This window comes from Narcine bancroftii, chromosome 3 (assembly GCF_036971445.1).
Source record: "Narcine bancroftii isolate sNarBan1 chromosome 3, sNarBan1.hap1, whole genome shotgun sequence".
Taxonomy (NCBI): Eukaryota; Metazoa; Chordata; class Chondrichthyes; order Torpediniformes; family Narcinidae; genus Narcine; species Narcine bancroftii.
Genome location: NC_091471.1, coordinates 48,966,574 through 49,038,662, shown reverse-complemented (window position 1 = coordinate 49,038,662; position 72,089 = coordinate 48,966,574). Strand labels below are relative to the sequence as shown.

The 72,089-nt window shown below is 41.4% G+C and overlaps 2 protein-coding genes across 2 annotated transcripts in view; both read left to right on the top strand.

Annotated features, from left to right (window-relative positions):
- The window catches only part of LOC138756099 (complexin-4-like), a 52,084-nt gene extending 37,603 nt beyond the window's left edge, over positions 1–14,481 (top strand). Inside the window, exons 2-3 of the mRNA XM_069922755.1 lie at positions 8,774–8,861; positions 14,254–14,481. Of these exons, the coding sequence (XP_069778856.1) occupies positions 8,774–8,861; positions 14,254–14,481 (316 nt within the window). The remainder of the gene's footprint in view (positions 1–8,773; positions 8,862–14,253) is intronic.
- A 21,335-nt stretch (positions 14,482–35,816) lies between these two features.
- On the top strand, positions 35,817–50,056 carry rx3 (retinal homeobox gene 3). The gene is made up of 3 exons (XM_069923066.1): positions 35,817–36,057; positions 36,386–36,627; positions 49,604–50,056. Exons 1-3 carry the CDS (start codon positions 35,817–35,819, stop codon positions 50,054–50,056), a joined length of 936 nt encoding a protein of 311 aa, XP_069779167.1.
- The last annotated feature ends 22,033 nt before the right edge of the window (positions 50,057–72,089 follow it).

The window sequence follows — 72,089 nt, the reverse complement described above, 5'->3', positions numbered from 1 at the left end:
CAAGGATTTGACAATAATCTTCTAGTCCATATTTAAAAGTGATATGGGTCTATAAGATGACAGTTTCAATGGATGCCTATCTTTTTTTGGGAATCACCATAATAACTGCTGTCAAAAAGGACTCTGGGAGAGTGTGAGTCATCACTGCCTGATCTAATACCTCCATAAACAGAGGTATTAATAAATCTTTAAATTATTTATAAAATTCCAATGGAAATCCATCCTCTCCCAGGGGTTTATTAATTTGTAAGGAGGCCAATGCTTCCCCTAACTCAAGTTGAGTAAAGGGAGGATTTAACTCCTCCCTTTCTTCTAAATTTCAATTTGGGAGATCCAATTGTGACAGGAAACTCTCAATTTTATTCAAATCCCCCCACTAATAGAGATTTAAATAAATTAACATAAAATTGCTTGAGAGCTTTTATATCCTCTGTTTTGTAAGAAATCCTGTCTGAGTCCATCTTAATCATATTTATTGATCTGGAGGCTTGTTCTGCTTTAAATTTCCAGGGGATCATTATCTTTTTCACATGAACAAATTAAAGGAGCTTAAGCAGGCCATTAGGCCTTTGAGTCTGTTCTGTGACTCTACACTAAGCTGAATTATGCTCACACCTAGTTCCAATTTCCAGCCTTTTCTCCATATCCCTTGATACCCTTACTAATGAGATACTTGTCCATTTCCTGTTTAAATACTCCCAGTGATCTGGCCTCCACTTCTTTATGTGGCAGTGAGTTCCACAAATCTATTACCCTCTGACTAAAGAGGTTCTTCCTCCTTTCTGTTTTAATTGGATAACTTCTAATTTTAAGACTATGACCCCTTGTTATCGATTTACCCATCAAGGAAAACATCTGCATTCACTCAATCAAAACCTTTCAATATTCAAAATGTCTCTTTGAGATCCCCTTTATTCTCCTATACTCCAATTAATATAACCCTCAAGAACTGCCAAACACTCCCCATATTCCAGCCTCTGCATTCCAGGAATCATCCTAGTAAACCTCCACTGCACCCTCTCCAACAAAATCACATCACAACAACATACATACCCAGGCCATAACGCCTCCACCACCATATTTCACAGATGAGATGGTGTGCTCATGAGATAGTGGCTCTCAGGAATTTTAATTTTCTCAGCCTGTCCATCTGTGATCTCCCAATGATCACTGGATCCATGGAAGTAGACTCAATGCCTCTATTGAATGAAGGATAAATTATCCTTTGGGCAATGGTTCAGTGGATTGATTCTGCTATTCTACTCAAGTCTACAGTGTATATTTGAGACTATAAGGGAATCAAGCAGAATAGTAGAATACAGGCCTCTGATCAGCTGCGATATTGTCAAATGTCACATAAATTCTTAGGCTTGTATCTGCTGTCAGCACTGGCACCTCACCGAGCTGCTTCAGGGTCACTCCAGCACTTCACAGGCCCTCTCAAGTGTCAGCTCAATGCGGGATATGGCCGTCTTCATTACCCATAATTCCGCATGCAGCTGGAACCCCCTCGGCCAGAGCCAACGCCAGCACCATGGAAACACTAAAGCAGTTTTGACTGCTTTCCCCCTTCCCCACCGACTGAGTGTTACTTTCTATTCTGGACATACCTCTTTCTTCCATGACCAGTCATCCTACTTCGTAGTCCTACAGTTCGCTGAAAACTATACAACACCAAATGCCACATGGTGGCCACCAAGGCCAAATCTTACATGAGCTCCTTGTCGTTGTTTTTGGTAAGCTCTGGCACTGCACCCCTGTCAATCTGAAAGATCAGCTATGATATTGTCAAATGAGGAAGAAGACATTGTGGAGATGTGCAGTCTAATCCTGCTTGTTCCTTTGAATGATCATGCTGTGTTATTTGTTAAATTGTTTGCCAACTACTTATGAATTCAAATCTGAAGAATGCTATTTTAACATGTTTCCAGTATTTCTTATCTTGATCTGCTTTAGTAAAAATGTCAAAATCCCAGCACACCTGGAAGACATGATTGTGGCGTTAAAATGACCAAGTATGTACCGTTTCACATAACAAATCTGACATCTTGTTAGAATTTAATTTGAGAAGCTGCTCTTTTTTTTGTCCTTTTGAACACCAGTAATAAATGTGTAAATTAGGTGTAGCACAGAGTTTTACGACTGGTGTGGCAATCCAAAGGTTTCAACTACTAAGTTCACACCACTACAGGGCATGGGAAAATTAAATTTACCTGGAATAAAAATTTATTATGACTAATGGTTACCTAGTGGACGTGTTTATTTGTGATTGATGTGTGAGGTGACTGGTGTGCCAGGACATTCATTCATTTTTTACATCAACATTTCCCAATCTACTACCATTTAAATAATATTCTACCTTTGTGTTGTCTGACACTTGCCTATTTTCATTGTACCACCTCTGCCATTGCACAATCCAATCCAGTTTGGTGTTGCTAACTAACTTAGAAATATTACATTTAGTTCCTCATCTAAATCATTGAAATGTGTTTTGAATAACTGTCCCTTTGGTAAGGAAACCTGGATAATAAGTAACTTCAGACTTTTGACCCTCTGCAAAAAAAAAGCAGTTATTTCAATGACACGATTGAGCAATAAAGTGCTAGCCTTGCCTACAGTGCCCACAACCCTGTAATTAATTAAATTAATTCACAGGTCAATGGCTTTTATTTTCAAAACTGATTGGGTAAAAATGTTAAATATGGCTCCAAAGGAATGAAAAACTGCAAAAGTTTCAGTCAAGTAATTAAGGGGAAAAAAATGAAATGCAAGTTGAAATGTTTGAGACATTTAGAAATGAAAAATGAAAAGAGTCAAATGTGTTCGTTAGAAAAGACATATTGGAAATTATGAGCATGCTGCGCCCAATTAGTTCCGTATGTTGATGACGTGGCCTCATTATTTGGCTGCAAATCAAACTTTGGATACAATAAACTGGGAATGTAACATTTTGAGCCTAATTTTGTACATAAGAAGTTTATAAATGTGATACAAAGCCCTCCTGGTTAGACAGGCCTGGAATTATTTTTGTTTCAGTATACTTAATGTGAATATCAAAGGCTATTTATTAAGATGATGTTCACTGGAGCTGAATGTTTTCCAATCTTTTTTCATTCCGGCAAATTCACCAAATTTTCTACGTATTAATGTTGTTTTAAACAACAATTTTTTTTTAATGTAGACATACAGCCTGGTAACAGGCCCTTTCAGCCCACAAGACTGTGCTGCCCAATTACACCCAAATGACCCACGACCCCTGGTACATTTTTTTTGAACGGTGGGAGGAAACGAGAGCAGCCAGAGGAAATCCACGCAGACACGGGGTGAACATACAAACTCCTTACAGACAGTACAGGATTCAAGCCCCTGTCCTGATTTCTGTTGCTGTAACAGCTTTACGCTAACCATGTTACAATTCCCATATCGGGAGTTGAACCCAGGGCCACCTTTGTGAAAGCCAGAAATCCACAAGTCCAGCAGTGCTTAAAGAGCAACACAGGCAACAAAGAAAAGCTTTGATTTTGCTTACGAAAGCTAGGTCACTTTGTGTCTATTTATGATTTCATTGCATTTAAACTTACCTCAAGTATAAGTTAGAGAGTGATGGAATCATCCAGCAAGCAATAGGTTCTTCGGCTCTTCTCATTCATCCCAACCAAGTTGAGATTGTGGTCCTGTCCCATTTGCCTCCATTTGGTCCATATTTTTCTCAGCCCTTCCTATCCTTCTCTCTGTCCAAATGTCTTTTGAACATTGATGTCATAAATTGACCCACAATTTTTCTTTCTTGTACTGCACTCAGTCTTGCTGCCTAATACTGTACATGTTGTTTCCATTCTAAAATTTTTTTCTTCAGCAGTACAAGACTTTTAGCAAATATACAAGAGCAACTTTATATTATGTTTATCCAGGTACATGATCCTTTATCCGGACATCTAAAATCCAAAAAGCTCCAAAATCCAGCAACTGGGGAGAGAGACCGGCAGCACGAGTCGGGTGGAGACTAGCAGCGCGAGTCGGGCGGGCGAGGGGAGGGGAGAGACATGCAGCATGAGTCAGGAGGGTGTGGGGGGACACTGGCAGCGCGAGTCGGGCAGGTGAGAGGGGACCGGCAGGGCGAGTCGGGCAGGCAAGGGGGGGGTGAAACTGGCAGCACGTCTGGAGGGGGGAGACCGGCAGTGCGAGTAGGGCGGGTGAGTGGGGGGGAGAGAGCAGCGTGACTAGAAGGGGGTGGGGTAGATACGGCAGCTCAATTCAGGTGGGTTTAAATCTGGCATTCCGAAATCCAGAAAAATCCGAAATTCGGAACACAACTGTCCCTCAAGGTTTCTGTGTGCCTGTATAAGATCGATGCCATCTCAGCAATGTTTTATGGAGCAGACTCCTATTTAAAATTTCAAAGTTCACATTAGAGATGTTCCGTCAGCATAGAACAAGGTAGGCAGCATAAATTTTAGATCACGATATGAAGCTATTGTCTACTTCTCAGATAAATATGAAAATTCTACAAACATTATTTAAAAAATATGGTGAGTTGCCCAACTCAACTCAGACAATTAACGTTTCATCAGATTATCTTGATTTCTAACCTGCCTCTGAACCACACTGGACCCGAATCCTCCTATCACCATGAACCCTCGAAACAAATTCCTTCTTCTAATGCCAGTCCTTCCTTTTCTGATCTCCAAGTAAGAATGCCTTTCACTCCTTCCACCTAATTCCCAATAAAAAATGCCTCCTCACAAGCCAGAGTGCCCTATACTTAGATTTACTTTATGTATTGACCTTTTGCTGTTCCTGTGAATTATTTTTCAGAGTTGCTGATGGGTCTTTGGAGTTATAGCTTCATCAGTAGTGTTGTTATCTGCTGCATGCTCTCTGAGGACTGGTAGTTGGCTTCCTTTGTCTTGATATACCATTTTATCCATCTTTGATCTCCCTGAAATTAGCAAGGCTACTTCAATAAGTTCACATTTAATGATTCCCACCATTGATAACTCTTCATCAGGAATTTCAATCTCCTTAGCTGAATTCTCAGTCTCATAATTTAAAGGTCTATTTGTTTTGATAAGTCAGTGATGGTCCTGCCTGACAGCCTGCCTAATTTAATTCTTCAAAGAGTGATCAAAATATTTTGATAAAGAAAATGCAGTTAATGTAGTTTGACTTTAAGGTGTTTGAGATGTGGAAGGCTGGCCTGAAGGCAAAAGCCCATGGGATCCAAGGCAAATTAGATCCAAAATTGGCTTGGTAATTGGAGGAAGAGACTGATGATGAAGAGTTGTTTTACTTTGGGATTGAAAGCCAATTATTAATTTGACTCCGAGCCCTTTCATTGCTATTTTTGGAGTGAGTGGGGGGTCAATGGATTTAATACTGACTTTTTCACAATCCCACATAGTGGCTTTTACTTCCCTTATCGCTAGAAGGGTTATTTTGCTGAACTGGAAAGATGCTGTCCCTCCCACTCATACCCAGTGGTTGTCAGATGTGATGGCATGTCTGTCTCTGGAAAAAAATAGGTGTTTGACTACTGCTATGGATCTTAACTTTCTTTCTCTTTAGGGTCATTTTCTCAATTACTTTCAAAATTTGTAGATTAATTATCTCTGCATTTTTTTATGACCCATAGATATTATTATTAATAGTGGACTCCTTAACTTGGCCAGCAGCCCTCCTAGGGTGGGGTTTGATAGTTTAGGAATATATGGGTTTTTTTTCTTTTACATTTTTTCCTTTTAATAACATGGGTTCATGCGTACTTTATTTTCTGATACTTGTAACTTGATATTAATTTACTTTATTAATATTTCTATGTTTACCTATGTATTTTACATATATTAAAACCAATAAAAAGATTGAAAAATAAAAGGGAAAAGCCTATGACCAGTTATGCAGTACAGAGCTCAATGCTGGAATGCTTGATGTTTGTACATTAATGATTTGGATATCAGAGATACAATTAGTAAATTTGAAGGTGGCATAAAAATTGGTGGTGCTGTTGATAAGAAGAAGATAGTCTTAGGTTACAGGATGGTATTTATCAGTTAATAAGACAGGAAGAGCAATAATGGACAGTGCAGTTAGCATTGCAGTTAGTACACTGCTATTGCTGGTTTGAATCTGGCATTGTCTATAAGGACTTTCTACATTCTCCCAGTGACCACATGGGTTTCCTCCAACTACTCCAGTTTCCTGCCACTCTCCAGAAACATATGGCTTATAAGTTAATTGATTTAAAGGTAAAGGTAATGGTTCCATATTGTCACGTAATACTACATTTAGAATGTAACATACATTAAATTCATTCACTTTGTCTAACGTAAGGAAGACAGAGAGTCATCACTTTGTCAAGTTCCCCTCACAGAAATGAGGCCCCAGCGAGGAACAGACTCATGATGTATTTGGGCAGCAAAGACCTGTGGACTGGAATGGCCTTTGACTGGGCTGTATCTCTTTAAAAAAACACATGGAATTTAATCCTAATTAGTGTGAGATGATGCATTTTGGAAGGTCCAATAATGATAGGACAAGAACAATGAATAGTATGGCCTTGGGCAATATTGAGAAAGAAAGTGATACATGTGTACAAGGAAGCCTATAAGTGCCAATACATAGAGTTAAACTATTGAAGAAGGCACCGGGATCCTTACCGAACTTAGCCAATGCAATGAAGTTCTAGTACAGCATTACAGAACCTCCTCTACTTTGGTGAGACCAAATACAGATTGGCTGATTGCTTTGCCAAAAACCTAAACTCTGTTTGTGGGTCTAAACTTGAACTTCCTACCACTCACCATTTTAAATACCCCAACCATTCATACAATGATTTATCTGTCTTTGGCCTCATCCATTTTCAGGGTGAGGTGAAATGTAAACTTGAGCAATAACACACCATATTCCTTCTGCATGAAACTTAATGGCAATTGCACTTTGGCACCTTCCCCTGTGGCAGCAAGAGGTGTCACATTGGATCCACACCTTCCACTATTTGGGACTTCAAACATCACTTCCAAGTGAAGCAACAGTCTGCATTGGAGAGACACAGTACACAGATTGGGAGATCGCTTCACTGAGCACCTTCTCTCACCTTCAGTGACAGGGATTTTCCAGTGGTAAACCATTTTAATATTGCAAGCCACTCCCACACTAACAGGTCTGTCCATGGCCCTGTACTGTCAAACTCAGATCACCCTTAAATTGGAGGAGCAATACCAAATTTTCCCTCTTGGCACTTTCTAACTTGATGATATTAACATCGTCTTCTCTGGTTTCTGCTAGCCTACTCCCTGTTCTCCCTATGTCTTCTTTCCTCCAGCTCTCCACCCCCTTTCTTCTTCCTTCACAGAGCAATTTCCCCTCCCCTTGTTTGCTGGTGTGCCCTCCCTCTCTTATCCATCTATTACCTCCTGTCTCTGGGACTGTGCTCCTCCCCCCACCATTTTGTTTGGGTGCCTGTCCACATTTTGTTCCTACCTTGATGAAGGGCTCAAGCCTAAATCATTGGTTAAGTATCTGTATCTTCACTATATAAAGTACATTCTTTGACCTGCGAAGTTCTTCCAGCGTTGTGTTTATACTTAAATCACAGAGTCTGTAGACTTTCGTGTTTTACTGCAGCATGATTTTATGGAACCTCTATCCTTGGATTCCATTGTTTCTGTCTCTTCTTTACAAACTCTGGTGCTCAATTTTTTTTTTCTCTCTAATTTTTCTCCCCTACCAGTGGTTTCTCCCTCTCCCTGGGTCTTAATCTCTGATGCCTCCTGTGCATTTACCTCTGGGTCTTTCCCCTAGCTTCTTTCCTCCTTTATATCCATTATTTTATCTTTGACTTGATAAAGAGTTTTGACTTGAAGTATTGACTGACAAATTGTACCCATGGATGCTGTCTGACCTGCTAGGTTCTTCCAGCAATTCCTTGTCTGCTCAAGATTCTTGTGTCTGAAGTTTTTATGTTTATAAAGCATTAGTTAGGCTACAACTGGAGGACTGTATTCAGTTCTAATCACCACATTTATAAGAAGGACATGATTACATTGAAAAGGGTGTGAATGTATTTCACCAAGATGTTGTCTGAAATTTCAGATATGAGGAAAGGATGGAGAGACTTTGTTTTCCTTAGACTTTAGTGGAATGAGGCGGACGATGACAGAGGTATGCAAATTATGATGAATTGGACAGTAGATTTCCCCATAGTAGGTGCATTTAAAATTGGAGAGCATAAGGTGGAGGGTAAGGTTTTGAGGGGGGAAATTTTTCACCCAGATGCTGGTTTCTATCTAGAGTCTACTGCCTGAGGTGGTGATGGAAGCAGGTATTTTCACAACATTTGAGCAGTATTTAGATGTGTATTGGAATCATCAAGACATGGGCTACAATGTATGAACCGTCTGGTGAATGGAATTAGTAGTGTACTTGGTGATTGGCATAGATTTGGTGAGCCAAAGGGCCTGTATATGTGATCAATGCCTCTATAATATTAAACAACAATATTTAGTTACAATATGATTAAACTTGCTGATCATTCAACATAAATGTTCAAATTTGACAATGAGCTGTGCAGACTCAGAAGAGAGCAAAAATGTGTGGTGACTAATAAAGCAGCAGAAAATTCACCTTTTAGCTTTTGTTTTGAACATGACTCTACTTTTGGAAAACTCTAAAACCAACAAAAATCTGACCAAGGTCAACTCAACACAATTAACAGTTGAAGCGTCTTTTAAGAGAGTCTTATTTGGTATTGAAAATATTTGTTTCTTCTTGATTTCAGGATGGAAAGGGATGGTATTTTTGCACAGAAGAAAGCAGAAAGAGCAACTCTCCGGGTCCATTTAAGAGAAAAGTACAGACTCCCAAAGGTAAAATAAACATATTTTATTGATACCGGCACTGAAAAGCTAAATGATTTTGTTTGAACATTGTTCCACTTATTTTCAATAATACTTTTCTAAATTCATTGACTATTTAGCAATTTGCTGCCATGTCCACGTGGTAATGTATCATCATGTGGGATCTTGCAGCAGATTGGTATGAATGAATTAAACCAAAGGACCTGTAATGGTGACTCCATGATGTGGAATCACCATTAGTAGGAATTTACATAGATCTGGGTGTGATCAGCAGAATTCCATTGTATGTAGCTATCTGAGGTTTCTGACAACTTACTGCTCAAGTCACGACTGTGGATTCCTGGCTCCAATGGCACGGTGAATAGCTTACTGGATTGGTACTGAGGTCCAAATATGAACATTTGAAATCACCATGGCAATTTAAAATCAGTAATAAAAACAAATCTGAAGTGAAATGTCACTATTTGTAATGGTGATGACAAAAATTCATTCAGATCACTGGCGTCCTTTGGAGAAGAACGATCTGGCTTGTGAGCAGCTCCCATCCCATCACTTAAATGGACTCTGAAATACTATTCAGTTCAGGGGAAATTTTGGATTGATAATAAGCAAATGACTCATCAGAAACATCCAATGTTTTGATAAATAAAAGAAAAAGAATATTGGTATTAAGTGGAGTTGATGTGGAGTTATGAAAGGAAAATCATGTTTGGCTACTATTTGGGAGCTCTCAGGATGTGACTAGCAGAATAGAGAAGAGAAAATGTAATGTGTTTGAACTTTTAGAAGCTTTTGATAAGATCCTACACAAGAGTTAAGTAAGCAAGGTTAATGCAAATCAAGTTGGTAGTACTATACTCTCATAGACTGAGAATTGGTTATTGGACATAAAGCAAAGTGTTGGGATAAATGGACCTTTCTCAGGTTGGCAGGCTGTGACTAATGGAGTAACAAGATCTGTGCTTTGGCTACAGCTATGAACAATCTATATCAATGATTTGTTGATGGTTCCAAATTGTATATCTTTAAGTTGGCTTAAGTTAATAAATTGGGTAGAACTGTGATAGCAGGGAGGAAATCAAGAGGATTCACAGGGATATAGATTTGCTGAGTAAGTAGACAAGATCAGGGCAAATGAAATATAAGATGTAAAATGTGAGATTATCCAATTTGGAGCACAAAAGTAAACATATTTTTAAATGGTGAGAGATTGATGTTCAAAGGAACCTCGTGATTTTGAAAATAAGTCACTAAAAGCCAATAAATGATTAGGAAGGGAAGTAATTTGTTGTCCTTTATTATGAAAGAATGTAAATACAAATGTTAAGATACTTCACAGCACTTATAGTGAGAATGCATCTGAAGTACTGCGTGCAGCTATGACCCCCTTATGCCACAGAGAGAGTCCAGCAAAGATTCACTAAACTGGTTCTAAAGTTGGCAGGTTATGATAAAACATTAGACTAGATCAGACCTGTATTGTCCAGAGTTAAGAAGGTAAAAGACTACTCACTGAAACTTATAATCTTCTTACGGCTTGGCCTGTTAAATTCAGGGATGATATTTTCTTGGAGTGAGGAGTCCTCTGCTGAAGCCATCCAGTTTTACTTAAAGAAATACTGAAGTTTCTGGGGTCAATTGAACCTTAGCCTTCAACCAATATAATTCCATAGGAAAAGCAAAGAGAAAAATTCTGAATTTGTAAAAAGAACAAGTGTAGGGAAGATTAGGAATTGTCAGTGCATACATCTGATGAAATGATGTCTCAGTTCACAATCATTTTCGGATCTCTGCAGAAATTAAAATACATACAATTTCTTCAGCAAATGGCTATAAATATATTTTAAAAATTAATTTATTGGTTTTTTTTTGTCTTACATTAGAATTTGGAATAAATGTTGAGTCTTACAAGTCTGAAATGGAGCAAAGTTTAGATTTTGAAGCTCAGAGAGCAAACAAAGGTAAATTTGTGGGGCATCAGAGACTTTCTGCCACTGGCATTAAGAATCTCTTGAACTTCCACACATCCAAGTCTGAGGCATTCTGTTCAGAGTAGTAACAATGAATTTTTTTTCTGGCCCTCAACTTCATATCAGGAACAGTTGGCCTGAAACTGGCAACTTAATTCATTTGACTCTAAGGATAAATCCAGGTAAATGCTTTAGATGTTTACTTTATTTTCTTAATAGATTGTTAGTCCTTTAATGGTCTCACACAGCAAGGGACAAAAAGTCTACTCCCACTCATATTTCTTAAATTCTTCTGCATTAGGCCAGACTCAACAATCGAAGAAGAGAGTGGTTGACTGAGAAACCATTAGACTGTCATTTGTTTAGGAGAACCTGTTGATTTCTTGAGCTGCCTTCACACATCATTACCAAAATCAGTAGGTCAACATTGTAGAGCTGTGTTGGTTGCTGCTATGGCAGTTAATGCTGCTGCCTCCAGGAACCCAGGATCGGTCTTGCCTTGAGTGTCGCCTTTGAAGTTTGCAAATTCTTCCTGTGACGGTGTGGCTTTCCACCAGGCGCTTTGTTTTTTTATTTCCATTATCACAGAATACTGCTAATAGGTTGATTGGCTCCTGTAAAATTATGAAAATGGCAAAAGAATCAAAGGGCATGTGAGGGACATTAAGTTGCAATAAGAGGAAAGAAGAATGATGTGTTGGCTCTGCTTGTAGCTAGAATGAAATCAACTGGGCAAATGGAAACCTGTTTTGTATTAAGTGGAAGTATTCCATCACAACAATTGCCAAAATCACTGTGTCAGCCCCTAGGAGTATCTCATCCCAAAACACAACTTCACCGAAATGTTAATTCTTTGTGCCTCATTTTTCTGTTTCCTGTTTATCAATCTTTATGCAAAAAAATTCCATGTGTCTTTAGAATGCTAATCATATTAGGTATAAGACAATTAAAGAAAATACTGGAAGTCTGAATGGGAAAAATTTATGTGGTCGCATTAGTTACAAAGATTAAACAGGAAAACAATCTGCCAACTGATCATTGTCAGGAGCTTCCTGAACCCATTAGTACCTAAATAATGAACTTGAAGAATTTTAGATGAAATTGAGGAAAAGGAGTTTGAATTAGAATAACACTTGTTTCAATTCCATACACTAAAGGGACATTGTCTTACAAAATGTAAATTAAAAATTGGAGAATATGTTTTATAAAAGCATTTGGAACAGATGATTGAATTTCCTCTGTTCCGATAACATCACAAATAAAGGGGGAGTCACCATGGTTTAATTGGATATGATTACTATTTGATTTACAAATGCAAGCTAAAGAATACATATTTTATCAAATATATTAGCCTATTACCTTCAGATATTGTTATTGCATATACAGTTTTGACTTCACCATAAAGAATGCCAAGTATTTTTTTTAATTGATCAGATATATTTCTCATTTATTATGTAATCTAGTTTTGCTTCTGCAATCTACATCTGCAGAATTTTTGATGTAACAAATTTTCGATTCCATAAATAATGTCACTTTGTGTCGAAAATACAAAGTTTAAAAATAAAGCTACAGTAGTTACAGTGTATATGGGTCTTCAACCTTAGACTCAACGCTTCACAGCACAGAAACAGGCCTTTCTACTTGTCCAGACAGCCCAAATCGTTCAGCAAAGGTGGTCAGATTTGTTTGTATTTGTCCTACTTGGATAGGTACATAGTCCTACCTACCTAAACGTCTTTAAAATGTTGCAATTGTACCTGCTCTCTACCACTTCCTCTGGCAGATCATTTCACCAAGTGTAAGATCTTGCAGTTGTCCAAATTAAAATCTTTCTGTCAATCCTTGGCCTAATTTCCCACTTCATATAAATCCAGTTGTAATCTCAGACTTTTGTACAGAAGAGACCAATTTGGAGTCACCCAGAAACTTACAGATCTTGCTAACTATATTAGATGACAAGCAACAGAGAAAATAGCAGCTACCTGTGGCACACCACTGGTAACAATTCTCTAATTTGAGTATCAAACCTCCACCTCCACCCTCTGATTCCTACCATCAAGGTAATTTTATCTCCAATGGACCAGTTCACCATGGATCCCATGTGACCTGACTTTCCAAACCAGCCTACTTTGTCAAAGGCCTTACTAAAATCTATGTAGATAACCTTGCAAGTAATAAAGTGTTGTGTTGCACTTTACTGCCCATTAGTTAATGCAAGGAAAGCTTTAAAAAGACCAAGAATAACACATCAATGTTATCCTTCTGCTTTCCTGTCCCTTTGTATTTGCACCTAATTTTTGAAATCCTATCTTCAAAGAAATAATTTCACTTGCATCTATGACAGAGTATATAGAAATGTCTGGCAGATAAATTGGGAAAGGTTTGTTAGACTAGGTCACATGCAAACACTTTAAAACAGATCTTATTTGAAATACTGGAGCTCTGCTTATGCGAGACATAGTGGCTTCTTTCAGTTTTTTGCAAGAGCTTTGAAGAGTGCTCAAGAGACTTCACTAATGGATTGTTTATCAAAGACAACAGATGAAAGAGACTGTTGGAGCCACTTTTTGTCTCTAGGAGAGATTGCTGTTGTAAGAGGGTCATGTGGTTTTGCAAGCAGGGAGAGTCAAACAGATTTTTCTGTGTGTGAGAGAGCGAGAGAAAGAGAGAGAGAGAGAGACAGTGTTACAGCCAGCAGAGCAGCTGGGACTGGAACAGAACAAGCTGGCAATCAGCCACAGTTTGGAAGATGGCCTAGTCAAAGCCCTTGTGGTTCATGCAAGAGGAGAGGACTGGCTGTCTAATGTTTCACTTGGAATAAGGGAAACATAAAGGCACTCTGTGGTGACCTGAAAGAAAGAGGTTATCATCTGGAGAACCCTGAGGGGGAAAGATTCTTCGGCAAGACACTGGAGTGGAGTTGTGGATGTCCTGGAACAACAAATCTATCTCTGAAAACCAACAAGAACTTTACCTTTCGAGTACCAAAGCTTGGTGAACTTTATACATGTTAAATTGCAACCAGTGAACTTGGAGGAATGAAAAGTGAGATTGAACTGTGAACCAAAGAACTTTTCTGAACTTAAACACTCATTACATACAGGTGCACTTAGAATTAGAAGGGGATTAAGTTAGGTTAAGTTAAGTTAATAGTGATAAGTTAAAGTGTAATTATATTTTCATGTTTAAAGATAATTAAAAGCAACTTTTGTTTAAGCAACCATTTGTCTTGGTGAATATCTATTGCTGCTGGGTTTGGGGGTCCTCTGGGCTCATAACACTTCTTTTTTTGTTTAATTTTGCAATTTCTACAGTTTTGCATGTTATTAGTAAAATGCCCACAGTTCAATGCATATGTTTTTTAAATGGAAATGATATAATTTTACTTTCAAATTGGATTTAATTATAATAATGAATATGTTCTTGCTTAGAGCGAACAGGATGAAAATCAAATACTGATGGCTGGAGATGACATTGAGTTGCCCGAAGAGCTGAAGAAGATGGTAAATGAAGATCAAGAGGAGGAGGAAGTCAAGGAGTCTTTTATTGGACAGATTCAAAACCTCCAAAATATGGATGTAGACCAAATAAAAGAAAAGGCTCAGGCAACCATTAGTGAAATAAAGCAGGTGGCTGAACAGAAGTGCTCCCTGATGTGAGCCAATGTTGTTTCTCAGCTTCCAGTTATGGTGAGAGCTCTGCTAAACCTTTGTTATCATGCAATTCACATGGCATGCAGGAGTCCATTGTGCAATCTTCACATAAGCAGTCTCATAAAGACCACCACATGAATTATTGATACAAGACATAATGCTACATTTCATCTCATGTAAAAATGCATGCATGAATTTGTATAGTAGGAATTAAATTTAGTATATTATTGGACTTTACAGTATATTCTGTTGGATTGCTATTCAAGGAAATTTTTGAACCACTTTGAATTTCTCAACCATGATCATTTCTCATCAAAGCTTCCTTTTCCACATCCTACAACCAACTATTTAGTTAATACTGAAAATCAAAAAGAACTAAAATTTTGAAATAAAAACTGAAAATGCTCAACAAGTCAGGCAGCATCTGTGGAAAGATAAACAGAGTTAACAGTCAAGGTTGAAGAACTTCTCATCTTTTGTCAGAATTCCTAGGGTCTATCAAATGTTAATCTGTTTCTCTACTGATGCTGACTCTCCCCCCATTTTATTGTAGATTTCTAACATTTGCATTATTTTGCTTCTGCATCAGTGATCTGAGCCCATCAAAGTGTCTGGTCCTTTGCTTTATGATTCTTTATCTAGATACCTGCAATAAGAGAGAAAAATCTCCTTACTGCCAATTTTATTGTACCTTGTATAGAATAAAGCATATCATAAAACTTACATTTGAAAGCTTTGCATAACATTACAGTCATGTTTAGGAAAAAATTCATGCTGATTTCCACATTTTGGTTAAGGGTTTTGGGTCACTGATCTAGAGATGTGAGTTTGAGTACCATCATAGCCCTGAGAAATCCAAATTCATGTAATTAAATAAATACGCTGTAAAATACTCATAATTTAGTGTCAAAACTGGAGAAGTTGATGAGAATATGGGCCAAATGAAATCATCTTCTTCTTTGGGTTGGCTTCGCAGATGAAGATTTATGGAGGGGTAATGGCCACGTCAGCTGCAGGCTCGTTTGTGGCCAAATGAAATAGAATCAGTGTAAATGCATGCTTGAGAGTTGGAAGGACTTGATGGATCAAAAGGCCAGTTTTTAGTTGATATAACTCTATTAGAGCAAGTTAATGTGACTAAATATGGAACATTTATTTGTCCTGAATAATAAAACATTGAACTTGCCCAAAAGCATGGGCTCAAATAAGATGTGAGGAGTACCATCATAGCCCTGAGAAAGGCCTGAATTTTGAAGCTGTGATGCTAAAACTGAAAGCCTCTGTTCTGACTATAAACAGATAAATGTGTAAATTCAGAAAGCTCTCTTGTGATTCAGTAAATTTCTACAGTGTGGGGTTATTTATTTTTTTTGTTATCTTTAGAAGCAGAATTGCAAATATTTCTGGTATTTAGAAGCTACTTCTGCTGCAAGATTTTTTTTTGATGCATTATTGCTGAATTTTAGCATTTAGTAGATTCTCTGGCATTAAAACAATTAATTTCATGTATGCTGATTTAATTAATAAATATATTTCAATGTAATTGATTTTAATAATTTTGCTCAATTTTAATGTTTTTTCCACCTTTATCGTAATGTTACCTGTATGAATGGTACAATGTTTATTTTACAAAATAAAATCCTGAAATGATTAGTTAAAATTCTGCTTTTTATTTAGTGGCTTGTTGTCTCTGAGGGTTCTTGAATGTCATTGACTGCTCAGTCAACTCGAACATTAACATTCTAGATATTAGGATCCCTTTAATTTTTAATTTAGACCTACAGCATGATAACAGGCCATTTTGGCCCACGAGTACGTTCCATGGGTGTAGGTTAATTGACTGGCACGGACTCGTAAATGGCCTGTTACCGTGCTGTAGGTCTAAATTAAAAATTAAAAGTTGGCCACCCCTGCTTTAGATTGATGTTTGGCAACCAGTGGCCTAAGCGAAATAACCATATATAACCATATAATAATTACAGTACGGAAACAGGCCATCTCGGCCCCTCTAGTCCCACCGATTTAAGTGATCTCCTCTAGTCCCACCTACCTGCTCCCTGCCCATAACCCTCCAATCCCCTCATATCCATGCACCTATCCAACTTTTCCTTAAATGGCAAAATTGACCTTGCTGTAACTACCTCTTCCAGAAGGTCATTCCACTCAGCCACCACTCTCTGAGGGAAGAATCCTCCTGTCGGGTTACTTCTAAACTTTTGTTCCCAACCCTTAACTTATGACCCCTCGTTCCAATCTCACCTACCCTCAAGGGGAAGAGCCTATTCATATCTACTCTGTCTATCCCCCTCATAATTTTACATACTCTATCAAATTCCCCCTCAACCTTCTACGCTCCAATGAATAAAAACCCAATCTACTCAATCTTTCTTTATATTACATGTTTTTGATCTATGTGGACAGCTTTCTTTGAAAGCCATTTTGAATATTGGCTCTTTGTCACTGAAACCTGAATCCAAAAAAAATTCAATTTTTTTAAATAAATTCCCACCTTTCTAAGTAAACCAGAAGTTGGCACCAGTCACATCCAACCACAAAGACTCTTGAAGGATTATTTCATTCAGTAGCTCTACTGCCTACTGGATGTGATAAGAAATAAAATTTAAAATAAGTAATTTAATCCATGCCATTGATTCTAATTTTTCTGATTTCAAATAATTGTGATTGAATATTTTGACAAGTCAGCGACCTCTGTAGAAAGCTTTCAAAACTGTTAAATATTAACAACATATTGCTCTGCTGTGGTATTCTATCACTATTAGAAAAATAATAATGGCCACATTGCTTTATTATTCAATATTATGTAGCATTATTTACTTCTAGGTCTCCACACTTAATTAAGGCATGCATAAAAGAACACCTTTTCACTCAGAGATGATTTGATTTGCTTATTTTTGTCAAACTGTGGTGGCACACTCTCTCAAGGCGAACCGGCCCCACGTGTAATGCCATGTGGCGGGGCAGCCATGGGAAGATGGCGCTGTCAGGGTTTCTCCCTCCCTCAAGTCTCCTGCCCAGCGTCCGCCTGGGGCAGCGATTATGATGTCACAATGCACGAGGGGACTGAGCTCATGCTGCCCTTTAAAGGACGTGCGCTGAATTTGAATAAAAACATTGACTTTCAATGTGGTGGCTGAGTCTTTCTTGGCTGTGTCCAGGACTATCTTGGTGACCCTGTTGAGCCCAGATGTCTCTCTGGTCTCAAGAACATGGATCCGGCAGAGATCAATGCAGTTGCCATCAAACTGCTCCCCTTCTGGACCCATTGCCCACATACGTGGTTCGGGCAGTCAGAGGTGCAGTTTCTGGACCCATTGCCCACATACGTGGTTCGGGCAGTCAGAGGTGCAGTTTCAACTGAGAAACATTTCAGCAGATGTCACAATGTTTTACCACGTTGTGAACGTGCTGGATGAAGAAACAGCAGCCAGGGTAGACGATCTAATACACAACCCACTGGCCGAGGGTAAATATCCTGCCCTAAAGAACCTGCTCCTTGGCACTTTCGGGCTCTCCCCTCAGCAGCGTGCCTACAAGCTCCTGCACCTCGACAGGCTTGGGGACCGCACACCATCGGCCCTAATGGACGAGATGCTGGCGCTGGCGGAGGATCACAAACCGTGCTTCCTATTCCATCAGATCTTCTTCGAGCAGATGCCTGGGGACATCCATCTACTCCTGGCAGATGAAGACTTCACAAATTCATGCCGAGTTGCAACATGAGCGGACACCCTCTGGCGCACCAAGAGGGAGAATGAAGCAGCCCTCAGTCAGGTTGTGCGACCAAGAGCCAGCCGGCTGCAACACTACCCCAAGCACAAGCCGGAGCGCAAGCTCGTAAGTGCTGACAACCGTGTGACTACAAGGGAAAATGACCTGGCCAGCCACCGTTAATGGCTGGGACGTCTGGCCATGTGGATAGTCTCCTTCACGTTTCCAACAAGTCCACCAGCCAATGTTTCCTGGTGGACACAGGAGTGGAGCTGAGCCTCCTGCCCCCCACCGCCCTCAACACACACACCCGATCTCGTGGTCCCATCCTGCGGGCAGCCAACAGTTCTGCCATCAAGTCCTTCGGTACCCGCAGGGCGCAGATCCAGATCGGGAAAGAGAAATTCTGCTGTAAGTTTGTGTTAGCCTCAATGCATTGTTAAAGGCTGACTTCCTGAGGGCACATGGACTGTTGGTTAACATGAAGGATAAGAAACTGGTCAACGCTTGCACATTCCATTCGGTGCGCCTGGGCACCACGAATGCCTGCAGGACCGAGATCGCCACCATCGCCACTTCCAGGGATGAGTCTTCGACCATATTCCATGACTTCCTCATCATCCTTCAACCATGATTCAGTGCCACCTTACCTCAGCATGGGGTATACCACCATATCTCCACACAGGGCCCCTCGCTGCATTCCAAGCCCAGACTACTTCCACCCGAGAAGCTGCAGCTGGCAAAGGAGTTTTCACGGCTGCAGAAGTTGGGGATCATCCGTTGCTCAGACAGCGCCTAGGCATACCCTCTCCACATGGTCCCCCTAAAATCCACTGGGGTCTGGAGACCCTGGGGTGATTACTGGCATTTGAACGACATGACCACACCAGACAGGTACCTGGTTCCACACATTCAAGACTTCTTGGCCAATCTCCACGGCGCACAAGTCTTCTCCAAGGTCGATCTGGTGCGGGCGTATCATCAGATCCCAGTCCACCCCATGGACATTGGCAAGATGGCGATCATCACCTCCTTTGGCCTCTTTGAATTCCTGCATATGCCTTTCGGCTTCAAGAACATGGCCCAGACTTTTCAGCGCCTCATGGATGCAGTGGGTAGGGACTTGAACTTTGTGTTTATCTAACTGGCCGATATCCTCATCGTCAGCCACAACTGCAAAGAGCACAGGGCCCACCTCCGTACCCTGTTTGCCTGACTGGTGGAGTTTGGCCTCACAGTCACCGTGGCCAAGTGTCAGTTCGGCAAGTAGACGCTGCAGTTCCTGGGGCACACCATCTCACCAGTAGGTGCTGCCCTGGCGCCAGAGAAGGTTGCGGCTATCCAGCGGTTCCCCAAGCCAACCACCCTCAAGGGCCTGCAGGGGTTTGTGGGGATGGTGAATTTTTAATCATCGGTTCATCCCCGGTGCCACCTGCAATGCAACCGCTGTTCGCATTGATTGCCACTAAGGAGAAAGTCCTGACCTGGTTGGAGGAGACAGAGACCACTTTTGCCACAACAAAGGAGGCCCTCGCCAACGCAACTCTATTGGTACATCCACACCCGGAGGCAGACACGGCGCTCTCGGTGGATGCCTTAGCCATGGCAGATGGGGGCATACTCGAGCAGTGGCTCAATGGACAGTGGCACCCGCTGGCCTTCTTTAGCAAATAGCTGCACCTGCCAGAGCTTAAGTACAATGCTTTCGACTGGAAACTCCTGGCGCCATCCAGCACTTTCGATACTTTCTGGAGGGCAGGTCCTTCATGGTGTTCATGGTCCACAAGCCCCTCACACAGGCACCTGCGATGGCCAAAGATCCGTGGTCAGCTCACCAGCAATGCCACCTCTCCTACGTGTCGGAATTGACCACCAACATCCGGCACAGAGCAGACAAAGACAACATCGTGGCAGATGCACTCTCTCGTACAGCGATCAATGCTCTCGCCCCCGCCTTTGACTACACACAGTGCCACAGGCCCAGAAGCTGGACACAGATGCAGGGTCTCTGGACAGCTATCTCTGGCCTCAAGCTCCAGGATATTCAGTTGCCCAACAGCCCAGACATGCTGCTCTGCGCTGTCTCCACTGGCTTGCCACACCTGGTAGTCCCTCTGCAGTGGAGGTCGAGAGTTTTCAGCTTAGACCACGACCTAGCCCACTCGGTGAAGACTGGTGCAAATGGTGGCAGAGCTGTTTGTGTGGCACAGGCTCAAAAAGGAGGTGGCCAAGATGGCTATGATCTGCACCAGATGCCAGGCCTCCAAGGTCCACCGGCATATGCAGGCGCCAATCCAGCAATTCAACCTGATGGTGCAGAGATTTCAGCACAACCACGTTGACATTCTAGGCCCGCTGCTGTGTTCAGAGAAGCGCACTACCTTCTCACAATAATCCAACAGACCACAAGATGGCCGGAGGCCTTTCCCATCAAAGAGGTTTCTGCAGAACCTAGTCAGTCATTGGATCGCTAGGTTCGGAGTCCTGGTGCACATCACCAGTTACAGGGTCGCCCAGTTCACCTCCACACTCTGTGCTCAGCTGGCGAACTCCACCACACCACAGCCTACCACCCGCAAGCAAATGATTTTGTGGAGAGGTTTCATCATCATATGAAATCTGCCCTCATGGCTCGCCTCACTGGCCCAGACTGGGCAGACAAACTGTCCTGGGTCCTCCTCAGCATCAGAATAACACCCAAGGAGGACCTATAGGCTTTTTCTGTGGAACTGCCCTGGATCCTCCTCAGCATCAGAATAACACCCAAGGAGGACCTATAGGCTTTTTCTGTGGAACTGGTCTACAGCGTGCTGCTCTCGCTGCCCGGTAAGTTCTTTGGCCCGGAGCCCACCGTCATGTCCGAGCATGCGAACCTTTTGGCAGATCTCCATAAGAAAGTATCCTCGTTAGCCCCCCTGCCTCCCTCACATCATGGCGTCTGGCCGACACATTGTCCCAAAGAGCTGGACTCAGCGGAATTCGTATTTGTTCAGCGCGGCCCACATACAGCACCTTTACAATGCCCGTACGAAAGTCCATACAAGATCCTCTAGCAGTCCCACAGGATTTTCAGTTTGGACATAGGGGGTAAAGACTAACTTGTCACCATGGACCGTTTGAAGGCAGAGCACTTAGACCTATCACGGCCGGTGCAGACAGCCTGCCCACACTCCGGGGCAGCCCGCCCAAGCGGCGGGATGCATAGCCGGTTCTGGGGGTGGGGGGGGGGGGTTGTGTGGTGGCGCACTCTCTCATGGTGAACCAGCCCTACATGTAACGCCACGTGGTGGGGAAGCCATGGGAAGATGGCGTTGTCAGGGTTTCTCCCTGCCTCAAGTCTCCTGCCCAGCGCGTGCCTGGGGCAGCGATTACGATGTCACAATGCACGAGGTGACTGAGCTCCCACTGCCCATAAAGGGGCACGCACTGAATGTGAATAAAAATAGTCATTTCAATGTAGTGGCTGAGTCTTTCTTGGCTGTGCCCAGTACCACAGTACGTTTATAATAACAAATCAAAAATATGATTCATGGTATGTCAACAGGGAAAATTAAACAACGAGTTGCATAAGAAAAATTAATAAAGATCTTGATTGAAGAGATGAGTTTCAAGGATTGTATAAATTAGAAAGGGATCCAAGGATATGAGACAGAATGTTGGAAGAATGCAACTCATGATTGCACAGGACAAAGAAAAATGTGTGAATGAGAAACCAGAATTAGAGAACATAAATCCGACAGAATCACAATACTGAGGTGGTTATGGACAAGTGGGGTGAGATGATGGAATGATTTGGAAACTTTAAAAGTGAGCATTGTCAGATTTAAGAATAGAGCTTTAAGAATGTAATTTAGTGTATTTTAAAGTATGAACAGGAAAGTTTTAGGCAAGTTAAAATTTATAGAGAATGAGGGTGTAGAAAAGTCTAGATATAATAATGGCATGGAATTCTTAGCTTTTTCTACTTAAGGTTCCTCTCTTGTATCCAGTAACAGCTTCGTAAAAATCTCTCCACATGACTTATCTGCTTGTGGAAGATAGCCTTTTCTGTTGGCCAGTATGTCCTTTGGACATCTATGACACCTCATTTATTTCCCAACCCTGCACTTTCTGATTCTACCTCCTGCTCACCATCGTTTCTATGTGCTCCTGCCCCATAGAACTGGTATCCACTTATCTCAATTCTGTTTTGTCCTATCTGGTCCTGTCCCTGCTCACCTACATATGTAACACATTCATCACTTCAACAACTTCCAGTTCCCTGAACTTGACCACCTCATCTCTCCCATGGACATGCAATCACTCTACACTTCCATCCCCCATAATGAAGGCCTCAAAGCCCTTTGATTCTTTCTTGGCAACAGATGAAACCAGTCTCCCTCCACCACCACACCCCTCTAGCTGGCAGAACTTGACTTCACCCTCAATAACTTTTTCTTTGACTCATCCCACTTTATTCAAGTCAAGGGGTTAGCCATGGGTACCCATATGGTCCCAGCTATGCTGCCTTTTTTTCACTACATTGAGCAATCCATGCTAAAAGCCTTCACAGAAAAAGCTCCTCAAATTTTCCTTCACTAGATTGACAATTACTTTGGTGCTGTCTCATGCATCCATGATGAGCTCATTGACTTTATCCACATTGCTACCAAGTTCCACCCCAACCTCAAATTCATTTGGTCCATCTCTAGCAACACTCTCCCCTTTCTCGATCTCTCTATCTCCATCTTGGGGAACAAACTCTTGACAGTGTTACAAGCCCAGATGACCCCAAAACCCAGCAGCAATAGATATTCACCAAGACAAATGGTTTCTTAAACAAAAGTTGCTTTTAATTATCACTAAACATGAAAACAGAATCACACTTTAACTTATCGCTATTGACTTAACAAACCTAACTTAACTCCCTTCTAATTCTAAGCGCACGTTTGTATAAATTCAGAAAAGTTCTTTGATTCACACTTCAATCTCACTTCTCATTCCTCCAAGTTCACTGGTTGCAGGCAATTCTTATAATGTGCACAGAATTTAACATTTATAAAGTTCACCAGGCTTTGGTGCTTGAAAGGTAAATGGTTATCGCTCAGGAAGGTTCTTGTCAGTTTTCAGAGAGAGATTTGTTGTTCCAGGACATCCACAACTGATTCCTTTTTAATCAGCCACTTCATTGTCTTACTGATTAAACTTGACCCCCCTCAGAGTTCTCCAGATGATAACCTCTTTCTTCCAGGTCACCACCTCTTATTCCAAGTGAAACATTAGACAGCCAGTCCTCTCCTCTTACATGAACCACAAGGGCTTTGACCAGGCTGAACTAAACATTCACAACCCATCTTCCAAATGGGGTTTTCTTCAAGTTTGCCAGCTTGTCCTGTTCCAGTCCCAGCTGCTGTTGCTGAATGTAACACTGTAGAAGTGATCTCCATCTCTCTCTCTTTCTCTCTCTCTCTCTCACACACACACACACACACACACACACACACACACACACACACACACACACACACACACACACACACACACACACACACACACACACACACACACACACACACACAAAACCTGTTTTACTCTCTCTGCTTGTAAAACCACAGAACCCTTCCAGACAATATGTGGCTCCAACAAGCTCTTTCATCTGTTGCCTTTTTGTAGACAACAATCCATTAGTGAAGTCTCTTGGGCACTTTCCAAAGCTTTGATGAATGCTCTGAGGTCCTGATATGTCTAGCATTAGCAGAACTCCAGTATTTTAAATAAGATCTGTTTTTGTGTTTGGATGTGACCTGCACTAACAAACCCTACCCCAATCTATCTCCCAAAAACATATCTATATACTGTCACACCAGACATAAAGGTGTATGCACTACTCATAGCTCAGGATTCAGCTTTCAAGTCAGGTGAAAAGATGGCACAAAGAACTGCAAGGGTTGAACTCTCCTGGGCAATCAGGAAGGCAAAGATTGGGGCGGGGATTACACATAGATGATCCACAGACAACTGTGACATTGGTGACATGAGGTGCATATGGCAAGGTATTGAAACTATAATAGACAATGAGACAACCTTGCTGGTCAGTGATAATGACACATCCCTTCCTAACAGGCTGAACACTTTTTTTTTCACACCATAAATCACATTAGCCATGATACACACTTTTTCCTTTTCACACATATACAGTGACATTTTCTCCCCCCCCCCCCCTAACCCCCCTCCCATCCATTTAAGGTATACAATCTAGGATACATTAAACCAGTCAGACAATGTTGTCACTCAACAACAAAAAAAAACCCAGAAATTCTACTGAGTCCATTCTTTTCTTTCCTTCTCCTTCCATCAACTTAGGTAATGATTGTCCCCGGTAGGTTTTTGCTATTGTATTTAATGTAAGGCTCCCATATTTGTTCAAATATTTCAATATTATTTCTTAAACTATATGTTATTTTTTCTAATGGAATACATTTATTCATTTCTATATACCATTGTTGTATTTTCAAATTATCTTCCAATTTCCAGGTTGACATAATACATTTTTTTGCTACTGCTAGAGCTATCTTAACAAATCTTTTTTGCGCATCCTCCAAATCAATTCCAAATTCTTTGTTTTTTTATGTTACTTAGGAGAAAGATCTCTGGATTCTTTGGTATATTGTTTTCTGTTATTTTATTTAATATCTGGTTGAGATCTTCCCAAAATTTTTCTACTTTCTCACATGTCCAGATTGCATGAATTGTTGTTCCCATTTCTTTTTTACATCGAAAACATCTATCAGATACTGTTGGGTCCCATTTATTTAACTTTTGAGGTGTAATGTATAGTCTGTGTATCCAGTTATATTGTATCATACGTAGCCTCGTATTTATTGTATTTCTCATCGTTCCAGAACATAATTTCTCCCATGTTTCCTTTTTTATCTTTATATTTAAATCTTGTTCCCATTTTTGCTTAGTTTTACCATTTGTTTCCTCATTCTCCTTTTCTTGCAGTTTAATATACATATTTGTTATAAATCTTTTGATTATCATTGTATCTGTAATCACATATTCAAGGTTACTTGCCTCTGGCAAACTCAAACTGCTTCCTAATTTATCCTTCAAGTAGGATCTCAATTGGTAATATGCCAGCGCTGTATCTCCAGTTATATTGTACTTATCTTTCATTTGTTCAAAGGATAAGAATCTATTTCCTGAAAAACAATTTTCTATTCTTTTAATCCCTTTTTTTCCCATTCTCTAAAGGAAAGGTTATCTATTGTAAAAGGGAGTAACTTGTTTTGCATCAATATTAGTTTTGGTAATTGATAATTTGTTTTATTTCTTTCTACATGAATCTTCTTCCAAATATTGAGGAGATGATGTAATACTGGAGAACTTCTATGTTGTACCAATTTTTCATCCCATTTATATAATATGTGTTCAGGTATCTTTTCCCCTATTTTATCTAATTCTAATCTCGTCCAGTCTGGTTTTTCCCTTGTTTGATAAAAATCTGATAGGTATCTTAATTGTGCGGCTCTATAATAATTTTTAAAGTTTGGCAGTTGTAAGCCTCCTTGTTTATACCATTCTGTTAATTTATCTAAAAATTTTCTTTAACTCCTTGAAGAATTTTTCTGTCAGTTGTATTGGCAATGCCTGAAATAAATATAATATCCTTGGAAAAATGTTCATTTTAATACAGTTTATCCTTCCTATTAGTGTTAGTGGTAAATCTTTCCAATGCTCTAAATCGTCCTGTAATTTTTTCATTAGTGGATAATAATTGAGTTTATATAGTTGGCCGAGATTTTTGTTTATTTGTACACCTAGGTATCTTATTGCCTGCATTTGCCATCTAAATGGAGATTCCTTCTTAAATTTTGAGAAATCCGCATTATTCATAGGCATTGCTTCACTTTTATTTATGTTTATCTTGTAACCCGACACTTCTCCATATTCCTTCAATTTCTTATATAATTCTTTTATTGATAGTTCTGGTTCTGTTAAGTACACTATAACATCATCCGCAAATAGACTGATTTTATATTCCTTGTCTTTTATTTATAATCCTTTTATATTATTATCTATTCTTATCAATTCTGCTAGTGGTTCTATAGCTAACGCAAACAATAAATGTGATAGTGGGCATCCCTGCCGCGTTGACCTGCTTAAGTTAAATTGCTTTGATACATGTCCATTTATTGTCACTTTCGCTAACGGTCCCTTATATAATGCTTTAATCCAATTAATATACTTCTCCGGTAAACTGAATTTTTGCAATACTTTGAACAAATAATTCCATTCTACTCTGTCAAAGGCCTTCTCTGCGTCTAAAGCAACTGCTACTGTAGGTGCTTTATTTCCTTCTACTGCGTGAATTAAGTTAATAAATTTACAAATATTGTCTGTTGTGCGTCTTTTTTGATAAATCCAGTTTGGTCTAAATTTACCATTTTCGGTACATGCTCTGCTAATCTGTTTGCTAATAGTTTAGCTATTATCTTATAATCTGTGTTTAGTAAAGATATTGGTCTATATGACGCTGGTAAGAGTGGATCTTTCCCTTGCTTTAGTATTACTGTAATTATTGCTGTTTTACATGAATCTGGTAAGCTTTGTGTTTCATCAATCTGGTTAATTACATCCAGGAGGGGCGAAATTAATAAGTCTTTAAATGTTTTGTAGAATTCTACTGGAAATCCATCCTCTCCTGGTGTCTTATTATTTGGTAATTTTTTTATTATCTCTTGTATTTCTACTATTCCAAATGGTTCTGTTAATTTATTTTGTTCCTCTATTTGTAGTTTTGGTAGTTCAATTTTAGTCATTAATTCATCTATTTTCCCTTCTTTCCCTTCGTTTTCAGTTCGGTATAATTGTTCATAAAATTCTCTAAAGTTTTCCTTAATTTCTTTTGGATTATATGTAATTTGGTTGTCTTTTTTCCTTGATGCCAATACCATTTTCTTAGCTTGTTCTGTCTTAAGCTGCCATGCTAGGATTTTGTGCGTTTTTTCACCCAGTTCATAATATTTCTGTTTTGTCTTCATTATGTTCTTCTCCACCTTATATGTTTGTAGTGTTTCATATTTTATTTTTTTATCCGCCAATTCTCTTCTTTTAGTTGTATCTTCCTTCATTGCTAACTTTTTTTCTATATTTACTATTTCCCTTTCTAACTGCTCTGTTTCCTGATTATAGTCCTTCTTCATCTTGGTTACATAACTTATTATTTGCCCTCTAATGAATGCTTTCATTGCATCCCATAGTATAAACTTATCTTCCACTGATTCCGTATTTATTTCAAAATACATTTTTATTTGTTTTCAATAAATTCTCTAAAATCCTGCCTCTTAAGTAACATGGGGTTTAATCTCCATCTATACATTCTTGGAGGGATGTCCTCTAGCTTTACTGTCAATATTAAGGGTGAATGGTCCAATATTATTCTAGCTTTATATTCTGTTTTTCTTACTCTATCTTGCATACGAGCTGATAACAAAAATAGGTCTATTCTTGAGTATGTTTTATGTCTAGCCGAGTAATATGAATATTCCTTTTCTTTTGGGTGTTGTTTCGTTTCCTCCATATATCCAAAAGTTGCATTTCTTCCATTGATTTAATTATAAATTTGGTTACTTTGTTCTTTCTGTTAATTTTTTTCCCAGTTTTATCCATATTTGAATCCAAATTCAGGTTGAAATCCCCTCCTATTAATATGTTCCCTTGCGTATTTGCTACCTTCAAAAAGATATCTTGCATAAACTTTTGATCTTCTTCGTTAGGTGAATATACATTGAGTAGATTCCAAAACTCCGAATATATCTGACATTTTATCATTACATATCTCCCTGCTGGATCTATTATTTCCTCTTCTATTTTAAATGGCACATTTTTACTAATTAATATAGCCACTCCTCTTGCTTTTGAATTATACGAAGCTGCTGTTACATGTCCTACCCAATCTCTCTTTAATTTCTTGTGTTCCAATTCAGTTAAGTGTGTTTCTTGCACAAATGCTATATCAATTTTTTCTTTTTTCAGTAAATTTAGCAGTTTCTTCCTTTTAATTTGGTTATGTATTCCATTAATATTTAAAGTCATATAGTTCAACGTAGCCATTTTATACTTTGTTTATCTTCCCTTTCCGTTTCTCCATCATTACCTTTCCTTCTTATCCATTTCTGTTTTCTTGTTTTAAACCCTTTATAAGACAACATTCCTAAAACATCAAACATTTTCCTTATTCTCCTATTTAAAACTTCTTTAGCCCCAATCTCCCCTTCCCCTCCAGAGTTGTCCTTTATCCCTTGTCGAACAACTACATCTCCCCTCTCCATTTGGGTTTGCGAATTCACTCGCAAGCGCAAGCTGATTTTGCAGTGACCGCAACTCCTCCCCACCCAGCACCCCCAGAAAAGATTTCACTTTTCATATGTAACAAAGGTCACTCTTTTAGTTCCCTCCTTATTCCCTCTATTCCATTTCCTTCCCTTATTAATTCTTGTCTATACTATCTATATTTTCCTCTAAATACGGATACATTCACGTATGCACATTATACATATACACACTTATACCTCTTTACCCACGTACATATAAATCGTGGTCATTTTTACTCTCATTACATGTCTTCATCCCTCAGTCTATTTTGTAATTGTTGTGCAAATTTTCGTGCTTCTTCTGGATCCGAGAATAGTCTGTTTTGTTGTCCTGGAATAAATATTTTCAATACCGCTGGATGCTTTAGTATAAATTTATACCCTTTCTTCCATAAAATCGCCTTTGCTGTATTGAACTCCTTTCTCTTCTTTAGGAGTTCAAAACTTATATCTGGATAAATGAAGATTTTTTGCCCTTTGTACTCCAGTGGCTTGTTGCCCTCTCTTACTTTTTCCATTGTCTTCTCCAGTACCTTTTCTCTTGTAGTATATCTTAGGAATTTTACTAAAATAGATCTTGGTTTTTGTTGTGGTTGTGGTTTAAAGGCCAATGCTCTATGTGCCCTTTCTATTTCCATTTCTTGCTGTAGTTCTGGACATCCTAGGATCCTGGGATCCAATCTTTTATAAACTCTCTCAGATTCTTGCCTTCTTCATCTTCCTTAAGGCCCACTATCTTTATGTTATTTCTTCTGTTATAATTTTCCATTATATCTATTTTCTGAGCTAACAGTTCTTGTGTCTCTATAACTTTTTTATTAGATTCCTCTAATTTCTTTTTTAAGTCCTCTACCTCCATTTCTACTGCTACTGCCCGCTCTTCCATCTTGTCCATTTTCTTTCCCATTTCTGTTAAGGTCATATCTATTTTATTCATTTTCTCTTCTGTGTTGTTTATTCTTCTTCTTAAATCATTAAATTCCTGTGTTTGCCATTCTTTAAATGACTCCATGTATTCTTTAATAAGAGAAAGTATATCCTTTATCTTGCCTTTCCCTTCTTCTTCTATTTCACTGTACTCTTCCTCTTCTTCTTCCTCTGGGTTGACCATCTGTTGTTTCTTTGTTGCCCTTTTCTTCTCTTCTTTCTTGTTTCCATTGTCTTCTGTGTTCTCTTCTTGCTGCAGGTGTTCTCCAGCTGTTGTTGCCGGCTGTGGAGATCGACTCCCCAGCTGGTCACCCCTCCCGTCGGTGTATTTTTTTCATGCGCACTGCGCATGCGCGACTCCTCGCGCATGCGCGGTTGCGCACTTTTACTCGGCTCAGCGAGCCATTTTTGTAGTCCAATTTCTACCGACCCGAGGGAGCGGGTTTCTCTCTCCACCGCGGGCCTCTTCGAACAGGTAAGGCCTTCTCCTTCTTCCTCCGTTGTCTTCTCTTCCTCTCTTCTTACCGTTGCTTTCGATTTTTCTTTTTTTGTCGCCATCTTCTTTCCACCTTTATACTCACTTTTCTTTAACTTTTATTTCTGTGGCTTTGTGTTTTCCTTTGTTTTTTCCGACTTTTCTGGAGAGGCCTGGAGTTCACCGTCTGGCCACTACTCCATCACGTGACCCCCCCCCCCCCCCCCCCGAACACTTTTAATGCACGGTTTGATGTGGAAAACTGCATGGCTCCAAAGTAAGCTCCCCATGCAAACCCCTCCCCCCACTTCCCCCTTTCCCTAACCCCCCCCTCCCATCTCACTGAGGAACATGCACCCTGCATAGCCACAGCTGAAATGAAGAGAATCCTATCCTAGGAGAATTCACATGAAGCAACAGGACCAGATAACATATCTGATCAGATGCTGAAGGATTGTGTGGACCAGCTGAATGAGGTCCTAAAAGACATCTTCAAAATCTCACTCCAGTAGTCCATTGTCGATGCAGGATTCAAGCCACCATCATCATCCTGGTGCCCAAGAGAGTGATGGTAGCTGGACTAAATGACTACTGTACAATGGCTCTGCCTCCAGAATCGTGAAGTGCTTTGAGCGACTGGTAGTGGAGTGCATCAAAGCAGGCCTAGCAGCAATAGCTTGCCACTGTGCATCGCAAAGTTGCGTGTTCAGCCCTCTACTGTTCACATTGCTAACTCACAACTGTACTGGCAGGATCAGCTCCAATAGAATCATTAAGTTTGTGGATAACACAATGTTAGGTGGCCTCATTGGCAACAATGATGAGCCAGCTGACAGAGGGGAGGTTGAAAGGCAACAACCTGAGTTTCATCATGAACAAGACAAAAATGATTGTGGATATGAAGAGCACACAGGACCATTACACGCTACATATCCATGGCTATGTTGTAGAGATAATAGGGAACACAAAGTTCTTGGGTGTACATTCAAAGGACCACCTATCCTGGACCCACAATACCTCCTCATTGGTCAGGAAGATGCAACAGCGCCTACACTTCCTAAGGAGATTGAGGAGGGCAAGGCCACCACACACCACCTTAACAATGATCTGCAAGAGCATAAAGGAGAATGTATTGCCTGCATCATAGACCTGTTTTGTAGCTGCAAAGCACCAGATTGGTGGCCAGTACGCAGGATGATTAAAACTGCTGAGAGGATGACTGGGGTCTCTCTTCCCTCTATCAACAATATCTACAGAGAGCGATTCTTAAAGTGGGTTGAGTAAATCACTGAGAACCTTTACCATCCAGCCCACAGTAACTTTGAGAAACTACCTTCAAGGAAGAGTTACAGGAGCATAAAAGCCAGGACTGCCAGATTGGGAAACAGCTTCTTCCCACCAACAAAGAAACTGTTGAACAATCCTAGAAACCTATAAATTATTTGCATATATATTTATTTTGGATTGCAGAATGTTGTTTGTGTATAGGGTGTACTGTGTGCGCACCATGGTTTGGAGATACACTATTATTGGGTTGTGTATAAACTTGAACTCTAATGTTTCAGTTCAGTTTTTCTTTTCACAGATGCTGAATGACTTGCTGAGTATTTCCTTTATTTCCGCTTCTTTTTAAATGACATTTCCAGCAATTTCAAGGGTATTTTTTTTTAAACATTTTCAGTCATCAGCCTGAAGTCTGATTAACACACCCGTATGAAAAACAATGGCTATAAAATTAAAAACCTGGAGATTCATTTTCTAAGCCTTAATAAAAGCTGATTGACCATCACCAAAGTTTGTTGCAGTTTGATAGAATAGCAACCATGGTTAGGGTTAGGGTTCGGGTTAAGGGTTAAGGATTCAGGGCAACAGCACTCAGAAAGCTTGCAGACTTCCAGGTTGGATTACATCGCTTGTTCAGCACCCAATCCAATATCCATTCCCTCTAGCACTGCGGTAAAATAAACCAGCACTGCACCAAACCAACCTGAAGTCAATTTTATTCTATGCTCATACACAAAGCAGAAGACAAGTCACAGAAAAAAGCAGGACAGACATTACCAAGGTTTCCTGCAAATCAAATATCCCCTTGACTTTGAGGTGTGGTTGTTTGCACATCACTGTTCCGTAACTCACCATTACTGTGGATGTCATCACCCAGGGGCTTTCAGGGATCAAAACTACCTTAGCAAATTAATCATGGTGGGAAATAAATGAAGCTTGGCAATGTTTTATTTTAAATTCTGAAGCATTACTCTTATATAAGTAGAATCATTATTCTCAAATAATACTATGTAATCCTTGTATTGCACTTTGTAGTTCTTATGCCTTTTGAAGCAGATTCCTATTTCAGTTTTGGTCTTCAGCATTGAACAAAAGGAAAAAATATATATAGTCGGGACGGTCCCATTTATCCAACCCTAACAACGACATTTTTAAAATAGTCACTTCTTCTTAACCCAAGTAGCGGGTGAAGAGGTTTTCGTTTTCTTGCTCCGGACAGGATGTGAATGGAGATCCCAAATCGAAGGAAAAGCGTGCCCAAACAACGGTTCTTGTTACTTTAAGGGGAAATCAAGTTGGCACCACAGGATTGTCCTCATTTGAAATGCTATTAAATTATCAATTTCTCACGCCATCTTCTTGCTTCATATTTTTTTTAAAAGAAAGCCTTGGTTAGTGAAAATGTGTACAAACAATTCCTCCCAAGAATTTGGGATTGAATTTTAATTAGGGCGGCATATTAATCGAATCTCAATATCCCATCAGGGCAACACTGCTTCCTACACAAATGACTACAAACCGCGCATAAATATAATTGCCTTTTCACCTTTCTGTTCTGCCTTGGATCCTAAACAAAAAGAAAACCCCATATGACCACCCTGATTGTGAAAGAACTGAATCAGGTTTATCTGAACGATTCATTCAGCTCCAGATACCGAGAAGCTGACACGCAATTCGTCTTAATTGGTCGTGTGTTTCCATTGGAGAATCTCGAAACAATAACGTCCATTCCTCCAGGAGTATTTACTTCGTGGGTGACATCCAAATATTTCATTTTACATCCGAAGTGAGAAGATATTAACTCTTGCAACCAATTCCAATAAGCACATGTCGGGTCTGAAAGGAATCGATGAGATTTTGGGTCCAGCTCTTACCTTGGATTCCCCGGGATCCTATAATGCTAAATGATATGCGTGCTGAAGATTATGCTGGGAAGGGATCAAAGGGTTGGGGGGGGGGGAACACTAAGACAAGCAAAAGATTACTTCGCGTTTTTGCACTAGTTCAACTGAAATAACAAACAAGAAATATCAGAACACCACAAAGACCATTAAGTGGCACAAGTAGTTAGTAATCGAAATGCACATGTGGGCTGAGGTTCGACAATACTCCTGAGCCGAGTGCATGGAGGGCACACCGTCAACTCACCCAACACTATTGACTTACTTTTTAATTGCTCACAATAGCCATCTCTGGGCCTTTTATGCCTGACTTCACCCTGTTGCCGTGACAACATGTCATTCACTGTCAGTAAATTGTATGCGGAGAAACCCGAGTTCTGGAATAATTGTAAATAAAAGATAACACGGCCTCGTCATTAGAAATGCTCAGCCGTTCTAAACTGGCTTAAATTGGAAAATGTCTTAAGCCTCTTAGCAGCGTGTGGGCATTGGAGTTAAGGCATAGCCGCTGTTTAGCTCTAATTGCAGTGATCACTTTAACCTTTGTTTGCTTTATTTACAAAGTGGGACGGATACTTAAATATCAAGACAGTTTGTGTTGTCATAACTGCAGAAAGATGTGTGAGAAGTTGGCAATTAACAGGCAATTGGAAATTGGTTTCTTTATTCATTCTGGTTAAATGAAACTTCACACATTATGTAGCAGTCATTCATTCTTTTCATTTCCGGCAAATTTTCAACCATTTTCGCTCAAATGAGTATGAACACTGCCACTGAAGACCAGCCTTCGCTGGAATCCTTGATCTCATATTAAATGTAAAACTCGGACCACAGAATTTTCCTGTGTTGTCCCTACAGATATTGGGAAAATAATACCGTGTAGTGAGAAAACTCACGGCGTTATGATGAAGTATAACGAAGTGTAATATTAAAATCTCCCAACTAGAAACTTTTCAAGAAGGAAAAATAACTTTAGCCAAGAGCTAAGGAAGGACATTGACGCGCAAACTCATTGGAAAATGCAACTTGACGCTGGGTTTTAGTCTTAGGTTTAAACTAATTAACGATAAATCCTATTAAATCGTTAATTAATATATCGACGATTCAATAGACTCAAATAAATGACCTAACAAGCCCTCGTTCCACACATGTCACCCTTGAAGAAGATTACTGGCAACGTCTCCTTGAGACACGATTCCCAGTAATTGCTTCACAAGGGCATCTCTTCATTTTACAATGCGTGCCCCAACTGTCCCTGAACAGAATTCTCCATTATAACGAGCAACAGGCTCTGAGGCGCATTTGGAGTAATTACTGGATAGCACCATTTCCTCCACTGTACTCTGTCGGCAGAAGTTTTCAATGTTAAGACAAAAGGGGTAACACGCAAACGAACAAAATCCAGAATCTGAACAATTAGGACGCAATCAACTCTCACTGGATAATTGTCAATTAGGAGGGCCATTCCGTTACTGGGTTCTAATAACACTATTAATATTGTTACATTAGTGTGTTTTAGAGGTGTAGAGGTGGACCATAACCCCCAAGGCCATTTTACCCCTTTAATGTACAGGATGAATGAAGACGTACAAGAAGGATGTAGGAGAACAACACGAAAGTTTGCAGACACCGTGACTGTAATAAAACACACACACACTGCTGGAGAAACTCAGCATGCCAAACAGTGTACCCGAAAAGGACGCCTACCTACATTTTGCTCACACCTTGATGAAGGGCTTAAGCCCGAAATGTTGGCTATGTATCTTTGCTCTGTTAAGTACACTGTTTGACCGCCTGCCTCTCCAGCATTGTGCTTTTACAGGGAGGATGCATTGTTTTTACCCACTCCAATTTTAAATTGGTGATTGAGATATCTATAAAATGTTAATGTGAAAGTTCGATCTTTTCTAGACCATGACAGTTTAAAAATCTAGTTGCCTTGTTCATGTGAAGCAGTAGAGCATATTTCATGGTACAATGAAAAAGCACTAATGTTATTAAAGATTTTGGTTTTAATTTGTGTTTTAAATACATTGGTAATCTGCGCATTTGTGAAAGATGTTCAATTGTCCGATCTTGTTCTGTTTGAACAAACTCTGCTCTAATCCCCACCCGCTCCACCCCCTCATTCTTTCATCCTTCGACAGCTGGGATAAACAAAGATTGGTCCAAGATTTATAAGGAACAGTTTCGCCCAGAGGCTTCCCAGAAGAGTAAGGAACAAGTTCGATTTCGCCACGTTGAGCCGCCAGGGAACCCGAAGACTTCAGTAGAAACTCCCCCGTTTGGCAATGCGTGAATAGCTCGCAGTTCACTCTTTGTGGAGTGAACTAGTGAATGGATATTGTGTGCGTCCAGAACCCCTGAAAGAGCCGAAGGTTCGTCCTCTGAGCGTGTCTTCCTCTAACGCATACCCCTTCATTTTTGCCACATATTTTTAACGAAATTTCCTCGGCTACTAAGGCATTGACATCATTACTTTCCTAAAGATATAAATCACTTAAAGGAACCCTTGGCTGAAGGGTGACAACAATTAATGTTCTAAAAGGTGACAGAACATTCAACAAGAATCGGTGATATTTTCAAGATTAAAAAGGCCCAGGACTGTTATTTACTCCTTATTTCAGACAACAATCCATGCGTTTTCTCTGCCTCGGCTGCAACGTGATGGACGAAGGGTTGGCACCATTTGGTAATTTGGGAAGAAGTGCGGGAAGCGCGTCTTCCAGAGTTCATAGTATAGATGCGATTTTGGGATTTACTAAAGAAGACCCAGTTTCCCACTCAACTTTTCCATCCGGCAGAAATTCCAGGAATGGAGAAGAAACGGGAAAAGGCGCTGGACGGGATTGTTGCCACCGAGCATCAAACTTCAAGCACGAACAAGAGAACTCAGAACGTTTTGACGGTAACAAGAGTTATTGTTCCCATCGTACCTTTTCTATTCGAAGCAAATTAGGCGCGATTGGTCCTAACGCTTTCTGTTAATAAAACAATTACTTTCATATTGTTAAATGATACAAGTAGGACGTGGCAATTAAAAAAAAATTAAATTCAGGACCAAACATTTATGTTTACTTTTTAACAAAGTTGAAATTAATGCAAAGGGGGTAGTTTATGATTCATTTATTTTCAATCTCCGTTAGAATTGTAAAAAATATTTATTTGGATGCCACAGAATGGTTGTAAGATGCCATGTTTAAAAAAAAGTGCACTTTTCTCTCTTTTCCGATCAGATCATTTTTGTATGAATAGCAGTGGAGAAGATCTCCGATCAGACATTGTGAAAACAAAGCAACATGAAAATAACTTACTGGACGAAGACCAGCCCAAGAAGAAACACAGGAGAAACCGAACAACATTCACTACGTATCAACTGCACGAGCTGGAGAGAGCCTTTGAGAAATCTCATTACCCAGATGTGTACAGCAGAGAGGAGCTGGCCATGAAGGTCAATCTACCTGAGGTCAGGGTGCAGGTGGGACTTTACTCCTTCTCTTTGTTGCTGGTCTTTGTTCCTCGCTATGATCCACAGCCATTCACCGAGGAGCTTCATTCCCGCCCCGCCCGTTTATACTCCTAGCTTCAATGTAAAGAGGTGATATACTTGCAGTGACAGTATCACCATTAGTCTATCTCTTCCTATTCTTTTGTCTCTTTTTTCAAAACTTAATGCAAGTTCCTGAGCTAAGCGTTCAAAATAAACTTTAAAGCCCAGGACGGGAACGTTGGTTACCCTTTTACTTCCCACGGAAGCTGCGTGACCTGCTGATATTCTCCAGCAGGTTTGTCCTTGACCCCCAGCATCTGCAGACTTACTTGTTTAAAGGACAAGTTAATCAATTATGTTCATAGTAGCGATTCCATTAATTGGATCATTGCCATTTTAATATTTATTCTCTGTTTCTTTCGCCCAATACTTTTCCAAGTTGTCAAATAGTTTTTGACTGTGAACTCTCCACAAACATTATGCATGTATTCTACGGATGTGTGGGGCTTGCTAGGAAATTTCACTCGTATGGAGATCGAACCGAACTTTGCAATCGAGCTCATTCCCATTGCGGAGGCGACGGGTTGAAGAATCCGTGTCAATGCCGAATAACTTAAATATTACTCACAATGTAATGAAGGGTATCCAGTCAACCCTGCACAATAAAGTCAACATTTAAGTATGTAAGTTGACTAGAATATTGAAAATCCACATTGGATCTGTTCTATAATTTTCATATTGTCAATGTTTTTATCACTGAAGAGAGCCCACGAGATATAAACGGTGGGGGGGGGGGGGGGGGGGGGCAAGTTAAGTACCCTGAGACGCCGTTTCTTCAACCACAATTAATACGTTGAATTGGTTTTTTTAAAAATATGTAAAATTGGCAAATATAAAATCGTGTGCAGGTGAAATTTTTGTTCACCATTATATGAAATAAAGATAATAATTATGTCAGGCGTGGAATGCCTTGTTAATTTCAGTTAACTAGACATTCAGTATCTTTGTGAACCTGCCTGCAAAAAACAAATCCGCAAGTGGTTCACAGTTTCAAGTTGAAAATCCTGCACCTGGCAAAGAGCGTTCACAGAATTAAGCGAACTGGTATTTTCATGAACAGTTCGATTCAAAGATTGGTTTATAAGGCAGTGATCGTTAGTCAGATCTTAATCAGTCAGATTTCAGACTTCTACATGAAACATTAAATTTATTATTATTTCATTTAAAAGTTTGCTTTTTAACACAAATGTGTAATTTATAACGTTCTTATTTTTCTTCAGTGCTTATTTTTTAGTCGAAATAAACACTTCAGCGTGATTCGATTCAGTCGGTAATCCTTTCTTCTTTCCCCCCCCCCCCCCCCCCCCGACACTTCAAAGAGTTTGAACTTTGTCATTTATAAACTTAACTGGAGGAAAGGCATTTGAATAATTTAATATACAGGCGTTTCTACATAAAATACGGCACCAGGTTGAGAGTTCACAAAGTAAACTTTGGAAAGAATGGGGAGTGAGAATTTCATTCAGAAAAGCAAGGGAGTATTTTTATCCAACATTACCCAGTGACGAAGTCCTTCAACAGTGATGTGAATGGATTGGCAGTTCCAATATATCATTTATTTTCCATTCTGTTGTGAAAATTTTAACTAACACAAGTATCATCATTCTGATGATTTTTTTAAGATGGGATCAAAATAAGCAAACGTAACCAAAAGTATATTATTTTTGTCCCAACCTGCTGGATTTACTTTAGTTAAATAAAACATTGTCATTGAGCATGTTTAAGGAACAAAATAAAAGTTATTTGGCTTCTCACAGGTACTCTGCAATCCATTAAGATCATAGCTGATCTTTCACCTCAGCACCACTTGCATGCACTAACCTCATACCTTAATATCCAAAACATTGTGCATTAACTTCAAACATTACAAACATCTTAATGACAAAATGTGTAAATGTAAACCGAGGAATGGCAATCATGCCAGGCATGTTATCTTCAAATGAACTAAGAATAGAATAGTTACAAAATAGTGAACTTTCTTCCACAAATCTGCCACTTTTTTACATAAATTCAATGCTGGACGTTTATCATTTTAGTGTGACATTGGCAGAGAAGGAAAAATAAACTTGAAAAAAGGATAGAAATAATCCATGTCAAGAAATAGATTTCAGATTCATTGGGTTTTTTTTCAAATTGGTATTATTTTATTATTTGTATATTTAAAATGTTGAAACCTTAAGACCATTAGATGTAGGAGCAGAGGTAGGCCACTTGGTCCATCGAGATTAATCCACCATTTCATCATGAACTGATCCATTCTCCAACTTCACCCATAACCCTATTCGGATAACTATCAATCTGTGCATTAAATACACCCAATGACTTGGCCTACTGAGCACCCTGAGGTAGCAAATTCCAAAGGTTCACCACTCTTTAGCTATAGAAATTCCTCAACATCTCTGTTTTAAATGGGTACACTACAATCCTGAAATTTTGCCCTCTTGTCTTAGACTTCCCCACCATGGGAAATAACTTTGCTGCATTTACTCTGCCCTGGCCTTTTAATGTTCAAAAAGTTTCTATGAGGTCCTCCTCTCATTCTTCTGTAAAGAGCTGTAAAATATTTCTCATATGATAATCCCTTCATTCCAGGAGTCATTTTGTGTATCTTCTCTGAACTCTCTCAATGTCAACACAACCTTTCTTAAATAAGGATCCACATCCTTGCAAATCCTCAACATCACATCCCTGCTCTTCAATCCTATTCCTCCAGATATGAAAATACATTCACCTTCACCATCAATTCAATCTGGAGGTTAACATTTAGGGCAGCTACTCTCAACCTTTTTTGGCTAGAGCCACCTACCTCCCCCCACCCCCCCCCCCGCCTCCACCCAGGACTCTGCTCCAAGTTTATAGGCCCCCTTCCTTGTGAATCAGTCAAGTTTGGGTTTCTTCCATACCTTTCTCTAACCAACTACATAAAAACATTTTTTTAAAGTATTTGAGGTGAAAGGAAAACAAGGCTTTTATTTAAATGTGCTGTTGTATCTGGTAAAGGGGCGGGAGTGGAGGGGAAGCATAGAGTCCCATTATAAATGGCTACTTTTGTATATCCTGGATGATGACTCCCAAGTCCCTTTGCATTTTGCATTTTGAATTTCCTCCCCATCAAATAATAGTTTGCACTTATATTACTTCTAACAAAGTGCATGACCATACTCTTTCTAACAATGTATTTTGTTTACTTTCTCCTTATTTATCGCAGTCTCTCTGCAGCCTTTCAGTTTCATCATCATTACCTGTCCCTCCATCTATTTTTGTATCATCTGCAAAGCTAGTTACAAAGCCATTTACTACGCAATCCAAATCATTAAAATGTAGTGTAAGAAGAAGTCACTCCAACACTGATCCGTGAAGAACATCACTGGTAACCTGTAGCCAACAAGAATCAGATTCCCTTGTTCCCACTCTCTGTTTCCTACCAATCAGCCAATGTTCTACCCATACTCGTATCATTCCTGTAATTCCATGGGCACGCATTTTGTTAAGCAGCCTCATGTGCGGCACTTTGTCAAAGGCCTTTAGAAAATCCAAACATACAACATCCACTGCATCTTCTTTGCCTAAACTGCTTGTGGCTTCCTCAAAAAATTGGAGTAGGTTTGTCAAGCCAAATGATCCCTTCAGGAAACCATGCTGACTTTGGCCTATCTTATCAGGGACTTCCAGGGACTTCGTAAACTGTCCTTTTTTCTTTAATATTTTAGTTTTGATTGTTTTTTCAAAAATATACATAGTAATATTTTAAATGCACAATATATTAAACTTTTTTCTTACAAACACAACAAACAAAAATCAAACAGTCCCTCCCTCCCTACCCCTCTATGCCATTAACATACAGATCCATTCACCATCAGAGCATACATATTTTAAATATGTAGAGTACAACTGGGGAAAATGTTTTTTTGTATGTATAATAGTTACTTTTATAAATTTTTCCTTTTTATGACTGTATTTGGCCCCCTGTGTGGTCTAGGTATGGCTGTCAGACCCATAAACTCATCCTTGACAATTGACTCCAACAACTTCCCAACCAGGCTAACAGGTCTATAATCTACTTTCTGTTACATCCCTACCTTTTTGAATAGCAGAGTGACCTTTGCAATTTTACATTCTGTATTCTTTGAAGATTCTATTACAATTTCCCAAGCATCATTTTCTATCGGTCCTATACCTACTCTCATCTCTTTTACTCTTAATATACTTAAAATAAGCTTTTAGTATCATTTTTGATATTATTTGCTAGCTTCTTTGGAAAGTTCAATTTTTCCTTCTGAATATCCTTTTTAGTTGCTTTTATAAGCTTTTCAAAGCTTCCCAGTCATTGATTTTCCTACTAATTTTTACTTCCTTGTATGTCCTTTATTTTGCTTTTACTTTGGCTTTGACCTCTCTTGTCAGCCTCAGTTGCATCATTTTTCCATTCAAATATTTCTTCTTCTTTGGAATATACCTCTCCTGCACCTTCCTTCTTTCTCGCAGCAACTGTAGCCTTTCCACTTTACTTTGTGCCTTTCCAATTAACTTTGATCAGTTCCTCTCTTCTTCCTCTGTAGTCCCCTTTATTCCACTGATATATTGACCTTAATTTCTCTCTCTCAACCTTCTATCATATTATGATCACTGCCTCTGAAGGGTTTCTTTACTTTCAGATCAACTCTGGTTCATTGACCAATATCCAATCAAGAATTGCCATTTCACTGGGTGGTTCAGCCACAATCTTTCATAAGAAGCCATCCTGAAGGCATTTTTGGGATTCGGCACCAACCTAGTTTTCTCCATCAACCTGCACGTTAAAATTCTCCATGGCTATTGTAACATTGCTCTTTTTTGCATACCTTCTCTATCTCCCACTGTAGTTTGCATACCAGATTGTGGCTACTGTTTGGAGGTCTGTCTACAACTCCCATCAGGATCTTTTTGCCCTTACATTTTTTAAATTCTTCCCACAGGGATTCTACATCTTCTGATCCAATCCCTCTGCTCTACAAAGATTGAATTCCATTTTCAACCAGCAGAACCAACTGCATATCCCCTCTGCCTACCTTTCTGTCCTTCCGATAATATCCATGGATATTATGATCCAGCTGTGGTCATCTTTCAGTCTCAATTCATTGATGGCCACATTGTCATACCTGTCAACTTCAAGCTGCGCTCCTAGATAATCAACCTTATTTCTTATACTGTGGACATTTAAATACAAGACCTTCAGTGTTACATTCATCACCTTATCCAATTTTGTTTTCAAAGTACACCAAGTTAAATCTTTAATCTTACGCCTGGAATTTTTCCCAATTGACTGCCTATGCTTCTTCGCAATCTCGCTACACAGTGCATCTAATTGTGTATCTTCTGTCCTATTCACTGTCCTTTCATTCTGGTTCCCATCCCCCTGCTAAAGTAGATTGAAAATCTCCTCCCCAACAGCTCTGGCAAATCTGTCTGCCAAGATATTAGTCCCATTCCTGTTCAGGTCCAACCTGTTTATTTTTTTTTGTACAGGTTCCATCTTCCCCAGAAGAGCTCCCAATGATCTAAGAAGCTGAACCCCTGCCTCTGCACCAATTCTTCAGCCAAACATTAATCTGCCATAACTTCCTATTTCTGTCCTCACTGGCATGAGGCACTGGTAGCAATCCAGAGATGATCACCCTTGATGTCCTGTTTTTTTTTATCTTCCTTTTTACTCCTTTTCTTATGTCATTGGTACCAATGTGGACAATGACATCTGGCTGTTTACTCTCCCACTTGAGAATACTGTGGACTCAATCTGAGACATCCCTGACACTGGCACCTGTGGTGCAACATACTACCTGAGAATCACAATATTGTCCACAGAACCTCTTATCTGTTTCCATAACTATTGAATACTCTAGCTCTCCTTTTCTTCCCCTTCCCTTCTGAATGAAACCGAAGGGCCACACACTGTGTCAGAGACCTGGCCACTACAACTCATCCCTGGTAGATTGTCCCTTCCCTATGTTATCCAAAACTGTACACATTTTTTAGGGGAACGGCCATCAGGTGCTTTACATTGACTGCCTATTCCCCTTTCCTCTCCTAACAGTCACCTCGTGTAACTTACCTCTTGCAATTTTGGGTGTGACTGCCTCCTTCTAGCTCCTGTCTATCAACCGTGCTGCCTCGTGAATGATCTGGAGTTCATCCAGTTCCAGCTCCTGATTTCTAACATGGTCTCTGAAGAGCTGAAACTGGGTGCATCTCTTGCAGGTGTAGTCATCAGGGACACTTTTGGTGACCCAGATTTCCCACATCCTGCAATTGGAGCATCGCATTGCCCTAGCTGCCATCTAAATCTGGGTCTTTGTGAAAAAATCTTGCCTGATCTTACCTGTACCAAGTCCTCAGCCTCTGCTCATTGAAGCCTCTTGAGCCGAAGCCTTTAACTCTCCAGTCCTACATTGGGCCACACTTGCACATGCACAGGCCACTCCACAGTCATTGCTCCTCTTGAACTTCCCTTTTTATTTGTTGCTGGGTCTATCTGTAGCAACAGACTCCAATCAATCCCAACATTTACACACAAAAAAACCCCCACTCCTTTGGCAAAGTAAAGGTGAGGTTCAGATGCCTAACTAAAGGTCAAATAATGCAACATCGAAGTGATGTTTCTGTGACTTTTGAATTCCCACAAAGTAAATGACCATTTGATCTGTTTCACTACTTGGCAGCTGGCTGTCAACCTCCATGTAGCCGCAGTTACATGCTGTATCTCTGTTGTTTAAAATAATTAATTTTGCCACAGAAAATTCAAATTTTAGATGTACTGTTAAATCTTTTTGTTTGCCCTCTCAGACTCATTTCTCTCTCCCTTCTTTCTCCTCCTCTCTTCATTTGTTGTTCTGCATCCAATTTGGTGCTAATGTACACCTCTGCCTTGTTGCCTATTTCTTAGTTTATTTTTAAATCCCATTATTTTAAGAAATAACAAAGTCCCTGTAAGGAGTGGGGGCTTGAACAGTGGGGTAAATTGGGTAGGGGCCTTTTATATTAATGGTAAGTCACAAGGAACAAATCAATGATAACTTGAAGTTCACAAGTGCAAAAGCTCTAAGGGTGAAGTTGGAATAATTTATTTTCTGGAACGTGGGCAAGGAACAGTCTCTGACATGTCCTTTAGTTTAACTTTACCCGTTAGGTGGTAAAGTATTCTGCTGAGGATGTTTGAGAATTATGAATGATAACGTGGTTTTGCTTGACTCCATCTGCACTGGGCTTACACCCTGTGCTAGACTTGTTGGTTAAAATCGTATTTGCTTGGCCCACACTGGAATGAAGACCAATTTCTGAGGGCAATCATATTAGAGAATGATTCTGCATTGCTCTTTCAAAGTAAGGGTTTCTGTGAGGTTAGTAATGTCTATTTACAGAGGCCGATGCTGCTGTTCCCTGGATTTTTCTTGGTTGGTGCATGGTGAAGGTCATAATTGTGTCCCTGGGATGGATGGAATCCACATTGTACCTTATGGGAGCAGCTACTTCAGACAATGGGAAGTGTCAGCTGAGATGGGCCCCGCTAGTGATTTTCCCCTTTGCAGCAAGACCTCTGAGTGGTTATCACAATAGGATTTGTCTCTTGGTCACAATTACAGTCTCTGAAGTCCTTTAGCATGCCCTCCTCTTCCCAGATGTCAGAGCAAAGCTAAGAATTTGTGTTTGAAGTTCCTCTACACCAAGTTTTAAAATTTAAAGGGGATATATGATCTAAAAGCTTTACTGTTTATCAGTTGGCATATGCGTTTTTCAACTTCTGATGTGACGGTGAGCTCAAAATAGATGGTGTGTTGTGGGGTGGAGTCAAGGACACTCCCATCAAATATATAGTCTCAAATTAAGTACTTGAAACTATGCCTCTGAGTCTCTCACATGATAAATTATCCTTGAGTAAAGGAAAGGAAGTCACTGAGATGCAATTATATAATTATATAATGCCACCAGATTGAAGATAAGGAAAACAAGTTAGCCACTTTATCTCAGCTATTCAAAATAAATAAGAGCTTCCATTTCTTTTATTATACAGCAAAATGGTCTCACGAATGAGCTAAAGAACGAGACTTCTGTTATCATGCCTTGGATATTATTCTGTGTCCATGTTCTTTCTGATATTTGATCCATTTTTCCCCAGAAATTGTACTCTGGAATGCCTTGGTGTCCTGGGTTTATTGCACAGGTCCTCCCTGTGTAATAAACACCTGATGTTGCCCTGTAAGTACAAATAGGTAATTTGGAGGCCAGTGGGGTAGATGAATGCTGAATGCTGTGGGCATCTCCTGGCAAGTGGGAACAGGGCATTTCAGTGTGCCTTCTCTCTACAGCCCCCACAGAGGGGAAAGCATTGGTGGCTGGCCACCGAGGCCGGCTGGTGGTCACTCCCATCGCAGCTGTTTTTGTGATCTTCTCCCACACATTGTTTGTTCATTTCCAACTTACACATAATTCTTAGGACTAGATCCTTGCCTTAACTTGAGGACTACCTGAATCAATAGTAGCACGTATACATTATGTAATAGCTTAATGATTAAGGAGCCTGATAACTGAAATCTTTGATAAGGGCATTAGTGACTCTCTGTATAGATTCTATTACTTAATTACATTATGCGGCTGTCCTAATAGTGTAGTCAGGATACCTACTGATTTATACTGAGGAAATGTCAGTCTAAACAACAATCAAAGATTCTGTTTATTTATTAATATGGCAATAATTTCATCGATTAAGTGGTAAGTTCATCATTACTCTTGCATCTAAAAGATGCAAAAAAAACTAACATTTATAAGCAGTTTTAATTTTTGATATTTTTTAAATGAGTTAATGATTATGGTAACATAATAATTAAGCCATTGGGCTAGTAGATAGAGGCCTGGACTATTGATCCAAGAAAGTGAGTTTGAATTTTTTCACAGCTAATGGGAAATTAAATTCAAACATAAATGTAATAAATTGCATATCAGCAAAGGGAAATAGGAAACTACTCTAAATTGTGTAAAAATTCACCAGTGGTTTCTAAGATTCGTCAGAGAAGGATTTCTGTTTTCCTTACTTTGACCAGCTTATAAATGATTCCAGGACCACCAATGCAGTTAATTTAATTGCTTTCTGATTGTTGCTCAATCGGGAGCTAATTAGGGAGAGACATTAAGTGCTGTCCTTGTAAGTGACTTCCTTATACCCTAAATTAAATGTTGCTTTTATTTATTTCTATGCCATCTAAAGAAAAGTTATGGTATCCATTGTTTTCTTTCAAATGTAGTAATGAATATTTATCTGTATGGAATTTTGATTTCACCTAAATTGATCTGGTCTCTTGCTTGGGCTGCTTTGCTAAATTTAAGTGTCCTATGTATTAGTTTCTTCCCTCAAAGAGTAAAAGAAGTTTTTCAGGCAAGTGTTTCCTTTTCAAATTGATGTCTTCTCCTCATACCAATTATTTTAATTTGATTTAATTTTAATTAAGATTTAATGGTAACAGACCCTTCTGCCTCCACAAACCTTTGCCAACCAATTGCACCCAATTGTCCTACAAATCCCATATATTTTGAAGAGTTGGGAGGAAACTGGAGCATTGGAAGAAATCCATGCAGACATGAGGAAAATGTACAAATTTGAATCCCAGCCGCTGGCACTGTAACAGGGTCGCGCTAACTACTACACTGGATTTGTTTCAAGTTAAACTTCTTAAAATTCTACAAATTTCATATGCAGACACACAAAAAAAAGCATCACAGCAAAATCTGATTTAAATTCCTTTAAAGCATTTGTCACTTGATAGAAATTCACACCAGTCAAATGTAAGGTCTTGTGCTGAGTCAACAAGATGGGAGAAGTGTGAGACAACCAGTGATGGGGGTTGGGTGGGATGAGATGGGGGGGGGAGATGACAGTTAGTTACAGGCTATTCTGATTTATTACTACAATGTCAAAACTGGCTCATGAAACATCTTCAGGTGATCTCTTGAATCTCGTGGAAAATTTCTAAATTCATACAGTTTTTTTAAACTATTCATTTGCAGTTCCCCACTAATTGAACTAATTGAGTCAGGGTGGGCCAGTATTTCTAAGGGCCTGAGCAGGCTAGAAACTTCTCAGTTGTTTAAATCCATCTTCACCAATGCAAGTGAAGTTGAGGATGTGTGATCACAGGAAGAATAAGGAAAAGCTGAAATTGCAAAAAAAAACTCAGACCAAGTACATGTTTCAAAACAATTTGACAATATTTTTGCCAGTTGACTTTTTTTTTGACTAAAGCAGTGCTTTAAAAAGAAATGAAGTGCAATTGAATACAAACTCACATGTTTTATTTCTGGATTTATTCTTCCATGTGTGTACAAAATGTATACCTGAGACTAAATGCAGGGGCCATTTATTCTAGAAGAGACTTGGGAGTGTTTCTTACCTCACACATCACTTCACACTTTACTGGATCGAACTCCATCTGCTACTTCTCCATCCAGCTCCGCATCTTGTCTATATGGTGTTGTAACCAACTTTCTACATTGTCCACAATACCTTTGACCTTCATGTGATCTACAAACTTACTAACCTACCCCTCTACTTTCACATCCAAGTCATTTATAAAAAAAATCACAAAGAGCAGGGATCCGAGAACAGTTCCCTCAGAACACCATAAGTCACTGATCTCCAAGCAAAATGTGCTCCATCAACAAATGGCCTCTGGCTTCTGTAGGTAAGCCAGTTCTGCATCTATATAGACATATTACCATGGATGTCGTGCATCATGGATTTCTGGATGAGTCTATCATGGGGAAACTTGTCAAACATCTTTCTAAAATTCACTTCCACCACAACCACCATTCTACCTTCAATTTGTTTTGTCACCTCCTTGAAAAACTTAATTAAATTCGTGAGGCACAACACACCCCTTGCAAAGTCATATGAATGATTCCCACTAAGACTATTCTTCTCCAAATGTTTATAAATCCAGTCCCTATGAATCCTCACCAATGGTTTGTCTGCCACTATTGTTAGCCTCACTAGACCATATTTATCAAGATTTTCCCTATTACATGAAAACAGAACAAAGTTTGCCATCCTCCAATTCCCTGTTACCACCGCTGTGGCAGGAAGGATATCAAGATCATTATCAATACCTCAGCAATCTCTTCTCTTGCTTCCCTCTGTATATCCCATCCAATCCTGGATACTTTTCTATCTTAATATTTATCAGAAGCTCCAACATTACCTCTTACCTAATCTCGAAATACTCCAGCTCATTAATCTACTTGACGCTGACTTCGTATTCTGCCTAGTGAATACTGAAGCAAAAGTATTTATTGATGAGCTCTCTGACTCCTCTCTCTCACTGAGCAGCCATACCCTCATTCTAGCTGTCCGCCTCCTCTTCATGTGCATACAGAATCCTTTGAAATTTCAAGGCTTCCTCGTGTTCCTTTTGCTCTTCTAAGTCCCTTCCTAAGTTCCTTTCTGCTGTTTTTCCTGTTTTTACTTCCTAAACCTTATGTATGCTTCATTTCTTCCTCTTTACTAAATAATCCACCTCTCTTGTCAAGCATGGTTCTTTTACCCAACTATCCTTTCCTTGTCTCAATAGGACGTCTATCCAGAACCTCTTCCAAGTGGTCCCAAAACCACCTCCAAATTTCTGCCATGCATTTCCTCAAGAGCATTAATTAATGCTCCTAAGATGGTGCCTAATCTCATTGTAAATAGCTCGTCCTCCAATTAGATACTTTCTATAAGATCTGCACTTGTCCTTGGCAATGGCTTTGCTAAAGGTCACTAGCTCTGAAATGCTCACCCCATCAGGTTCATTACCCAGTAAGAGATCCAGAGTGGCCTCTCCTCCAGTCAGCTTGTTTACAAGCTGAGTCAGATATCCACCTTGGGCACATCTCGCAAAATCTGCCTCATTTGAATCTTTGCCTTAAGGAGGTGCCGGCCAGTATGTGGGAAGTTCAAGTCACCCATGACAACAAGCTTATTATTTTTGCACCATTCCAAAATCCACCTATTTATCTGGTCCCAGGGCTATATAGGATCCCAGAGAATACTTCCAATAGAGTGATCACTCCCTTCCTGTTTCTGACTTCCACCCCTACTGACTCAGTAGACAATCCAAGTCTCTGTGACTTGGCCAGAACATCATAAATCCTTATTCTTAATAGTTCTTGCATTAAAGTAAACACAATTCAACCTATCCACCTGATGCTTCTATGCCCTATCCACTGCCTCTTCACTGTTCTTGTCATGAATGAACTTCAACACACTTTGCAAAATGGTTAGCTGAAAATATGCTTGATTGTATGCCTCACTCCACTAGAAGCCATGGGAGTTGCTATTTTCCAAATTTCAATTTTCTGCAAGGTTTCTACTGAACTAACTGATCTTAGGATTTAAATTAATGAGCCTTGTAAAAGATGACATTGTCAGCCAGGAATTGAACATTTCAACAGTCAGCTATGCTGAAAAAAACAATGGGCAGATTAATTTGTATTAATTTTATGTAATTGTCAAAACAACCTGCTCCTTAAGGTAACTTAATAGAGGTCTACAAGATTATGAGAGGCATAGATACCCAGGGCAGGAGTAGCAAACACAAGAGGACATCTGTACAAAGTGAAGGGAAGAAAGTTTAGAGGAAGTATCAGGGGTAAGGCAGTTTACACAGAAAGTTGTGGGTGTCTGGAATGCATTTCCAGGGGTGGTGATGGAGGCTGGAAAAATAGGGACATTTAAGAGAGACTTAGACAAGCAAATGTTTGAAAGGAAAATAGAGGATTATGAGGTAGGGAGGGTTTAGTTTTTGTTGATAGGAATATATGGATTGGCACAACATTGTGGGCCAAAGGGCCTGTATTTTGCTGTGTTCTATATTCTATATTCTATATTATTTTTTTATTTCAGGTGTGGTTTCAAAATAGAAGAGCCAAGTGGAGGCGGCAAGAAAAATTGGAAACTAGTGCAATGAAACTGCAGGATTCAACCATGCTCTCCTTCAACAGATCTTCACACTCTTCAGCCCTGGGCACCCTGAACAGTAACTTGTCAATGGATCCCTGGCTCACCTCACCAATGTCCAGCACAACTGCATTACAGAACCTCCCAGGTTTCATGACCAGTACAGCACAAGGCCTGCAGAGCAGCTATACTCCTCCACCTTTCCTAAATTCCCCGGCCTTAAGTCACACCCTTCAACCCATGGGTGGCATCACTCCTTCAACTTTTCAATGCGGGACATCTTATGTGGACAAATTTCCCCTGGAAGATGCAGAACAGAGAAATTCCAGTATAGCAACCCTTAGGATGAAAGCCAAAGAACACATCCAGTTCATTGGGAAAAGTTGGCAGACTATCTGAGGGAAGTGGCAGAGATGTTGTTTAATAATCCTTTATAATTGTTTAAAATGCTGTTGTTAAAATTGAGCTCTAAAATGTCTCACTAAATGTTGAAACTTTAATAAAATGAAAACTTTAATTGTTTTTATTTTTGTATCATTGTTACTTGTGTATTTGTTGTAGGTGCACTGACTTTGCATTGCATAAGATATGTAGTTTCCTGTGAATGTGAAATGAGTCACTAATTAATGGTTTTAACTAGTTTTAAGATTTTTGTGCATTTTATATTAATGCTCTGTCAAATGTTTATTTGATTGTAGAATGATCTACAAAATACAACCTGACCAAAAGTTTTAGCAAAATAGCTTTTCTGCTAGTGAATGGATCATTTCTTAAAAATAGAACATTAAAGATATAATTTTTTTTGGAAAGCAGATATATTTTGTCTTCAATTTCTTTGTCTTCTCATCTTGTACTGGACATAAAGGATAGCCTTGCTTTCACAATGACTTGCTGAACCTTTGAAATTATTCACTCACAGCTCCATCATGAATAAAGGGATTCAAGCATCTCTGACTTTTAAGGAACGTGTTGCTTTTTGTGACATTGCTATACCTTAGCTTCCCTTTTCATTCTTCACTTGAAGGAGCTGCTCAACTTTGACATCACAGCTTTCAAACAAAGATTAAGTATTTAACGTTATTCTAACCACTGTGTCAGAAAATCAGCAACTTCGTCTTATGCATTTTTCAGCATGGATACAGGATGATTTCAAAACTCCTGTAGTTCCATGGCTCCTGTAATTCCATGGCATGTCCTATCCTAACCAAAGCTGATGAACAAATCAGACACAGAAGTGAAAGTGTGGTTCAATAGCACTTGTGGCCCACAAGTACATAATAAAATAACAGCAGGAGTAACCCTCAAGTCTGTTCTGCTGCTCAAAAGGATGATGATTTAGTTCAATTTCCACTTTTTTTGGTTGTTGCCATGTACTTCCACTTCCTAATAGTAAAAAAAAACTTTCTTGATTTTGAATCTGTTTGTTGCTTCAGACTCTAAACTCCACAGTCCTCTGAGAGAAGAAATGCTTCATCCACATTTTGAATGATCAATCTCTTATACCTGTGCCTGAGTTCTTGATTCCTCCTTCAGTCTCCTTCTTCAATCCCCTTGGAATCCAATTAATTTCGGTGAGATCTCCTCTCCCATTCATCTCCAATGTATATAATCCCAATTTTTCCTTCTTAGATTATCCCTTCAAACCAAGAATCATCCTATTGAAGAATGAATATCCCTTGTTAAATATGAAGACCACCACTGACTTCAGTTACATAGAACATTAGGCACAATACAGCTCTTTTGGCTCGCAATGTTGTATCGACCTATATATTCCTACCAAAAAATACTAAACTCTTTCTACCTTGTACCCCTCTGTTTTTCTTCCATCCATGTGCCTGTCTAAGAGTCTCTTAAAATGCCCCTAATGTTTTAGCCTCCTCCAGCACCCTTGGCAAGGCATTCCAGGCACCCATAACTCTCTGTGTTTAAACAAAAAAATTTCCCCCTGATGTCTCCCGTAAACCTTTCTCCCTTCACTTTGTACAGATATCCTCTGGTGTTGGTGACTCTTGTGGGGAAAAAAAGTATTGGCTGTTTATCTTATCTATGCCTCTCAGAATCTTGTAGACCTTTATTAAGTCAAAACTCCTCCTTCTTCAATCCAAAAGAGAAAAAAAAAAGTCCCAGCTCTGCTAACTTTGCTCATAAGACATTTTCTAATCCAGGCAACATCCTGGTAAATCTCCTCTGCACCCTCTCCATAGCTTCCACATCCTTCCTAAAATGAGGTGAGCAGAACTGAATACAATATTCTAAGTGTGGACTTACCAGAGATTTATAGTGTTGCAACATGTCCCCTTTAATCTTGAAATCAATCCTCCAACTAATGAAGCCCAGCATCCCATAGGTCTTCTTAAATATCCTATATTTAAGAATGTGCGATAACTTTATGAATTTGGACCCCAAGGTATCTGACCATTAACCCTGTAATCAGCCTTCCTATGTGACCTTCCAAATGGCATCACCTCACACTTATTGAGATTGAACTCCATCTGGCACTTTTCCACCTAAATCTGCATCTTGTCTATGTGAACATAAGAAAGAAGCAGAAATTGGACATCTGAGCCATCAAGCCTGCTCCGCCATTCAATGAGATCATGGCTGATCTGATGATAGGCTCATCTCTACCTACCTGTCTTTTCCCCATATCCCTTAATATGTAAAAATCTAACAAACCTTGTCTTAAATATATTAACTGAGGATGCCTCCACTGCTTCAATGGGCAGCAAATTCCACAGATTCACCACCCTCTGGGCAAAACAATTCCTCCTCATCTCTGTCCTAAATCTTCTATCCTGAACTTGGAGGTTATGTCCTCTAGTTCTGGTCTCCCCCACCAATGGAAACAATTTACCTACTTCTATCTTGTCTATGCTTTTCATAATTTTATATGTTTCTACACATTGCCCTCTCATTCTTCTGAATTCCAGCAAGTACAGGCCCAGATTACTCAATCTTTCATCATAGCCAATCCCTTCAGTTTTGGAATCAACCTGGTTAATCTCCTCTGTGCTGCCTCCAAAGCCAGTGCATCCTTCTTCAAGTAAGGAGACCAGAACTGCATGCAGTTCTCCAGATGTAGCCTCACTATTACAGTTACAGCATGACCTCACTTTTCTTAAATTCTATCCCTCCAGCGAAGAGGGCCAACATTCCATTTGCCTTCTTGATAGTTTTGCGATTCATGCACCAACAAGCACTCCCAAATCCTTCTGCATGGCATGCTATGTCTAACAGGTACAGTGTGTTCAAGATCCTGCAGCAATACTTCTCAACTCTTCTACTTATATTGAGACCAATATTCCATACTCATTACTCTGTCCACATGATAACTATGAAATTACTCTCCACATGAAGAATATTCTTTCTTTCTATCCTACCTTAGAATCATTAAACACTACAGCATACAAAAAGCCCTTTCAGCCTATTCTATTCTGTGCCAATTGACCCTAGTGGCACCATCTTGATGCAACTGGCCCACCGCCATGACCGTAACACACAAAGCTGATTCGCCTGCCATCAGTGATGTGCATTGCCACATAACCACCCCCCACCCCCCAGAACCGGTGATAGTGTGCTATGCCCCCAAGTCCTGTGTTGGTTTTGCCTTTGTAGGGCAACCGGCTGGTTGGTTGGGGTTGAGATGTGCAGGCTTCAGACAGTCGGCTGTGAACAGTTCATCCCTGCCCCCAATGACTAATGTGAACGTGTTGCTGCTCCTGCGGACCACCTTGTAGGGGCCTTCATATGGCCGTTTGAGGGGGGAGCAGTGCAGACCTTGGTGAATGAATAGATAGTCAATTGTTTTTAAGTCTGCGGGCACTGGGGTGGGATGGTGTCTGTGGTGTGAGGATGGCCATGGTGCGATGTAGCCCAACCTGTCCCTCAGTTTTAGCAGTGCTGCCCCTCCTTTTGTGTCTGTGCCCTTGGTAGTGGGGAGGAATTCTCCAGGGAAGTTCAAAGAGTCTCCATGTACCAACTTGGCTGAGGAGGCCTGGAAGTCCTCCTTGGGTGCCGACCGGATGCCAAAGAGCACCCAGGGAAGCTCGTCCACCCAGTTGGGTCTGGTCAATTGCCACTTAAGGTGGCAGTGGAAACGTTCTACCAGGCCATTGGACTGTGGGTGGTAGGTGGTGGTGTGATGGAATTTTGTGCCAAGGAGGGAGATGAGCTGTGTCCACAATGCCGAGGTGAATTCATCCCCCGTCCGTAGTGATATGATCTGGTGTCCCGAACTGGGATATCCAATGCGTGAGCACTGCCCTGGCACAGGACTTTGCGGATGTGTTTTTGAGGCTTCTGGCCATTTGTGGCTCAGTTGACGACTGTGAGGAGATACTGGGCTTCGCGTGAAATGGACAGGGGACCGACAATATCGACGTGGATGTGGTCAAATCTTTGGCGGGGTGGTTCAAATTGCTGGACAGGAACTTTCGTATGTCTGTGGACTTTGGAAACCTGGCAACATGTTCAAGTGCAGCCCCACTCTGCGACCTGTTTGCATAGGCCCTGCCATACAAACCGTGAAGTGATCATGCATGCTGTGGTCTTGATGGACGGATGTGAGAGGTTGTGGATGGAGTAAAAAACCCAGAATCTCCATTGACCTAGGATGACTGGTCTGGGCTGGCCATTGGACACATTGCAGAGCAGGGTGCGGCCAATGTCTGGCAGGGGGATGTCTTTGAAGTGGAGGCTGGTGATGGCTATGCAAAAAGCCTGGGTCTCCACGAAAGGCATGCACAGGAATTCAAAGAGTCCAAAAGGCGTGATGATGGCCATCTTTCCAATGTTGTGTGGGTGGATGGGAATTTGGTGGTAACTTTGTACAAAGTCGATCTTGGAGAAAACGGTAGCAATATTTAGGTTGGCCGTGAAATCCTGTATATGGGGGAAGTGGGTAGCGGTCCAGAGTAGTTGAATTGTTGAGGCGCCAGTAGTCCCTGCAAGGCTGCCAACCCCCTGCAGAGGGAAGGCCCATGGGCTGTCAGACCTACAGACGATCCCCAAATCCTCCATACATTTGAACTCCCTCTTGGTCAGCTGCAGCTTGTCTGGGGGAAGTTGGCTAGCCTTTGCATGGAGGGGGGGTCCCTGTGTCACAATGTGGTGCTGCACACCATGTCTTGGAATTGTGGACATGAACTGGGGCTTGAGGATGGAGGGAAATTCATCCAAAATGTGGTTGTACTTGCCTGTGGTGGTGAAAGTGGCCATTTACTGGTTCCATGAGCTGGTGGCAGCGAGATGGATAGTCTGCAATGTCTGGACATGCACCACATGTTTAGCTTTGAGGTCCATGAGTAGGCTATGAGTTAGGCAGAAGTCTGCGCCAAGAAGTGGCTTCTCCACTGTGGCCAGTATGAAATTCCCATGGAAGGTCTCGTTACTGAGACATATCGACACTCACTGCATGCCATAGGTCTTTATGGTGGTGTTGTTGGCCGCCCTCAGGGTGGGCCCACATGGTTGGGTTCAGGTCTCTAGTGGCATTGGTGGAATGATGCTGAGCTTTGCCCCTATATCGACAAGGAACCGGCAGTCTGTGGTCTTTTCTGTTACATAGCTGTTTGTGTGGCCAGCTGCCAAAACCATTAGTGGTGACTGGCCTGGGCATTTCCCGAAATGTGCAGGGCTGCTTGCATTTACGGGCTTATGCTCCCCAGCACTGGTGGTAGAAACACCACCGTGCCTCTCCTCCCTCTGCTGACTTAAGAGGACATGGCTGATTCCTGTTTGTTTGAGTTTTGGGCTGCTGCTCTGTCTGGGGGCATGTCAGCTGATTCATGGTGGATTCATTCTCCCCCCGGTGCACCAGAGGATGTCCGTCTTTGCTGCAACATTGTGAGGGTCACTGTAATCTGCATTTGCTAGTAGCAGCTGGATATCATCGGGCTTGTGGCCCTCTGCCAGCGTGAGCATTTCATCCATGAGGGCAGATGGCGTTATGTCCCCTAGGCCATCCAGGTGCATGAGCCTGGCTTCTTTCTGGCGTCTGGAGAACCCATAGGTGCTGATGAGCAGCACCTTCAACACGGAGTATTTATGTTCCTCCGGTGGGTTCAGTATGAGGTTGTCCACTCTGGCTGCGGTTTCTTGGTCCAGGGAGCTGACGACTTGGTGGAGTCTGAGATAATCTGCTTTATCTGGAACTGGGCCTCTGCCCGTCCAAACAAAGTGCATGGGCGAAGCGTCAAGAAAGTCAGGAGTTTGAGGGTGACTGCACTGATTGCTGCAGCGTCCATCCTGTTGAGTCCAGAAGCATTTGGAGCCGACGGGCTCACCAATGCAGTGGCAGCTAAACAGAGTCAATAAGAACAAGATCAGTAGTCAGTGGTCTCATTTGAACTCAAGTTGTTTATTGAAACTTCCCACGCTGCGCCTTATAAGGCCACGGCTAAGACCCGCACTCGTGCTGGAAACACATCATGATGTTGCCCCGTGTGCATGTGGACCCGACCGGGCTGGTGGAAAAAAACGACCCCGGTGGTGCCATCTTGACGCTGCTGCTCCATCGCCACAACTGTAGCACGTGGAGCCAGTTCGCCTGCCATCAGTGATGTGAACCACCACAAGAGTACATTTACGATAGAGATAAGGAGGAATTGATTCTTCCAGAGAGTAGTGATCCTGTGCAATCATCTGCCCAAGGAAGCAGTGGCGGCTATCTCATTGAATGTACCAGTACTTAAAGCACAGATTGATAGATCTTTGAAGAATAGACTGATTAGGGTGTGTAGATGGAGCTGAATACATAGCCAGATCAGCCATAATGTTATTGAATGGCAGAGCAGGCTTCACAGGTCAGATGGCCTATTTCCTACTCCTATTCTCATGTTCTTATGTTCTTACTTTTTCTGTTGGTTAGCCAATATCGTCTCCACACTAATTTCTGAACCCCGAGGCCATGATATTTTAACTTTCATATTTACTTACGATTGGTAGTGTAAACCATGTAATTCTGAAGACCATTCTCTTAGCATTTAATATAATTCATCTTTCTATTTGCTTTCACTAAATTGGATTACTTAATTTTTTTTCACTTTTTATTCCATCTGTTATGCAAAAGCACACCAAAATGCTTGAGGAACATAGGCAGTCTTGCAGTGCCCATGGGAAATTAAGATAGATTACCAATGTTTTGGGCCTGAGGCCTTCTTCAAGGAATAGGCAAAGTTGTTTTTTACACAGCCACTGCATTCCAGTAAAATATTCCCATTTTCCCAGAATGCATGCTGTGTAAAACGCTCAGAATGGGAATGAGGGTGCCATTCCTGTTTGGACATTTTACCGCCTAGACTCCTTGTCAATTACCCTGGACGCCTGCAGTCTAAAGTGAACAGCAGGCATTCCATGAACTACGGGCTAATGAATAGGATGTTGCCGCAGTGGCATTGCGAGTCCCACCTCTTTACTTACTGCACTTCCGATATGCTGTCTAAACTCGCATAAAGTAACGGAGGTTTGGAGTTCTGGTCGTTCATCTGTGAATGACCATTGCCGAGATTTTGGAGATTCTTCAGACCAGTAAAAACATTCGGTCTATATAAAAAACATAAAGGAATAAGCAAAAAATAGGAAATCTTAGAATAGAAGTGCTGACTTGTGGGAAAGAAGTCCTGACCAATAAAAGGTGTTAATTGGATAGGATAAGGGGAGAGGTAAGAACTGATTTTGTCTATGCAAAGAGAGACAAAGAGGAAAGGGAGAGAGACAGAGATGGGGGAAGAAGTGGGGGGGGGGGTTAACAAAAGAAGTTGTTGTTAATGCCATCTCGTTGGTGGGTGTGCGGGGGGTGGTGAAGAGGATGTGTTGTTCCTCCAATTTGTAGATGGTCTCAGACTTATTCTTTGCCTATTTCTTGATTTCTTGAACTGCTTAGGCTTGAAACGTTGGCAATATATGTTTATCTCCTATGGTCACCGCAAGACCGGCTGAGTTCCTCCAGCATTTTGCTGTGTTTTTACTACATCTGCAGATTTTCATGTTTCAATCCATCTGCTATGTTACCATCTATCCAACCTATCTGTACCGTGGAGAGCATTCTGGCTGGTTGCATCATGGTCTAGTATGGAGGTGCCGAATCTCAGGACAAGAAAAACTCCAGAGAGTTGTTAATTTGGCCTTCGACATCACACATCACTCCATCGAGGACATCTACATGAGGCGGCGTCTTAAAAAAAGGAACCTCTACCCTTCAAGACCCCACCACCCAGGCCACACCCTCTTCACTCTGTTACCATCGGGAAAAAGATCCAGGAGCCTAAAGATGAGCACTCAACGGCACAAGGACAGCTTCTTCCCCTCGCCATCAGATTCCTGAATAACCAATGAACCAAAGACACTGCCTTACTTTTTGTGCATTATTATTTTTATATTTTATATGTGTATTTACCATGCCATAGATGGTTTATAATTTGAATGTTTGTCCTGTGACGCTCTGCAAAACATTGAATTTCGTGACTTGTTCATGACTATAAATTCTGATTCTGCATTCTTCTAAAACATTAATGAGTTCTCCACACAGTCCACACTGCCACCTAGCTTTTTGAAGCAGAGTGCCTGTGTGAAGGGCTTCCTTGAAATGAAGTTTTTCAAGTAATTTTTTGCTAGTCTTTCACAGAATCTATTCTTCTGGTTTCCCAACCTCAGTTACTCTGCCTACATTACCTCCATCAGTCACTTCCCCTTGCTTATACAGAGTTTGCCCTCAAATTAAAATACAATCTATTGCTTTCTTCACAGGTGAACCAATTTCAACTCACTTGAGTGAGCAGAATTTGGATGCAAAATACTTTCACATCCAAGGTTAAGTTCATTTTTAATACTTAACAGAGAAACTGATAAACAAATGAAAAATATAATTTTGTTAGAACGTAGAACAAAAATCAGCAGAGCACAGTCAGGCCCTTCAGCTCACCCATCCTAATCTCACAGTCCATAATCGTCTATTTTATTTTATTTACCTTCATTTGCCTCTCTATTGAATGTCCCTGTTGCAGCAGCCTCTTCCACTGCCCCAAGCACTCTTCACCCTCTGTGTAAAAAACTTACATCTCCCCGAAACTTTCCGCCATTCATCTTTAAAAAAATCGATTAATTCACCCCTCATCCTCTGCTACTTCAAAAAGAAAAAAAAAACTACCCTATCAACTTATGTGGCAACCTCGAGTGATCTATGGATCTGGACTTCAAGGAATCTCTGTTCTTCCACACTCACGGCCACTAACTGAGAAGCCTGACCTCATGGCCCCACCCCGTGCATGGCCAACAACACTGCCATTAAAACTTTCAGCAAAAGGCGCAGCCCTGTACATTTCGGCGAGACCACTTTCAATTGGTCATTCAAACTGGCAGCCGTGGACAAGCCTCTTCTGGGAGCAGATTTCTTGCAGGCACACTGCCTACTGGTAGACCTCTACGGCAGATGATTGGTTCACTCAGAGACCTTACAGACAGTATCCCTTGGTATGTCCAATGAGCCAGCCACCCAGCTTGCCTCTGTGGAGACTTCACATGGCCAATACAGCTGCCCTCTTGCTAGCTACCCCTCGATTCTGTGTCCCCAGTTCATTGTCACCATGCCAAAGTACGGCATCCAGCACCTCATAGCAACCACAGGGTTGCCAGTACATTCTTGTGCCCAATGTTTGGCTCCCGACAAGCTCAACCTCACCAAGGAAGTGGTTAAGTGGATAGAGGGACTTGGTATTGTCCACTGGTCTGAGAGTCCATGGGCCTCTCCCCTCCACTTCTTGCCCAATCCCAATGGCAGCTGGAGACCCTGCAGAGACTACAGATGCCTCAACAATGCCACGATGCCAGACCGCTACCCAATGCCCCACATACAGGACTTAGCATCAAATCTCCATGGCGTACGCATCTTCTCTAAGGTCGACTTGATCTGGAGATACTACCAGATCCCTGTTCACCCGGAAGATGTCCAGAAGGCTGCTATTATCACCCCCTTCAGCCTTTTTGAGTATATCCGCATGCCATTTGGCCTAAAGAATGCAGCCCAGATCTTTCAGCATCTCATGGATGCGGTTGGCAGAGACTTACCATTCCTTTTCATCTACCTGGACAATATCCTTGTAGCGAGCAAGACATGTGAGGAGCACATCTCACACTTCTACCAGCTTTTCTACTGGATAGCTGAGTACAGCCTCACCATCAACCCAGCGAAGTTCCATTTCGGTCTCGATGAAATTGACTTCTTGGGCTTCAGGATCACCAAGGATGGTGCCACTCCTTTATCCAACAAGGTGAAGGTTATCTGGCAGTTTGCCAGGCCAACGACCCTGAAAGGTCTCCATGGTGAACTTTTACAACAGATTCATCCCCACAGCTGCCAGCATCATGTGCCCACTCTTCACATTAATATCAGACTCCAAGAAAGTCCTCAACTGGACTGATGAGGCACGGGCAGCATTCCAGAAAACCAAGGAGGCCCTGGCTGCCACAACGATGCTCATCCATCCACACATGGACATGCCCATAGTGCATCCAACACAGCAGTGGGCGGTGTCCTAGAACAGTTTGTGGACAATGCCTGGAGGCCTTTCACCTTTTTCAGCCATCACCTACAAGCACCTGAACTGAAGTACAGTGCATTCAACAGACAGCTGCTAGCCTTCTACCTTGCCATCTGCCATTTCTGCTACTTCTTGGAGGGAGCAGCCTTTCACTGTCTAGATGGACCACAAACTGCTGACGTTTATGTTCTCCAAGTCCTCTGACCCATGGTCCGCCCGCCAGTAGCGGCACTTATCTTACGTCTTGGAGTTAACCACCTCCATACGCCTCCTCTCAGGCAAAGAGAACTTAGTCACTGATGTACTTTCCAGGCCAGCTGTTCATGCCCTGTTACTACCACCACCATCAGCTACCACGACCTGACTTGACCCCAGCAGGACGACCACGAGACCCACAGTTTCAGGACTGTGAACACGAGTCTGCAGCTCCAGGATGTCCCACACCACACCAATGGCGCAGCCTTGCTCTGCGACACCTCCACTGGCCAACCCCGACCAATTGTCTCTGCCCAGTGGCAATGAACGGTTTTCAACATGCTACACTGCCTTTTCCATCCCTCCATCCGAACGATGGTGCAGATGATATCCTCCCAGTTCGTCTGGCATGGGCTGCATAAGCAAGTTACTGAATGGGCGAAAACCTGCACACACTGCCAAACTGCAAAGGTCCAGTGGCACACCAAGCACGCTTCCAACATTTTGACACTGTCTCACAGGTTCCAGCATGTCCACCTCGACATAATGGGCCCCTTACCAGCCACATTTCATCCCACTTTTAAGAGGTACAGGTCAGCTTTAAGGAGAGCTAATTGGCATAAACTGCAATGAGCCACTCATACTGTTGCACCAGATGAGGATGGTTCAAGCTAGGTGCTGAAGTCATTGACATGATCAGATTACACAATTTAGATATACATACATACAGCACGGTAACAGGCCAGTTCGGTTCACGAGTCCGTGCTGCCCAATTTACACCCAATTAACCTACAACCCTAATATGTTTCGAATGGTGGGAGGAAACCGGAGCCCCTGGGGAAAACCTATGCAAACATGAGGAGGAGATGCAAACTCCTTACAGAGAGCGCGGGATTCAAAACCCTGGTCCTGAATGCTGGCATTGTAAAGGCATTGCGCTAACCACTACACCAACTTTGCCACCCTTTAATGTTGCCACGATAATGGGTGAGGGGGTAACTGTAATATTTAGCCTCGTTGACCAATTTATCAGAAAAGAGATTTGAAGAGGAATAGAACAGAGAAGGTAGCTGTGAAAATTTTATTCGACGTGAAGTTTTAATCATTTTGTAATACTTTAATTTAAAGTTTGCATACCCGTAGCATATATGAAAAAAAACTTCTTAATCATAGTTAAACTACATCTCAATTATATAGAGTTGAGAACAACAAAAAAATGGTGCTCTTCATCCTCACGGCCTTCAGTCTGATTGTTGATTTGGCAAGATCTCAACAAATCCCTGTGCCTTATAATGATTTAAAAAGAACTTAGCTTGTCCATTTGGGAGAAAAATCCAAGGTTGCTGGGTGTTGCAGAAAAGAACGATATCCTTTCTCCCTCAGAGTCTTTTTCACAGGGTTGAATAGTTTCCTTTGCTTTAAAAGGGCTTCACTGATACCTGGATAAAATAGAATTTTACTCCCCTGATATTCAAGCAGCCCTCGCCTTTGATGAGATTGCTATGCAGCTATTCTCGGTACTTTTTCTTTATCCTGATAATGCAGGAATTTTATCAGTACTGAACACGGATTTTGTTCAGGGTGGGGGATGGGTGGGGGTTACTTCGGAGGGCTCTGTGAGCCATTTCAATTTCAATTTCTTCTACAAAGTTCTCTTGACCCAATACTTCTGGTATCCAGCTTTGAAGAAAATGGTGGCATATCTTGTTCCATCCCTTCTTTCAAACCGATACACACTATCAATGACTCCAAAGGCTTTAATACACATTAGATTTCGGCTGGCCCAAATCCATGTACTCGAATAAATGGAAGGGGGGCAGAGAGGTCGACCTTTATGGCCATGTCACACGGGGAGGGGTTACAGGGGATCGAGTCATCAGTGGGCGGGCCAGCCACTTATACACAGGACAGTGTATACATTCACGCCCTCTTTAAAAACAAAATCTATTCCTAGAGGTTCAGCCAGTCAGGTGGCTTCCTTTGCCTCTGTGACCAGCGTAGCTCCACCTGGAGTGGGGGGGGGGGGTCACTGGTTGGCTCCATTGCTGGTCAGGTGTCTTGAGATTGGGGGGGAAAGGCTGTCACTGTAAGGAGTGTGGTTTGGTTGTCTGTGGGGGCGGTCATGGTGATCGGCCTGGCTGGCCAAGGGTCCCGGATGATGTGCGTATGTGTGGTGGTCAGGGACAGGGTGGGTGGGTGTCTCCGGCATGTGCCAAGTCCTGGACAGGGACTGTGTCCTCATGGCCATTGGGGTACTGCAAGTAAGCATGGGTTACCATGCAGGAGCAGCACCTCTTCCACTAACGAGTCAGTCTTATGGCCCCTTGCATGTTTTCTCAGCAGGACGGGTCCCAGAAATGAGAGCTAGGGCTGCAGAGTGGTTCCGGTCGCTGACCTCCTGGGAAAGGAAAATGTGCATTCATGAGGGGTCATATTTGTAGCAGTGCATAGGAGAGATTGGATGACATGGAGTTCCCCTGGCAGGACATCCTGCCAGTGAGACCTAGGCCTTTTGACTTAAGGGCCAGGAGGTACGCCTTCCAAACAGTGGCATTTTCTCACTCCTCCTGGCCATTTCCCTTGGAGTTATAGCTCGTGGCCCTACTAGTGGCTATGCCTCTAGCCAACAGGTACTGCCGCAGCTCATCGCTCATGAAGGAGGACCCCTGATCAATATGGATATAATCCGGGTACCCAAACAGGGTGAACACACTGCAGAGTGCCCTGATAACCATGGTAGAGGTCATGTCAGGACAGGGGATGGCAAAAGAGAATCTGGAGAACTCATCTATAACATTAAGGAAATAGACATTCCTATTGGTTGAGGACAGAGGTCCCTTGAAATCAACACTCAGCCATTCGAAGGGGTGCGTGGCCTTATTAAGATGTGCCTTGTTTGCCCCGAACCTGGCAGTGTCCGGTCAAAGACCTGACATCCTCGATGGAGTATGGGAGGTTCCTGTCTTTTATGAAGTGGAACAACCTTGTGACCCCGGGGTAGCAGATGTCATTGTGGAAGGAGTGGAGGTGGTCGAGATGCACACTGGTGCACATCTCCTGGGATAGGGCATCTGGGGGGTCGTTGAGTTTGCCCAGGTGGTACAAGATATCATAGTTATAGGTGGAGAGCTCAATTCTCCACCTCAGAATTTTATCATTCTTGATTTTACCCTGCAGTTTTGCGTTGAACATGAAAGCAACGGCTCTTTGGTTCGGCAGCAGGGTAAATCTTTTCCCAGCCAGGCAGTGACGCCAGTGGCACACAGCCTCAATGATCACTTGTGCCTCCTTTTTGACTGAGGAGTGCCGCGTTTCGGGGCCATGGAGGATGTGAGACAATATGCTACTGGCCTGTCCGCCTAGTTGAGAGTGGCGGCCAGTGTGAAGTCAGAGGCATGGCTCTCCACCTGGAATAGGATGGATTCGTCCAAGGCATGCATCGTGGCTTTAGCGATATCTCCTTTGATTTGGTTGAATGCTGCCTGGGCTTCTGCCGATCAGAGGAAGATTGTGGACCTTACTAAGGGGTAGGCTTTATCGGCATAATTGGGCATCCATTGGGCATAGTAAGAAAAGATCCCCAGGCACCGTTTCAACGCTTTGAGGTTGTGTGGTATCAGGAGCTCCATAAGGGGACATATACCGTCGGGGTCAGGGGAAATGACACCATGCGCCACAGAGGGCCAGGAAAGTGGTACTAAACACACACACACACTTCTCCTTGTTATAAGACAGATTCAAGGACTTGGCTGTGTGGAGAAATTTCGCCAGGTTTGCGTCATGGTCCTGTTGGTCATGACTGCAGATGATGACATGTCAATGTAGGGGAATGTTACCATAATTTTATGCCTATCTACCATCCCATCCTTCTCCCTTTGGAACACTGAGACCCCATGGCTAACTCTGAAGGGGAGCCTGAGGAAGTGATAAAGTCTGCCATCTGCTTCAAAGGAGGTATATTTGCGATCCCCCCGGGAGAAGGGGGAGTTGGTGGTACGCCAACTTCAGGTCAATTGTGGGGTACACTTTGTACTGGGCTATTTTATTGACCATATCAGCTATCCAGGGGAGGGTTTAAGCATCTAGCTGAGTGAAGAGGTTGACTGTCTGGCTGTAATCAATCACCATACGGGGTTTGCTCCTGCCGCTGACCACCATGACTTGGGCTCTACACGGGCTCGAACTGAGAGCTATGATACCCTCTGCCGGGAGTCACTGCACCTTGGACTTTATAAATGCCCTGTCATTGGCGCTGTTGCACCTACTTTTCGTCGCGATGGGCCTGCAGTCAAATAGTGATGGAGGGGATATGCAGAGTGTGGAGAGGCCGCAGGTGGGGGCTGGCTGCTGGGGGGAGGGGGCTGTGAGCCAGGGGTAGTATACCATTATGGGTGGTTGTGGTGCTCCGAACGCGATCGTCACACTCCTAAACTGGCTCTGGAAGTCGAGGCCCCAGGAGTATCAGCACACAGAGCTGTGGCATTACAAGCAAATGAAAGTTATCATAACATTCACCACCCCCCCCCCCACACCATTAGTGATGCTACACAGTACCCCTGTGTCTGGTTGAAAAAAGCTCTCTGTGCTCCCACTGTCAAATAGGCTATTAGTTCTGTTCCCATTTACCTTCATCTCCAGCATCAAGTGGGCGATCAGATGAGGGCTGCCCTGGTCTAGAGTCATGGAGGCCAGGATCAGGTTGCCATCGTCGCTATCAGAGGGGAGGCCCAATCGGTAAGATGGCAGCCTCCATGTTGACCACGCTGTTGCCTTAGTGGAAGAAGGAGGAAGTGACATCATCTGGGCAGTGGAAGGAGGAGATTACATCATCCAGGAGGGCAGGGGAGACACTAGGTAAGATGGCGGTTGAGCTGCTTGGGGCCAGATGTGAGTGCCACGTTACTAATTCAGGAGGTTTTAGACTTACAGACGCACTGGTAGTGTCCCTTCTTCCTGCATCCTGAACAGATCGCCTCCTTAGCCGGGCTGAGCAATTGGGGGTGCATCTGCTGGCCATAAAAGTGCCACCCCCAGGTGGCGGCAGTGGCAGTGAGGTGCTGGCTTGCTATTGTGGAGACAGTCTGTGATGCCGGGTCACAACATGACAATGCCCATGTTCTGCAAGTGGAGGCCCTGTTCTTACCAGCGATCTTATAGGCGTTGCCTTGGGCCAAGTCAAGGGTCCTGGCAAGCTGGAAGGCTCTCTTTAAAGGCAGATTGTCCTTCTCGAGCAGTCGCTGAAAATTTAGTCAGTCCTCACTCCAGCTACGCAGGCATCTCGGACCAGCTCCTCCACACTCTGGGCTATGGGCGTGGGGACTGTAGCAGTGCCCCAGCAGTCTCTCCCCAGGTCATAAAGTTCTCAGAGGAACTCATCCATGGACTCACTGGGTTGTTGCATCCTCGAGTTCAGCCAGTATTGTGAGTACACTTTATTCACCTGGGGTTGGTAGAGATTGCCATGGCCTTCGAGAAGGTCGTGCAATCCCGGATCACGAGGTACACTCGGTGGCTCATTTAGCTTGCAGGTCCTTGAATTTCTTCTCATCAGAGTCCACCAGGCCCACTGCAACCTCGAGGAAGTTTGTGAAGCAAGTGATCCACTGCTCATACCATTCAGTAGCTCCGAGTGCCTGTGGATCGATTTTGAGGCAGTCGGGTCTTAGCAGCTTGTCCATCCTGTGTGGAAAATTAGTGTGTATTAAATTTATACTCACTATCAATGCCTCTAAAGACTGAGTGAGGAAAGATAGGCTTTAATACACATCAGATTTCAGCTGGCCCAACTCCATGTGCTTGAATCATTGGAAGGGGGTAAGGAGCTTGACCTTTACGGCCAGGTCACAGGGAGAGGGGTTACAGGGGATCGAGTCATCTGTGGTAGGCCAACCACTTATACATAGCACAACACAACACAGTATATACATATTACCACACAAACCCACGATCTTAATATTATTCCTTCTACTATAATTTTCCAGAACATTAATTTTCTGGCTCAGCTTTTGATTTAAAACAGTCAAGGCACTCTCATTATTCTCCATATATGAACATTCTTAAACTTGCTCCATATCTTCTTTCAATTTATTTTGCTCAATATGTTGCTCCAAAGTGTCATAACTTCAGTTATTTTACTTATTTTTGCTTTCATGTCTACTTTCATACTTCTCATCTTAAATATATACACATTACTCACTTTCCGTGTGTGGTCGATTCTGTATCTTCTCCCTGGTCGCTGTCAAAGAGGAACTATCCAACTTCGATGCTGATTTGGATGGACCTGGTTGTCGTCTGGTTTGACTTCCGGTTTCTACCTCCACAGCGCCATCATCCCATTTCACTGGGCGCAGCTCACTTCGTTGCAGCAGTGGAGGCCGTTCACCTATCCCCGAGGCAGATGAAGTGCTAAACCCTGGCTCCGGAGTCAGCTCAGGCCTTGTCGCCTGTTCCTTCCTCTCTCCTTTATATTGCACGGGTAAGTTAACAGCGATTTTTTTCTTTTATTTCCCCCGATGGTTGTTAGTGAGTGGATATACTCAAAGTTTGTTTAAAGGAATTTTCATGTAAATTACATCACTTTTAAGGTATTTTTTAAGCAAATTTTCAGGTGGGTCAGGATTTAACATCCTAACCCCATGTCATCATGTGTGTGGCAGCCCCCAAGTTTTAATCATTGAACGCACTAAGCAGTCAATTCCGTTCGTCGTGTTCTGACTTTTCTTTTGAATCTCATGTCACCGGTACTTCTCTTTGTGCGTTTCCCGATGTCATGGTGCACCAGATGCGATCCTCTTGGCCTCTGGAAACTATTCACCTGAGTGCACTTGTGGGAAAGAGATTCATTTACTAGTGCATGAATCCAAGTCCTTTTTCATGTCTTCATCCTTCCATTTCTCATAACATCAAAATGAAGGCACTTCCATTGAAAAACCCACATACAATATGCAAAGAAATAATCATCCTGAGCCAAACCAAAGTGCAACAAGATACATTATGCATGCAAGAATCCCCATCTCAGCAGTAGTGGATAGAATTTATTCTGACCTAATTCTGTGTGGCTCGGTACGTCAACAACAACATTACAAATTCGCCGACAATACCATGGCAGTTGGTTGCATAAAAAGGGCGTTAAGTCAACATACAGAAGGGAGATTGAATGGTGGACCAACAACAACATTGTCCTCAATATAACCAAAGCCAAGGAGCTGATTATTGATTTCATGAAGGGAAAACAAGAGGTGTACAATTGGGGGATTAGAGGTGCAGAGAGTGAACAAATATAGGTTCTTGGGAGTCACTATCTCAGAGGATCTTTCCTGGATAGCATTGTGAAGAAAGCACATTAGAGCCTTCACTTTCTAAGGAGTTTGTGAAGGTTTGGTGTGACACCAGAAACCCTAGCAAATTTCCACAGATGTGTGGTGGAAAGTGTGCTAACCGGCTGCATTGCGGACTGGCATGGGGACACCAATACTCCTGAGCATTTAGCCCTGCAAAGTGTAGTGGGCACAGCCCACGACATCACAGGCAAAACCCTCCCCACCATTGAGAACATCTACAGAGAACACTGCCATCGGAGAGCAGCAGCATTCATAAAGGATCCACATCACCCAGCACACACTGTTTTCGTTGTTGCCATCAAGAAAGAGGAAGAGGTGCCACAAGACTTATACCCCCAAATTCAGGAACAGCAAATTCCCCTCTGCCATCAAAACCCCTCAACAATAAACTCAGTCAGGAACTCGTTTAAGGACTCTTACTTTTGCACTTTATTGATTTTTTTTCTCTGTATTGTACAGGCAGTTTGCTTACATTTTTTTATTCATTTACATACATTCATTGAGTGCAGTTTATTTGCACTACCAATACGTTGAAATTCTGCCTCGACTGCAGGAAAAAAGAATCTCAGGGCTGTTTGTGATGGCATGTATGCACTCTGACAATAAAGCTAAAATCTGAAATTTGAAAACCTGAAATCTACAGTATCTCAATGTAATAGCCACCTTGGGGACTCCTTACAGCAGACTCTCTTTTTTTTTTCACTGTAACCCTTCTTGTTTGGAGTAGGTATGATTCAGAAATCATATAAGCAATGTTAGCCTTGCCCCAGTAGCCATTGCTTCTGGAGCAGATTTGGTGTGAATTCTAAATTGTGAAATATAATGTCGATGCCTTTTAGTCCCCATTTAACTGTCCTTTTAGTCACACCTAAATTTTGAATAAAATAACATAGGAACATAGGAAGTAGGAACAGGACTAGGCCAAAAATGGCCCATCGAGCCTGCTCCGCCATTCAATACCTGATCTAATTTATGATCTAACTCCACCTATCTGCCTTCTCCCCATATCCCCTAATTCCTCTATAACTAGCTATAAACCAGGAAAAAGGAAATTTGAGACAATTAAGAGATAAATACTTACATTTATATAGTCCCTTTCACAACAAAATTGTGAACAAAATTACTCCTAAAACTAGCAAGTTTTTTCACGCACAAAGAATGATTATATGTTCTCAGAGTAACTAGATTTCTGAACTCATCAATATACTTTAACAGTAAGAAATTGTAACCATGTTTCCTTTGCTGTCTGCTGGTATCATTGGGTATATTGATGTTAGGAGAGGAGAGGGATAGACTTTTTGATGTATTCCATGATATAATAGTTCATTAATATTCAATGTTCAGACATGGCCTTATTTTACTCTTCCTGTGCGAATGACTGTAGATAAGTCCCAATTTACTGTCACTCACTCTTTCTCTGCTCCACCCAAATATTTTCCAGTCATTAATGTTTCTTCTTCTGAACTGAATTATTTATTGTCAGGTGCACAAAAGTATAGTTAAAAAAAAACTTTGTTTTGCATACTATCCAGGCAAGTCAGCTCATTGTGCAGTAACAACAAATAAACAAATAACATTACAATAAATGAAATAGTGCAGCACATAGAGAAAAGTAGTATAGTTCAAGGTAAAGAGAAAAGTACAAGGGCAAGATACAAGGTTAAAGACAGTACAAAAACATCAGAATGAAAGATCAATTTAAAAGCCCATTCCTAGCAGTTGTGGTAGAAGAGAACAACTCATACCCATGTGATATTCTACCAAAAATAGGAAAAGGAACATTACGCAACAAAATAACTGTAGCGTGATTCTTAATGAAGATGCTGATATCGTTCATTAACGGCTTCCTCTGCCCTATTAGGTTATATTAGCTTGATATAAGACAAACGCTATCCAACTTACTTCATCACAGGATCAACACTGCAATTTAATAATTAGCAGCTTTTAATTATCTCACATTGTATCTGGCAGAAATGAATTTAATCACTGGAATCCTTGAAGGGAATAAATAGATTAGTTGATCATGTCAATAATTAACGTTTGATTTCACAAAGTATTCTTTGCGACAAATTAGACAGGGTGTTCAGAATAATTGCATTCACTGCCCTCTGCTTTGAATTCACCCTGTGTTGTTCATGTTTTTCTGTAAATGTCCTGGCCTTTAAATGGGGAAATCACTTCAGCAGCTATAGAGGCCCTCCTTGAGAAAACCATTTTGCATGATTCTGCAAGTACTTGTTTTGTGAATAATTTCACGCTCATTTATAAGACATTCTTATTCGTAAAATGAAAGAAACATTTTTGTCCTCAATACTAATGTTTGGATTGAAATGAAATAAAGAATGGCATACCTGTCAATCAATGTGACAGACTACAAAGTTCCTAACATTCTAAAGAAATCCTTGATAAAGTGCAAAGAGCGTAGAATTATATTATCATGAAAATACTATCATACACATTACACAATATACATATGCACCAACATTCTTATTTGCTTCAGCCACACAGGAATTAGTAAAAAATGAACTATATTAGTAGACTAATTGAATTAAATTAAAAGAGACAATAAAACCATTAGCTGGATTTAGAAGAGATGGATCTGATGAAAGTTGGAAGAGTAGCAGCTGTGATATTATAGAACAATATAAAAGCATTTAAAGGCATGCAAACCAATCCGCCCCCCCCCCATTGATTCTGCTTAAACCTCCCATTGTCTTGGGAAAGCTGCTGATATATTGTAGGATCCGTCCATCCTGGTCATGCTCTCTTCTGTGACCTTCTTCCATCAGGAAAATATGCTTGTGCTTGAAAACACACATTCAAGAACAATTTCATTCCTGGTGTTTCTAGATCCTTAAATGGATTTGTCACTGCCAAAAGATGATGCCCTTGCATTATTTTTAACTTTGTGCTTTTACCTATACCCTACATACACTATTTGTCATAGTGGGACTCTACTTGAAACCCTATTGTTTATTTGTTTTGCATGCTATCCAGGCTAGTCAGCTCATCATGCAATAATAACAAAGATTTTTTCTGCATCTTCATACATATGACAATAAAAAATTCAATTCATAGAAAGGCCAAACTCACAGAGTCAAGAACTAGAAAATATTTATGTGGAGATTAGAAAGAGTGAGTGACAGTAAATTTTGCGGGAGCTATCTATAGGCCACCTCACGGGAACGGTAACATCAGGCATAATACAATTCTGGAAAATAGAGGTGCATGTAACAAGAACCCTTCAATTATTTTGAGGACTTGAATCAACAGGTAGACTGATCAAACCACACGACCAATAACAATAACGGAGACTGAATTTATTGGTTGTTTGAAAGATGAGTTTCCAGATCACTTGTTGAGGAAGCAATGAAGAAAATTATCTAGTATTGAGTAATGACAAAAGGTTAATTGATGGCAGGTAGTTAAGAAGCCAGGGGAAACAATGATCACAATTGGATAGAGTTTTATATTAGTCAATCAGAAACCAAGGTCTTAAATATAATTAAAACAAACTATGAGCTCGCTGTGGTTGATTGTGAAAATACATTAGAAGATATCACAGTGAATAAGTACTGGCTACCTTCAAAGAATTAATACACCATTTATAATCTTGAAGATGGTGGCGCTGCTGGAGCCACTGAAGCGGCAGCACTGCAGCTGGTGGGGAGCGAGGGAGCAGAGATGCAGTGCTCCTGCAGGGTCCAACCACCTACTCAACTGCTGTCAGCTCTACGTGGGCTTGGAACGGCCCGTTGAGGGAACCAACAGTGATTTTAGTTGAGATCCATGACTTTGAGGACTGTGCCCAAGATGGCGGCGCCTATTAATTGGCAGCAGCCATGAGGGGTGCAGACTCTGGGGAAGCAGAGGACTGGAGCAGGGCACCAGAGGATGGCAAGAACAACCCTCCCCCCATCTGAAAGGGAGAAGCGGAAGAGATGACCCACTGGACTGTGACCACGGAGGTGGACCAGTGAGGGGGCTCTGTGATGGGCTGCTGGCAACTCAAGGCGAGGAACCCAAGGAAGCTGCGGGATGCTTGAGACTGATGTTGGGAGACTTTCGCTAGGTTGTGAACTGGTGGAGACTGGCTTGAACTGACCGGAGGGTGAAGTGCCAGTTAATGAAGAAGACGAAGGCTGTGTAGTTAACCAGTTATCATGGCTTCTATTAGCAGAAACTAGTGGTACAATAATGAAAGACAATGGGTGCATACACAGTTATACCCAAGGGGAGTGCCTTAAGTGGTAGAGATAATACACGTTCAATGTCAGTAAAGCAGGGCTAAGCACAGAGAGAGAGAGACTGACAGCTCAACATAGATTCACCACAGAGGGGTACCAGGTATCGGGAAACGGG

What these genes read in the sequence shown, in the direction of transcription:
- rx3 (XM_069923066.1), top strand. Translation starts at nt 35,817, where the DNA reads ATGGACGAAGGGTTGGCACCATTTGGTAATTTGGGAAGAAGTGCGGGA. An exon ending in GAACTCAGAACGTTTTGACG is followed by an intron (nt 36,058 to 36,385) that starts GTAACAAGAGTT and finishes TTTTCCGATCAG; the next exon opens with ATCATTTTTGTATGAATAGC. An exon ending in TACCTGAGGTCAGGGTGCAG is followed by an intron (nt 36,628 to 49,603) that starts GTGGGACTTTAC and finishes TTTTTATTTCAG; the next exon opens with GTGTGGTTTCAAAATAGAAG.